Source organism: Quercus robur, chromosome 2 (genome assembly GCF_932294415.1).
Source record: "Quercus robur chromosome 2, dhQueRobu3.1, whole genome shotgun sequence".
Classification (NCBI taxonomy): Eukaryota; Viridiplantae; Streptophyta; class Magnoliopsida; order Fagales; family Fagaceae; genus Quercus; species Quercus robur.
The window spans coordinates 61,882,244-61,953,678 of record NC_065535.1 but is presented as its reverse complement, the minus strand read 5'-3'; the positions used below and the strand labels follow the sequence as shown (position 1 = coordinate 61,953,678).

At 35.6% G+C, this 71,435-nt stretch overlaps 6 protein-coding genes and 1 non-coding gene across 9 annotated transcripts; 5 read left to right on the top strand and 2 right to left on the bottom strand.

The window, feature by feature from the left end:
* Window positions 1-606: 606 nt before the first annotated feature.
* Window positions 607-15,779, top strand: LOC126714385 (MYB-like transcription factor EOBI). Of its 3 annotated transcripts, none has more exons than XM_050414518.1 (3): window positions 607-818; window positions 1,116-1,245; window positions 15,074-15,771. In XM_050414518.1, the coding sequence occupies exons 1-3, from the start codon at window positions 680-682 to the stop codon at window positions 15,534-15,536; spliced, it is 732 nt and encodes a 243-aa protein (XP_050270475.1). In that variant the 5' UTR covers window positions 607-679; the 3' UTR covers window positions 15,537-15,771. The 3 variants fall into 3 exon arrangements, with proteins under 3 accessions (XP_050270475.1, XP_050270477.1, XP_050270476.1); XM_050414520.1 differs by lacking the exon at window positions 15,074-15,771 and adding an exon at window positions 1,578-2,411 and having other exon boundaries at window positions 620-818; XM_050414519.1 differs by lacking the exons at window positions 607-818; window positions 1,116-1,245 and adding exons at window positions 14,233-14,409; window positions 14,861-14,990 and having other exon boundaries at window positions 15,074-15,779.
* Window positions 6,651-7,942, top strand: LOC126714384 (MYB-like transcription factor EOBI). Its single transcript, XM_050414517.1, has 3 exons — window positions 6,651-6,834; window positions 7,200-7,329; window positions 7,413-7,942. Exons 1-3 carry the CDS (start codon window positions 6,708-6,710, stop codon window positions 7,918-7,920), a joined length of 765 nt encoding a protein of 254 aa, XP_050270474.1. The 5' UTR covers window positions 6,651-6,707; the 3' UTR covers window positions 7,921-7,942.
* Window positions 15,780-36,770: 20,991 nt separating the features above from the next.
* Window positions 36,771-38,795, top strand: LOC126701609 (uncharacterized). Its single transcript, XM_050399830.1, has 2 exons — window positions 36,771-37,295; window positions 37,437-38,795. The coding sequence occupies exons 1-2, from the start codon at window positions 36,771-36,773 to the stop codon at window positions 38,793-38,795; spliced, it is 1,884 nt and encodes a 627-aa protein (XP_050255787.1).
* Window positions 38,796-46,140: 7,345 nt separating this feature from the next.
* LOC126701600 (uncharacterized) lies at window positions 46,141-48,342 on the top strand. Its single transcript, XM_050399814.1, has 4 exons — window positions 46,141-46,460; window positions 46,647-46,994; window positions 47,049-47,737; window positions 48,122-48,342. Exons 1-4 carry the CDS (start codon window positions 46,141-46,143, stop codon window positions 48,340-48,342), a joined length of 1,578 nt encoding a protein of 525 aa, XP_050255771.1.
* A 1,434-nt stretch (window positions 48,343-49,776) lies between these two features.
* On the bottom strand, window positions 49,777-50,814 carry LOC126701597 (actin cytoskeleton-regulatory complex protein pan1-like). The gene is made up of 2 exons (XM_050399802.1): window positions 50,749-50,814; window positions 49,777-50,655 (listed from the first exon to the last, which is right to left on the bottom strand). Exons 1-2 carry the CDS (start codon window positions 50,812-50,814, stop codon window positions 49,777-49,779), a joined length of 945 nt encoding a protein of 314 aa, XP_050255759.1.
* Window positions 50,815-55,082: 4,268 nt separating this feature from the next.
* On the bottom strand, window positions 55,083-55,156 carry TRNAI-AAU (transfer RNA isoleucine (anticodon AAU)). Its single transcript has one exon. It is a non-coding gene; the product is annotated as a tRNA-Ile (tRNA).
* Window positions 55,157-55,233: 77 nt separating this feature from the next.
* Window positions 55,234-57,391, top strand: LOC126714383 (uncharacterized). The gene is made up of 2 exons (XM_050414516.1): window positions 55,234-55,411; window positions 56,927-57,391. Exons 1-2 carry the CDS (start codon window positions 55,299-55,301, stop codon window positions 57,150-57,152), a joined length of 339 nt encoding a protein of 112 aa, XP_050270473.1. The 5' UTR covers window positions 55,234-55,298; the 3' UTR covers window positions 57,153-57,391.
* The last annotated feature ends 14,044 nt before the right edge of the window (window positions 57,392-71,435 follow it).

Here is a 71,435-nt window from a genome sequence, read left to right as displayed (position 1 = left end):
TATGTAGGATAGGTGACTCATTTAGGTAGTCTCCTTTTTGCAAATATAGATACCCATCACCCAAATTGGAATCCCAGCTAGAAGCTAGAACCCACTTTATTTTATGTTTATTTAATATGGCTCATAGTGATTAATAAACTCAAAGGCATGCAATTAAGGATTTTATATATCAACAAATGGTACATAACAATTGGAGCAAGAGCCATTTTCGACTATTTATCAACAACCCATTAGCTTCTTCTTTTTTGGCTGTATCCAGATTATGCCTTGTTTAATCTAACCCTTAACAACATAGCTATTAGCTAGTGTTGAGTTAGGAATTGAAATTTCAAAAATATTGGCATTGAAGACTTGTGTAGTACTGTCCCTAGGATTTAGAAGACGCACTTGTATCATTCTAATTAGCTATAAGAAATAAAATAATAAAACCGAGCTGGTTAGCACCATGGTTATAGTAACACATGGGTTCATGTTAGAGGGTGAAGGGTCATTATCGCTATAAAGAATTCAGGCAAAAATATTCGATTCAAGATTTTGGTCCTAGTAAGATCAACAATGTAATATATAAAAATGTAAATGTGACATATCAAGGATGATATATAAGGTAATCCTATTGTGCATATTGTGTCATAGAATTTGAAAACAAGGTGCGTACGTAGGAAGTGAAGCTGAAATTTTGATGGCAACAATGATAGGTTGGGGGATGCAAGAACAAGGGTGGAAGAAGGGGCCTTGGACTCCTGAAGAGGATAAATTACTTAGTGAATATGTAAGCTTATATGGGGAGGGAAGATGGAGCTCTGTGGCTAGATCTGCAGGTATTCATATATGCTACTATTGCTATGTTTGGGGATAGGAGAATAGTAACAAAATAAAAATAAAAACCCTTTGAATTCTTTGAGCTTCTCTAGCTGATCAAGTAATTCACAATGAAATAACTCTTTTCCAAAAATTTGGTTTTGGCTATATATGCTTCTTCTTTTTGGGGGGGCTTGAAGAGGAGCTTTGAGTCCATTGTTAGACATGCTTACAAGCTTTTATATACTTTATCTCAGTAATAAGGTTAATTTACCTTCTTTTTTTTTTTTCTTTTTTTTTTTTAATTTAAATTTCAGGTCTCAATAGGAGTGGGAAGAGTTGCAGGCTTAGGTGGGTGAATTATCTCAGGCCTGGTCTCAAGAGAGGCCAGTTAACTCCTCAGGAGGAAGGCATCATTATTGAACTACATGCTATCTGGGGCAACAAGTAATGCACCTCTCTCTCTCTCTCTCTCTCTCTCTCTCTCTCTCTCTCTCTCTCTCTCTCTCTCTCTCTCTCTCTCTCTCTCTCTCTCTCTCTCTCTCTCTCTCTCTCTCTCTCTCTCTCTCTCTCTCTCTCTCTCTCTAGTGATGTTATGAATATTACCAATTTTACTGCATAAGTTATAAACTAATATGTCACTAAATACCAAAAAAAAAAAAAAAAAAAATTATTTATGATGCTATTGAAGTTCTTCAATCACTTTTATTACTACATCACTTTATAAACATTCTATGCTAAATTTAGCATGTTTCTAAATTAATTCTATGCAAACATAGGTGGTCAACCATTGCTAGATACTTGCCTGGGAGGACAGACAATGAGATAAAAAACTACTGGAGAACCCATTTCAAGAAGAAAGAAAAATCCTCTCAGAAGCAAGAAAAGCGCAAACAGCAAATTCTAAAACAAAAACAACAACAACAGCAGCTACAGCTACTACTACAGCAACAGCAAGAAGTGCAGCAATCTCAAGAACATGACATAAAAACCGTCTTTTCTCAAGCAGAGACAAGCACTGAGGAAATGAGTGAGACTCACGGAATTAGGCAACAGATGGTTCTGAAGAACCCAAATTCGGAGGACCAGTGCATGCCTAAGATGTATCAAGATTTTGCATCGTGGTTCGACACAGTCGGAGATGATGGGCTATCGAGTGGCCTGTGGAACTTCGCTGATGATTACACAGTCGCATGGATGAGACAAGTCTGTGCAACAAATTAACCGGCCATCCATGCAGAATCAATCTAAGAAAAAAAAAAAAAAAACAAAGTGGAGGGTACATTAAATAGGCCAAAGGCTGATTAAACATATGATACATAAAGGCTCTCTCTGTGGCAATATGTATCTAGCTATCAAGTCTAAATTCTTTTTCTTTTTTTTTGGATATATTAAGTCTAATTCTTGTTTTTCCCAGCATGTAACATTATATATAAATTGGCAGTTAATAATTGATACTAGAATTTTAAAACAGAAAGATCACCACTGTTTGCTGAAAATCTAGCCTATATTCCTTCTGGGCTCCTTTTCATCTCTCTCTCTCATATGTACACTGCTCTCCAAATTTTGTCTTACAGGACTTCAGTGGAGAATGAGGAATTCTAAACCCTATAGATTCTAATTCCTACATTTTTATTTATTTATGAAATATTCTAATTCCTACATACCTCCAAGCAAAGAGGAAATATTATGTTGGATCCACAGATTAATATATAGAAGTAAGTGGCACAAACAGGCGTAAGTCCTATTTCTTAGTTTATGCATAATGGTCTCTGTCTTCAAATAAGCGAGAAATTAGCTCAGGTATATCACAGTCTCCTAGATGTATGCCATGTGACTGCAAATACGCGTGTTATAACTTTGCTCAATTTGATATGGTTAACATGTGTTGACAGAAAGGAAAATAGAGAAGAAAGAATAGAGGTTATTTACTATGAAAAATCCTCTCTCTCTCTCTCTCTCTCTATATATATATATATATATATATTATATTGTGTCTGTACAAATAGTGGGAATAGCTTGTTTGCTAAACAAAATAATATAAATAAGCATTTTCCACAGTCTAGCTCAAGATGTTCATATTTACTCAATTAGATTGAAATTGTGGTTAATTGTGATATGCCAACTAACGTAAGTGAAGTTAGGAGTTTCTTGGGCATTGCAAGTTATTATAGAAGGTCAACTTGTAGAAGAATTTTCCCGCATTACAGCTCCTTTGTGATAGCTAACTTAGAAGAATGCTACATTTGAGTGGAAGAAAAAGCGTGAGCGTAGCTTTTGAGAGCTAAAGCAACGATTAGTCACACAACTCCAATGTTAACTATCCCTCTAGATTATGAATAAAATTACTTCATTTATGACTTGGAGTTAGTTGTAGTTGTGTTTGCATTAAAAATTTGGAAACATGAGAGATGCAAGATATTTTTCACAGATCATAAGAATTTAAAGTATCTACTTGCCCAAAAAGAGTTAAAATGAGGCAACAAAGATGTTCAAATTGACTAAGGACTATGACTACTCTATTAACTATTATCTCGGTAAGGTTAATGTATGTTTGTTTGATGCACTTAGTAGAAAGTCTTCAAGTTTTTCAGCTGCTTTGCTAACCACTCAAAGACAAATAATTATTGATTTAGAAAGAATGGAGATCAAAGTTGTGATAGTCTAATACTTTAGGGCTTACTTGGCTAGTTTGAGCATACAACCAACTTAGGTTGAGAAAATTAAATTGTCGTATATTGACAATTCACATTTGATGAAAATTATAGATGAGGCGCTTAAAGGAAAGAAACATGAGTTTACTCCCAAGTTGAGAAAATTAAATTGTCGCATATTAACGATTCACATTTGATGAAAATATGGATGAGGTGCTTAAAGGAAAGTGTTAGGACATATGTAGAACTTGTTAGAACATATGTCATATAGAATTGGCTAAATCCTTTAACAAAATGCACTTTAATTGTAATTTGGTAGATTTAGGATGGGTTTGGTACTTCAAGGAATAAGAGTTCAGTCTAGTATTGAAACTATGCAAATCTGTTCAAGAAACAAGTCAAGAAGTGTTGTTCATTAAAGCTCGATAGATATATTTATCGAGGTCTTGACAGCTGCTCAATAGATACTGTATCTATCGAGATCTACAAAATCAGAATTTTCAGATCTGATTTTCAACCCATGCTTATGTATTTGTGTAGGGTTTCTTTTCTCACAACCCTAGACATATATAAGGTTTATTTTAGAGGCCGTCACACATGAGAATACAAGGAGAACACATGCAAACAATGATTTAGTGCTTTATTCTCTCTGAAAGAAGTTACTGTGTTTTTGCACCTCAGGGTTTTGTAACCAAGTGCTTCTTGATCTTCATTATTGATGAAGTGAAGAACTTTGCAGCCAACGACATCTTCAAGTTGTTGGAGTTAGTCACATATTGGGAGCCGTGCATTATTAGTTAGTTACGTACTGAGATTCGTGCAAAAGGGTGGCGTTCATATATTGAAGAGTTCAGAGATTCTGAAGCGGTAGAAGGTTTCTACTGTAAGTTCATTTATGGGGATTGTAGAGTCTAGGGACAAAAGTTTTGTACTAGATCTGAAACTTCTCTTTTACTATAGTAAATTGCTTTTTGGAAAGGTTTCCTCCCAGATTTTTTACTGTGAAACTAATTTGTTTCATTAGTTTTTTTGAGTCATCATATCTTATCTTATTTACTTTTTTGCTGTGCATAATATTGATGTTAGTTTGTTTTAACAAGGTTTATTCATAATAAATCTAATTAACAGCTTGAATTTAAAATTTGTTAATTCTATCAACCATGGTCTAAGGTCATGTTTGGTTTACTTTTTTTTATCACTCAATTTCCATCACTCAATTTCCGTCACTCATCACTCAAAATACCCTACCCGTTTGACACCATTACTCACTTGTCATCACTCAATATTTTTCACACTATTTGTGGGTCCCATACCTATCACATGGTGCAGGGTTGTTGTTGTTGTTTTTTTTTTTTTTTTTTTTTTCATTCAGTATCACCGAACCCAGTGAAAAAAAAAAGAAAAAAAAAACCAGAATCTGAAGACCGAACTAGTGAAGAAAAAAAAAAACCCAGAACAGATTGAACCAGTGAAAAAAAAAAAAAAAAAAAGAACAGAACAGCTAACCCAAAAGAAGAAAGGAAAAAAAAAAGAGTCAAAAGTGGTCAAAAGGTGCGGTTGGGTACTGTTTGTGGTCCCCTATGTGTGTTTAATTACAATATTGCCATTGAGTTATGAGTTATGGAAACTGAAAACAGCCAAAATGTGTTTTCAGTTTCCATAACTCATAACTCAAAAATCAGAGAATTGAGTGATGGAAACAGAGTTATAGACTTCCCAAACAACCTTTTTGTTATGGGTTCCACCATTTTTGAGTTATAAATTATGGAAACAGAGATATGAGTTATGGAAATTGACAAACCAAACACCCCCTAAATTTCCCAACAAAAAGAAACCTAAGTTTAGTATCTCTGATGACGGTATTTTGAGATTGGAGGAAGAATAGGGGAAGCTTCAGAGACTATAGAGAGATCAACGTTCCCAATAATTAAACTCCACATGTGGAGAAGGCATTTAGTTATGAGGTTAAGGTTATAGCAACGATAACCTTTTTGGGTAATTCCATAGCTAAGGAAGCAACGTAATCAAGATGGAGGCTTAAGTTTGGAATGTTCATATGGAGCAAACTAGGTTGAAAACATAGGAACAACCAAAGACACATATTGAAGATTAGTGAGGGAGTTTAGCATAGAGAAGTTCAAACAGTGTTTTGTTATAAACAAAAAGTGAATAAAACACAATTAATAATACGAACAATAATAAGGACAACCTCACCCTAAAACGTTCTGATTGAATAATTGAATAAATTATTTAAATTGATAGTTAAGTCTAGGGCCTAAACAACGTGTTTCAATTACAATCTCTTGAGTTGCAATCAACGCAAATATTATAACTTAATAAGTGCTATGTGGCCCTATTGTTAAGCCCCATCTGCTTTTTAGCACCATTAAATCAAGCATTTCTTTGATCTTGTAACTGTTTTACAAGATTTGAACTCTCATATAGTAATATAGTATCATTTGCTAACTTTATTGATATTAATGGAATGTTTTCTAGTTACCATCGGCACCTATAAATAGGAATAATCATGCGCACAAAGTATTGTTTTATTCAGTTAAAGAAAGCCCTAACTTTCTAAATCTGTATGCTGCTTACATAAAGTCCAAAGACCACATACCTAAACTAGCTGACTCTTCGTCACATTCTTCGAATACAAACACACCCACATTACCATAACAGGCGTACTAGAACCTTCATTATGATAATAATTTAGACAATAAAAAATCACTAACCCACGCAATTGAAAAATATTTTTTATATACAGCATCAAAACAAATGGTACACACTTACTGGAATAAAATCCTTTTTGAGGAAACACACCAACTTGCTTTCTTGGGTGAACCAAGATTAAATACTTCTTTAGTCCTATGACTGACGATGTTTCCTTAGTTGTACGTGTTACACACATAGTGAATCACACTTATTTGCGCTGACCTCGCTGTGATCTAGAAGACCTACTTGTTTCACTCTAATTGGCCACAAAGATATGAGACAACGAGCACCATGTATATTTGTAACACTTGGACTCAAAGTAGAGGCTACATGGTCCATTTTGTTAAAAGGGAACATGGAGAAAATTAAGTTCTATTCATGGATCTTGGCGGTAGTAAGATCATCAATTTATTAATTGAAAACATTGGAGTAACTTTTGAAGACTATATATAAGCTAAGCCATTTGAGCAATATTTTCCATACAGTTTGAAGACAACAATACTTATTAGCAAACAAATTTAAAGTGAAATATTAGCTTCAAAGATGGGTTGGGGAATTCCAAAACAAGGGTGGACGAAAGGTCCATGGACTCCTGAAGAGGATATGTTGCTTAGTGAATATGTCAAGTTGCATGGGGAGGGAAGATGGAGCTCTGTGTCCAAGAGTACAGGTAAATCAATACTGCTTTTGTCATGTAAAAGGAGACAAAATCAGAGAGAAATAGAGGGAAATTTCTATCAAATTTTAAATGATGTGCAACGTTATATACTATTTGATCAAATAAATAAATCTTAACTGTAAAATAAATTCTCTGTATTTTACACTCTCTATTTCAAGTGAAATTGAGAGAATCTACTCAATAGTACTTGGTTTTGTTATTGAATCCATTGAGCTTCTAGTTAAATAAATTTGTGCCTAAATTGTCATTTTTGGCTGTCTCATATTTAGAGAAAGAGAAACTTAAAAGAGTCGTTTATGTTTTTACAGTATCTTTTTTGTGTACCCTTTTGTTTAATTGATTTGTTGTCTTACCAGGTTTGAACAGGAGTGGCAAGAGCTGCAGGTTAAGGTGGGTGAATTATCTTAGGCCTGGGCTCAAGAAAGGCCAATTAACACCTCTTGAGGAAGGCATTGTAGTTGAAATGCATGCTCTCTGGGGTAACAGGTAATGGCTCTCTCTCTCTCTCTCACACATTCCCTTAATATCTTATACATCACTGTTTATTAATTCTATATATGCAAACATAGGTGGTCAACCATTGCTAGATACTTGCCTGGAAGAACAGACAATGAGATCAAAAATTACTGGAGAACCCATTTCAAGAAGAAAGGCAAATCCTCTAAGCAAGATATGGAAAAAGCACAAACTCTAAAACAAAAACAACCACCAAAGAAACAGGAGCAGGAACCACAAGAAGATAGCATGAAAAGGGAAACAATATCTGATGAAGACACAAGTGGTGAACAGATGAGTAGTGAAGTACAGGAAAAACAAGAGAAGCTTGTCATACAAGAGTACCCCACTTTGGAGGACCAATGCTTTTCTGTGATGTCTCAAGATGTTGCATCATGGTTGGATACAGTTAGAGAGGATGACTTCTGTTTTAGCCTGTGGAACCTTGACGATCCAAAGGGTGACCTGGATCATGATCATCAACCTACTGGTTTTTCTTGTGGAATTGATTCAAGAAACTTCTACAATAATGGAGATTTCAGGCTAGCTGATGAACCACAAGGCTGGCCCAACTTAATTTAGGGCCTAAGGCGAAAGATTTATGTGAGGCTTTTTATATGTATATATTAATTAAATAAAATTATTATTATTTTATACAAGATAGAATTTCTACTCTAAACTAATTGAAGTGTATATGTGTGTGAAGCTTTCTCTTGGAGACTTGAACTTTGACCCTTGCCCTCCATACCTCACAAACACTTATACTTGTGGAGTGATTATCGCATTAAATATGTATGGTGGTAATTAAATAAAATTATTTAATGTTAATCAAATTGAGGTTAATTTGATGTATTGAATACACAATTTAATGAATAATACTAACTAAAACTAAGGTTAATTTCATATAGAAAATTGAATATCATAGTTGAAACATAAATTTAACAAAAATAAAAAATATATATATATTATTTTTTAAAAAGAAAATTAATTTATCTTGAATATATGATGATACATAGTTAATTACATTATAATCTAATGTATAATCTATGAGATTAATTGATGTGTGGCTTTGTAGTAGATTAGTTTACAAATATGAAAGTTTCAAACTATTAAGAGAGATTAATCATTATCGATGATCTAACACATTTGTAAAAAAATTTTAAAGCCTTGTTAGAAATAAAAAAAAAGGGAAAATGCTAAAGGTACTACAAAATGTTCACAATATAATATGACAATAACAGTGGTTGATAAGCTTCAATAATGTAATTGAGGACAAAATGGGCTTTTGCCCTTTTCCACAAAATTAATTAGCCTTTTTCCCTTCTTTCCAAACTAAATAAGGAAATGCCCCTCTTTTGAAACTCGACTTTCTCAAAATCAAGTTTAAAAAAAAAAAAAAATTCTAAAGCCCTATAGTGACGTTTTTAAGGACCTATAATGACGTTTTTAAGGACCTATAGTGGCGTTTCGTAACTTGATATCCATGAAATCGAGTTATAGGCAATTTATAGGGTTTAACTTGATTTTGAAAAAGTCGAGTTTCAAAAGAGGGGCATTTCCCTATTTAGTTTGGAAAGAAGGGCAAAAGGTTAATTAATTTTATGAAAAAGGGCAGAAGCCCATTTTGTCCATGTAATTGATGAATATTTAAAATACTTTTTTATGATTGGTAACATGTCAATTTATAAATCTATAGTAAAATTTGTGATATTCATAACATCACTAATAATTAAAAGTGCACAACCTTCTAAAAAAATTCATATATTTTATAAAATTTTGAACATTTTACAATAGAATGAAGACATGTTTTGTAAAAGGTAAATATTTTTTGTGATGGGGGCTTAGACTTGGGCCTAAGTTGCCTAGGACTTGGGTGGCCCCAATCACATGACGTAGGTACGTAGTAATTATTAGTCACATTATTTTGTGATAAAAAACAATACTAATTCTTTTCATTCATACAAAATACTATAATAAAGAGTCTAATCGGTTCTGTGCATGTAACTCTTTTTTGATTGTTAATAATATATAGAATGATTGTGAATTTGCAAAAGATCTCTCTTCTTTCACAACTTTTTGCATTTGCGCCAAAAAAAAAAAACTTTTTGCATTTGCATTAAGGTTGCTTTTGTAGTTGTGTGCTCTAGTTTCGGATGTTTATCTCTAGCTAGCTAGCTAATAATATAAGCTCTAAAATGAGCCTTCATTGCCGATTAATTCATGTCTCTTATTCAATTAAAAGAAAGTTGGGGAAAAGAAAGGGTCGGTGTATAGGAGAAAATAGAAATCGCATTTCTTTTAGAGAGAGATTACGTGTGCTTACAGAAATGAAGAAAGCTGCTTAATTACTTTTCCTACGTAAGGAAGTCTGTCTTGCGTGTTTGTATTGAAGACAAGAGTGCAAGTCGTGTGGAAGAAGGCAGAGAGAAATTCTGCAAGCTGAATTGTGTGAATAAAAAAGAAGAGAAGGAATAAACTAAAAACTAAAAAAAGAAAACAACACAATACAATAAAATCTGTATTTTATGCGTAATTACGATGGGTTTGTGTATTTTTCCCAAGAGAGTTTTTTTTTTTTTTTTTTTTTTTTAATTTTTGTTTATGTTATTTATTTTTCATTATTACTTCTAATTGAGACACAAGGAAAAATTGGAGATTTCTCTAAGAGGAGATGCTTTGGGTGTTGCAACCACAATGAGTTGTAGCTTTCAAAGAAGAAATTTGTTGGTTTATCGGTTTCATTAGCTAGGTTCTAACTTTTTCATTGGGTGATTGGATTTATTCCAAGAGAGTTATTATTGTATTTTCTTAATTAATTTTGAACTCAATTTTTTTGGCATAAATTTGGGCATTGAAGTCTCTATTTATTATAGTGGATCAATCAATTTAGCCAAGGGGTCACGCACTGAGGCTGATTTATGGGGTATCATAGATTATGAGAGTTGTCATGAGGCAAACCGCATGGACCATACTTCATGCCAAGTAAAGCTAACACCATTGGTTATGTTGCGATCAAGTGTGAGATATTAGTGTATAATTTATGAGCGATCACACCATAGTATTGTGCACCTCCATACGTGCAACAGCTCCCATTTAGTAGATGGTGTTGCTTCACATAGAATGGATTTTTTATTCTGTAGAGAATTATTGATTAACTGGAATTTGGATAAGGGCATGACTCTTGAAATTGAAACATTTATTCATGACAAATAAGTCTCTTCCTAAGGAGTATGTTCTTGCTTACAAATACCTACACAATTTTTCTCTCTCTACAGATACAAATCTCTATGTACAAAATCACCCTCAATTAAATTATCACTAAGAGCATTCGCATCAGAAAATACTACTCTATCCTATTTTATCATCTCAAAAAGTTACTTTATCAATTATACCATACCATTTTATAACACTCCTAACATCCCAACTTTTATTTTCCTATTCTACTCATTAAAATAATATATCTACCTAATAAAATAATATATCCTCCAACACCACAATTTTATTTTCCTATTTTGTTCAACCACAACCACAAATTGACTGAAACCACCATCACCACATGCCCACCACTGTTGCACTACACACACCTGACACCACCACCACCAGCAACCCATAATCTACCATCAACACCAAAAAAAAAAAAAAACCAGCAACCCATGGCGGCAAACCCAGACCCACAACAAACCTAAACCTAGTGCAATTCTGGGTTTAGATTGTTTTTGCTTGAAGATTGCTTGCATGGGTCTTAGGTTTAGATCGCTTGAAGAACACTCGTTTGTGGCTTGGCACAATTGAAGGGTATGGATCTTGGGTCTTGCATGGGTTTTGGGTCTTTGTTCTCATCTCAGAACTGAAGGGTAGTAATCCTAGTGGTTGTTTGTCGCTTGGCAATGGGTTTGGGTATGGATCTCTGCTGGTGATTCGACAGTGAGTTTGGCAATGGCAATGGGTATGTATTTCAATGGTTGTTTGTGGCTCGGTGGGTATGGAAATTTTGTTGAAATTTTTGGGTTTTTGGTGTGTCAATGATGTAGTGGTGGTGGTTGTTGATTTGTAGGTTGTTGTGGTTCGGTGGTGGTGGTGGCTGGTGCTATTTTTTTTTTTTTTTTTTCCATTTCTATTGTGTTTCAGTGGTGGTGGTGATTGTTGGCTTTTGGTGGTTGGGTTGAGCTTTAGTGGGAGGTGGTTGTTGGCTTTGGGTTTTGGGTCTGAAGAGAGAAGGAAGAGAGCAGAAAAATAATGTGAGAGAGAGAGAACCAGTTCGGTATTGTTTAATTAAAAGTAAGAGAGAGAGAGAATTAAATATTATTATTTAAGTTTAGAATATTAATCCTCCCTTATTATTTTAATTTTTGAATTATATGATTTTTTTTTTAAGTTGGAATTATAAATTGATGATAATTAGCAACCCTCCTTTAACTTAAGCATTTTTATAACACTACCTCTAAAGCGTCAATGTGAGTCAGATCGTGCAATTGAAAAGGAGGGAGAAATTACAATTTGTATATTCAACGTTAAATCCAATTTTTAATTGAGTTTTAAGTTGAATGAAGGCCAATCCTATATTTTTATACTAGGTTGGAGCTTGCACTTACGTATAGATGTATATATTCAATAGTAATGATGATGAGATTGTCTCTCTTTATTTTTTGGTGCTTTGGATGTACATTTTTTTGTGTTTAAATTTTTGTTTAATTTTTGGTGGGGTATTTAGAGTTTTGAAAATAATTTTGAAACCTAATTAATGAAAATGGTACAACATGATGGTTTTGAATGATATATAAAATGGTATTTTAGGGCTATGAGGAGCTAAGCTTGGTGTTTTTTTTTTTTTTTTTTTTTTAATATAATTTAAATTCTTAAATATTTCGTTTGAAATTTGAGATGTATAACTCAAAATGGGTTTGATCATAGTGTTTTCAGGTTCTGTGTGTATTTTGAAGGAAAATGTGGGTGTTTGCTGTTAGGATTGAAATCTATGGTTTGATTGTATAGCTGGATTCGAGGTCAGTTGGGCCTCCAAGGAAGGAAAGAGAAAGAGAGAAGTTCTAGAGAATTAGAGAGATAGAGAGAAACTGAAAATGAGTTCATTCTTATTGTGCCCCTTTTTTATATCTTCCTCAATCAATCCTACTCTATCTAATAACCAACTGCCATAACCACCTACAATTGACACGTATTTGCACTAATTGCTAGTAACTAATTTCTAGCTTGCATCAGCAATACAAGACAATCTATGATCCTAACAATTGCTTAGGTCTTGTTTTTTTCCTAATTAAATAATTTGGTAAGAGTTATTTGTATTGCATACCCACCTAGTGGGTTTTGTTTGAATGATTTGGGATTTTAGGGACAATTGATTGAGCCATAGGTGCACATATTTTGTAGTAATGCTATTGAATTTCCGCTGTTTTACTTGTATACATGTTATTATCTATAACATAAATTTATCGCCAAAGTGTTAAATAAAGGGTTCTATTAGCTTTTTGGATGTCATTATTGAAATGTTTTTCTTCGTAGTATTAGTATAGATTAGAAATTACCTATAAAAAACGAACATAGTGGAAATGATGTACTTTTTCATCAAATGCAAAGACATATTTGTGGTATTAGTCTTTCAACTAGGTCAATCTCTTTTTTTTTTTTTTTTTTTTTGAGAAATAATTACAACATGCTGCTAACTCCGCAGTTCGAACCCTTTTTCCCCTAGACCTCCAAGCACTTTGTGCATGGGGAGATGTCAATTCAGGTATAAGGTCAATCTCAATTTTTAATGGTTAACTAATAATGGAATAAATTTGTTTTTTCACGAAATAACTCAAAAGTTAAAAATAGATTAAATTAAACTAGATATGTAACAGAGAATTAGACTACAATTGAAAGTTAATTTGAATTCTAGCTAGTCAACATATACGATAAATGTGCTATATATGTGTACATTGTTAAGCTCCATCTTCTTTATAACACCATTAAATCAAGCATTTCTTTGATCTTGAACTTTAAATGATTTGAACTCTCTTATTTTTTTTTATAATCAAAAGAGGGGCGGGAGCGACCATATGTGACTTACCTCCTAGAGTCTGACTTAGTAGGGGTACCCCTGCTAACTCTCTTATTAGTATCATTTACTAACTTTATTGATATAAATAGAAAGTTCCGGCCAGTTGCCAATTACCATCGGTACCTAGAAATAGGAATAATAATGCGCACAAAGAATTGTTTTATTCAGTCAAAGAAAGCCCTAACTTTCTAAATTTATACGCTGCTTACATATATACAGTGCAAAGACCACACCTAAACTAGGTGACTCGTCGTCACCTTCTTTGAATATAATTAAAGACCCACCTTACCATAATAGGGATACTAGAACCTTTCATTTAAGATAATAATTAAACAACTAAATATCTCCAACCCGCGCATTTGAGAATTATTTTATATTTATATTACCAGCAGATGTTGCACTCTTATTGGTGCAAAAGACCATTCGAGGAAAACTGTTTTTTTTTTTTTTTGGGAGAATGAAAGATTAAACTTCTTTTGTCCTGTGATTGACGATGTTGCTTCAGTTGTGTTACACACTTGGTGAATCACGCTCATTTGCACTGAAGAAATACCGTCCGATGCCTCGCTGGGATCTAGAAGACCCACTTGTTTCACTCTAATTGGCCACAACAAATATGAGACAGATCGCACAATGTATATTCGTAACACTTGGACTCAAACTAGAGGCTAAATGGTTGATTTTGTTAAAAAGGAACATGAACAAAAATCAAGGTCTATTCTAAGATCTTGGCTGTAGTATTATCATCAATTTATTAAATGAAAGCATTGGAGTAACTTTTTAAGAGTATAAATAGGCCAAGCCATTTGAGAAATTTTTGCCATACAATTTGAAGACAACAATACTTACTAGCATACAAATTGAAAGTGAAATATTAGCTTAAAAGATGGGTTGGGGAATTCCAGAACAAGAGTGGAGGAAAGGTCCATGGACTTCTGAAGAAGATAGGTTGCTTAGTGAATATGTCAACTTGCATGGGGAGGGAAGATGGAGCTCTGTCTCTAGATGTACAGGTAAATTCATACTGCTTTTGCCATGTAAAGGGATACAAAATCAAAGAGAGAAAGAGAGGAAAATTTCGATCAAGTACTGTTAATTTTAAATGACGTGTCACATTATATACTGTTTGTTTAAATAAATAAATTTCAATCCTAAAAAATTAAACTCTCTTTATTTTAATCTCTCTATTTCAAGTGAAATCTTAACCGTACTTCTTTGTTGTTAAATCCATTGAGCTTCGTAATTAATCAAATTTGTGCCAAAAATTTGTCATTTTTGGTTTTCTCATATTGAGAGGAAGAGAAGCTTAAAGAGTTTTATTTGTGCACCCTTTTGTTTTAAGTTCACTGGAAGTCAATTTAATTAGTTTATGGACTAGATAATTGAAGGCAATCCTTTCTCATCCATGAAAAATCCCACCCTATTTGACCGTGTTTAATTGATTTGTTTTGTCTTAATTACCAGGTTTGAACAGGAGTGGCAAGAGCTGCAGGCTAAGGTGGGTGAATTATCTTAGGCCTGGACTCAAGAAAGGCCAATTAACTCCTCTTGAGGAAGGCATTGTAGTTGAAATGCATGCTCTCTGGGGTAACAAGTAATGACTCTCTCTCTCTCTCTCTCTCAATTTATCATATATCACTGTTTATCAGTTTATTAATTCTATATATGCAAACACAGGTGGTCAACCATTGCTAGATACTTGCCTGGAAGAACAGACAATGAGATCAAAAACTACTGGAGAACCCATTTCAAGAAGAAAGGCAAACCCTCTATGAAGCAAGATATGGAAAAGGCACAAACTCTGAAACAGAACCAAGCACCAAAGAAACAGGAGCAGGAACCACAGGAAGCTAGCATGAAAGGGGAAACAATATCTGATGAAGACACAAGTGATGATCATATGAGGAGTGAAGTACAAGAGATGATGAAAGAGTACCCCACTTTGGAGGACCAATGTTTTTCTGTGATGTCTCAAGATGTTGCCTCATGGTTGGATACAATTAGAGAGGATGACTTCCGCTTTAGCCTGTGGGACCTTGATGATCGAAAAGGCAACATGGATCATGATCATCAACCTACTGTTTTTTCTTGTGGGGTTGATTCAAATAGCTTCTACAATAATGGAGATTTCATTTTTTAACAAGGCTAGCTGATGAACCACATGACGTTAGGTAGTAATTATTAGTCCCATTGTTTTAGTGATTAAAAAAGAGAGTACTAATTTTTTTTATTCATCCAAAAAACTATAATAAAGAGTGAATTGGTTCTGTGCATGTAACTCTTTTTGGATTCGCAATAATAAACTATGATTGTGAATTTTGCAAAAGATCTCACTTTCTAGTTCTTTTGTACCTTTGGGCATTTGTATGTATATAGCTTGCTTTTGTTGTTGTGTGGTATAGTTTCGGAAGTTTGTCTCAAATAATATAAGCTCTTATTCAATTTAAAGTTGAAGGAAAAGAAAGGGTCGACAGACGAAATCGTATTTCTTTTAGAAAGAAGTACGTCCGTGTGTGTATAGCGGGGTGCAAGAATACAAACACTAGTTTAAAAACTTTAAATTTTGAAGTATTATAATCTCTCTCTTTTTCCTTTTAATTTTCATTTTTTTTACCAAATATAACTCATTAATTTGACGAGTATTTAAAGGATATGTTCCTAAAGATATCATGTAAATCACTTTAATAAAATATTTTTATTTTTCAAAAAAAAGTTTTTGTTTTGTATTTAGAGAGTTTGGGATACAAGAATACATTTTTTTTCCTATCCATTATAAGAAAAATTCTAAGATTTATTTTTATGATTAAAAGCTAGGATATATTATACTTTGTCATCTATAAGCATAAGATTTTTTTATTATAATCTGGTATTGTTATTATTGTATTTCTCTTTTAATACAGTATACACATTGAGGCATATAGAAGTAATATTTATCTTTTAGTGTATTTAAAATTAATTGATTTGTATACCTTTTATGTTTTTAAAAATATTATCCTACTCTAACATGTAATCTTTAATATTTGTTTAACAAGAAAAATCTTGATTTAAAATATTTAAAGAATATTATTTATCATTAATACCAAATGAACACAAATATTTGTATTAAATTACACAAACTGAATTGATGGAATTTTCATAATTCTATGAGAAAATTAATTGTGTGTGTTGGTGTTCGTGCCTGCATGTGTTAGTGGATTTAAAAATTATCGATATATCTAGCTTGTCTCCTACTAAAGTAAAGCTCTGGCTTCACCACTATTAAGGTAAAGAGGATGAGGTGAGGAGGAAGGTGGAGAAGAGGATTATTTTTGTGATAGTTAGTTTACACATAAAACGATGCCAATGGGTGTAAAAGAGAAGGATCATCTTCATTTGAAATGGATTTGTTTGGTGATTCAAATTAAATATTGCAAATTTAAAATCTAATGACATATCTTTTAAAATTTTAAATGAAATAACTCTCTATATATAGATAAATTCAAGAAATAAAGTTTTAACTTTGATATAAACGTAAAGAGAATCCATACTTTATTGTATTACCTGAATTCTTGAAGTATTTGCAGATATATTTTCCTTCTATGCTTATGCTTCATACATTTATGATAACTAGTTAGTAATCCATGTAATAAATAAGAATGTTTAATAAAAGTTTTTTTTTTTTTGGTTTAAATACGAAATTTATAATTATGTTAATAAGTATTTTATGATTGTATTTGTAAATCAAATTATCTACTCTGTCATATATTTAATGAAATTATGGCATGATGAATAGAATTTTTAAAACTTAAAACTTATTATTAAAATAAGGACATGTAAGATTGTAAGACTCCACAACTTGTGTGATATAATACTATTATGAGGTTAGCCAAAAGTAAAATGTTTTCAATTCTATATAAATATCAGTTGATCCCGTGCAATGGATGGGGAAGTTTGATGTAATATACTTTTTTCTCTCTCTCTTTTATTTATTTGTTTTTTTGTCTAAATAGGAAATTTGATCATTATGATAGTTATTAATTGATATTTATTATGATTTTCTTTTGGTATATGGAACCATATATTCTAACATTAGGAATTTATATGATTGTGTTTTTATATTAAATTATATATTCTACTCTTTAAAAAAATACGTTATACCTTGCAAGATTCTAATGGAGGGTTTAAATATAAATAAAATTAAAATATATACATGTACATTTGAATAATGATTTGTAAAATGGTGAGGTCTAAAAAACTTATGTGGCATAATATTATGAGATGAATCAAAAATCAAATAGTTTAAGTTATATATATATATTAGAGATTATAAATAATATTTTTGAATATATCTACTTTTTAGGTTTCTTTGAGAAATGGAAAAGAAGTAATAATTAGGTGCACAGTTTTTGAAAGTTTTTGCCTCTACTAATACTCGAAGTTAAAGAAATTATTCATTTCTTTTAGGGGATCACATCAGTAATGCCTGGTGGTCCTCCCTCTTAATAATATAATGATATATGTCCAAATTAATGTAGTAAGATCCAATTACAATCCTAATCATACCATAAAAAAAGTATTAAAAAAAAAAAATTATCACCACTTCTTCCAACTCCAATGCAGCAGATATGTACCAAAATGGGTTTACGTGCAGTATTTTTGGTGGTGCAAGCTGCAAAGTATTTATTTATTTTTGGATGGTGTGATTAGGATTGTTATAGGAATCTTAGTCAGTTAATTTTGTCATATATCACTATATTATTTGGTGAGGGGAACACTAAACTTTAATTGTTGAGGTGGTCCTCCAAGAAGAATGAATAATTTCTCATACCATTTGAACAATATTTTCACAGCTTCCTCAAATATTACAATATGTACATCATACAGTGTTGGTGAAGAGTGGCCTGCAAAATATACAGCTTTTGTGTCAATAGTGTCCCAGCAGAATCATATATTTGGGATCCATTATGCAGATCATCTTGTCTCCATATAGCATTCGCAACTTTGTCTCAATGAACCCAATGCCGACAAGTTTGGGTCCCATTTGAGGAATCGAAGCAAATGGTGAGGAAATGAGGAACTAAGAGTTAGGGTTAGGGTTAGGGCTGCCAATTTTAAATCGAGGATACTTCTGAAATAATTAGGCCAAGTTCTCTGTGCCACAATGTCACAAAGCTCTATCAAGACCTCCATTTTTTATTTTTTAAGTTTCAATGTGTAGTTTTGATGCTTGATTAAGAATTAGGTTTAATAATTTGGAATTTCAAAAGAATGTTCCTTACTAGCTTGATTATTATTTGTATCTAATTCTATAGGTTTTGGATATCCATTGATTTGGATGCTATGGTTTTTGTATATTCGGGTTATGATTTGATTATCGTGGCTGATTCTAAATACATAAATTTTATTTTTTATAAATATAATCTATATTATATATATTATATATAAAAAACCGAAACCTTTGAAACTCCCACAATTTTCCACATCATCATTTTAATTTAAAAAAATTTTAATTTTTAAAACTAAATAGTGAGAGAGTTCTAACAGGAGTCTCTTTTATATATATATATATATATATATATATATATATATAAGAGACAAAATTTTTAAAAACCCTAAATCAATCTCCTCTGTTCGTCTCCACTAAGAGAGAAAACCCTAAACTTCAATTTCTTTGGTACGCTTGCTATTGTTTTTTCTCTTTTTTGTGAATTAGTTTTTTTTGCTTTTGTTTTGTATGGAGTAGTACTTTACAATATATAATATAACTACAAATATTGTAGCAAGTTTGCTAACTTTTTATGTGGTTCAAAGATGCTATATTCTATATTATTTTAGATTATATAACCTTAAGCTTTACCTTATGGAGATGTATGTACAAGTTTTCAATTCTTTTTGTGTGGATATTTTCTCACAGCTGTGGAGTAAGGTATATGCACTATATGTTATCTTATGTTTTCTCTTATGGTGTCATGCTTCTTTGTTTATTAATTAAATATTATGTTGGAAGCCTATATTATTTGCACCTTCAAAGTGTTCGACAATATTTGAACCAAAATTTTCATCAATTAGGAAGAATTTGATAAAAAAAACTTAGAAAAGCTTTCCATCCTTACTGAAATTGTCTCGCAATAATGACTTTTTTTTTTTTTTTTTTTTTTAATTTGTAGGTTCTGAATGTTTTGATTTTTAATTTTACTGTCTTTTGAAAGTTTGACCATCTAAATTTTTGGGTTCAATTTTTTGCAATATTTGAAACAGTTTAGCAAATTTCAACTGTTATAACTATGAATTATTCTCTTGAAGGTGACCTATCTTTCTCTTATATTTCTCTATTTGGTAGTCATATATATTTTGTTTTGTTTCAATAATTTCTAGGCAGTGCCAGTAAATTTTCTGATTTTTTTTCCCCTTTCGAACGTTTTAACATCAGAACTTTTTAGTTATTTTTTTTTCAATATCTAAATTTGGCTTATTCATCAAATTGTAACTCAAAAAAATAGGAGCAATTCATGCAATAGTATAGTTTCATAATCAATTTAAAATTTTATAAAATTATTTTAGTCTATTATAAATAGGTAAGTTCCCATGCGTTGCACGGGTTTCCGACTAGTTGTATCTAATTTTAGTGTAATATTATTTCTCTCTTTTCCCCTTAGTTGTTTGCAAAGTACAGGGCTTGGTTTGAGGTAATATTTTAAGATTTCTTAAAAACTCTCAAGCAAGCCGGGGCATTCCTATGTTTAGTTGCAAATATCCAATTTTACATAATACATATACATAATTTTTAGACATATAAATTCTGTACAAAATAAATATATAAAAAATTGTGTTCTAGGTTCTTCCTAGAAAATATTATATATCTTTCTTTTTCTTTTTCTTTTTTTGGTTATGTGTGTAAAGGATAAACTCTTACTCCAAAAGAAACAGAGTATCTCTCCAAATTAGTTTAGAGAGAAACACTTCAAACTTTTCATATATATATATATATATATTTTGTAAATTATAAAAATTTAACTGTTAAATTTCATGTTTCTTATGTTTTTAACATGGATATCAAATTTCATTTAAATTAGATGTTATTTACTATTCGATCAATTAACTTATTTTTTATACACAATTTTAGATCACAAAAACTTAAAAGTTTAACATTTATTTGATGACATATCAATTGATTTTTTATATTCTTAAAATACATGAAGGATATAATAAGAATATTCAATCCAACGATTAGATTTTTAAAATTTATACTCAATATAAAGATATATAAAAAGTTTGAACGGTTTCTCTTTAAACTAATTTGAAGAGAAATTTGTTTCCAAAAGAGCTAGACCTCATTTTGAAAATGACAAAATTTGGCGGCTACAATTTTGCTTAATATCTTTTTATTGTATTTGAATTTTAAAAAATCTACCATTGGATTATATTTTCTTCTTGTATCCTTCATATTTACCAAATTCTCAAAAAAATCCCTGATCAAAAGTTGTATCATCTATTAAATGTTTAAATTTCAAATTTTTTGTAATTTAAAATTATGTATAAATAGTAAGTTTATGAATCAAATAGTAAATATCATCTTATTAGCATAAAATTTAATATGTATGTTAAGAACATAAAGAATATGGAATCTAGCGGTTAAATTTTCAAAATATGTGAACACGTTAAATTTTTTTTTTTTTTTTTGGGTGTTGTCACCAAACTTTGTGCATTTGAAAATAAAAGAGTGTCACTTAGCTTCAAAGTCTTGTAACTACTTATATTGGTTACATGAATTGTTCTTCAAATTTTCAATCTTTTTGGGAGTATATTTTGTGCCTAACCATTGCTAAACTTGTATAGATACTTTTTTAAAATTAGGTCTATATAGGGTTTCATTCTTTCTCAGATCATTGATTATATGGCCTTTTTTTTCCAAATTAAATAGAATATAGAAAGAACAACAAGAATATTCCTCTGAAGCGAAAATATCTCCCTTTTATTTTTCCCCGACCTCCCTTTGAAATAAAATAAAAATTATTGGCATTAGGTGGGGAAGGCATCTTTTTCTTCCCTTTTGTTCGTTTACAACTATAAAGAACTAGATGCAAATAGCTAGTTAGGAATTTAGGAAAAGTCATTATGAAAAAAGTGATTCCATAATATTCCCATTGACCCCCTCCTACAAAGTGCAATTTTTTTTTAGTGGATGTATAAACAAATAATTTTGAATAATCATCAACATAGACATAAACTTCAAAAGAGAATTGGGTCTTCTCTAATTGTTTGACGCCTTATGTGCATGTCATAATTCTCCTTTATAGGTGAGACCTCTATGGTGGAGTTCACAATAATGCACGGTAATGATGTATAATATGAAAGCATTTTCTAATTGAAAAAGAAATGATATCGGAGCTTGAAATACCATCAAAGACCAATTCTAGTTGAAATACAATTGAGCAGCCAATAATGGCTACTAATAACTTTGTGGTATAGCTACAAATCGACTTGTCTTAAAAGCAAAAAAAATACATTAATAATACAGTTAAAGATGAGATTAGCCAAACAAATTATGCCACAAATTGAATACTACAATTGAGGGGTAAGGTAAGGATAAACTTTGCTTAATTCCAAATGCATTGGCCAGATTACTACATTAATTTATATTTAGTGGAAGGTACTTGGAGTTGGACTTCAAAAGTTGGATATTGAAAAAGATCAGGCTATTCATAGATGAGTAAATATCTAAAATAAAAATATATATAGAAAGCAAGTATCCATTATTGCAGTCAAAAATTCAAATTCCACGGGGAATGTCAGATAATTAAAAATATTAAAAAAAAATTAAAAGCGAGTGAGATTTGAGAAGTCATTGGCTTCTAAGTTCTAACAGCTTTTGCTATAGAACATCAAAATAGACTTAATTAAAGAAAAAAAGAGCAATAATATAGATAAGATAAGATTAGTCAATGAAGTCATATGCCACAAATTCGAATTTCACAATTTGATGGGTAAGGAATAAGGATGAATTGTACTAAAATCCAATTGGATTGACGGACCAAACTATTGCATGTATTAATTTATATTCAGCAGAAGGTACTTCAACTTAGACGTGGCAAACGGGCGGGTCAAGTTGTGTTTGGGTCGGATCAATCGGGTTTGCAGGTTAATCGAGTTGCGGGTTAAAATGGGTCATTTTTGAATGGGTCAATTGAGTTGCGGGTTGGGTCGGGTCGGGTTGACTTGTATTTTTCAAACGAGTTTTTTTTTTTTTTTTAATTACAAAATCAAATTAATGACAACCTGTTTAGAGAGAATGAATAAAATCAATTAAACAAATCAAAAACAATTTTGACAGTTTTGAGCATGACGAAAATTCTTTATAGTCATAAATTTATGATGGAAAAAGTCTTTAATGTTAATAACTCACTGTCAAAATGCATGTAATTACAAGTTTACAACTTAAAAAAGAAATAGATCTTAAGGACTACTAAAAAGTATATATATTTTAAGTTTACATCACTAATAATATCATTCCCACAAAAAAAAAAAAAAAAAATTCATGTCAAGTTATCAGTCTCCTTAAGTGCACATGTTCCTATTGCATTTAAAATAATAGTAAAGTTAGATTACTTAGAAAGATAAACTAAAAAAAAAAAAAAAAAAGTTTTAAAAATAAACATAACATATTAAGTAAAGAAGAATAAGTAAATATTTTATAATAATTATACCTCAATCTCAATCTACTCAACATTGGTAGCAGATTCAGCACTGCAAATATTCATACTTGCAAATTGTAGCTCAAGTTGGCCAATTTCATCAGCATCTTCATCTACAATACAATATTTTAATATAACTTAAGGTATCATGAAAGCAAATCAATAAAGAATTAAAATTATATAATTATGACTATAAATAAATTAAATTACCTTTAAATCCATATAACCAACTTTTAGTACACAACATAGTTTCCACATTCTCAGGTAAAAGATGTGATCAATACGGAGTACGAATTTTTTTTCCCAGTGCTAAAACTTGATTTAGAAGCAATAGTGTTTATAGAAATGCTCATGAGATCCTGTACCATTAAAGAGAGCTCTAGAAACCGATTGTAATTCTCTTTCCACCAAGAGAGAACTTCTGTTAGGAACCCGGTAGTTCTTAATGGAGATTGATGGGAATTGTAGGAGAATGGATGGGGATTGTAGAGAAATTGACTTAATTCGAGGTAGTCACCCTCCATAGAGAGAGAGAGAGATGCACTAATGCACTAAGAAGTTGGTTTATTCTTCAATTTATATCTCATATTGGATTACAATCATGTATTTATAGGAGACTAGCTCTAATCTCATTAGCCCACATAGCCTCATTCTATTGGTTCTATTATTCCCCATGTGCATTAATAATTCCAACATGTGCTAAATGTGATTAACATGCTTGGAATTATAATTAACTAACTAACTAAATCTCAATACAACAATTATTATCCATATGCTTATAGCATTCCTAACAACTTCCAACTTTGAATTTTTCTTTTTGCGAAGTCTAGGCTCTTTTAAATACAAGTCCAACTGAGATTTTTTTGTTTTGGCACCATGACCACTTTCATAATGCTCAAATTCCTAATTATTAAAAAAAATTGCAATGAAAAATAATACCACACAACATTACAATCTTTATTATTAAAAAAACATAGCATAACATATACCAAACAAAATGCAATTCACTTACATCATCTTCCTTATCTTCATCATCATCAAGATCATCCACAGCACCACTAGTATGACTAGAACTCCCAACACAAGATGAAACATTTATAGTAGCCATAGGCTTGGGGCATTCATATTATGAAAAAAGCTTATACAATGTAGTTTGAACGCTCTCCACCTTCATTTCAGCAATGTATTCAATTGGTTCTATTTTCTTGAAAGTAAAGTCCACATAATCCAACTTATACCTTGGATCAAAAACAATGGCACAAGCTAGCACCATACTATAACAATCCCAATATTTGTCAAATTTACCTTTCATCTGTTCTGCCATATTACTTATAAATGAATCTTGGCTCTCCATTTCTTCAAGTAAGAGCAATTCAATTTGAGACACTCATTAAAAATATAAATTTGCTATAGGGTAATTAGTTCCAGAAAATAAAGTTGTAATGTCATTGAAAGGTTTCAAAAACCGAGTTATCCTTTCAACTCTATGCCATTCATCCCTTGATGGACAATGCTTGAAATTAGCATCTTCTTCTGCTAAACGGTTCAACATAGAATGATATCTCGTAGCACTGTCAATCATGTCATATGTTGCATTCCATCTCGTACACACATCTAAACGTAAACCCTTCGTTTTCTTCACTATCTTGGCACATTCATCAAATCTGCACATTCTACTCTCTGATCCTTTAAGATATTTCATAATTTCTCAGATCTTAATCACCGAGTCATCTATTACTTTCAATCCTTCGTGAACAATAAGATTCAATATATGAGCACCACAACGCACATGAAAAAAGATACCATCACATAACAATAAACCCCCCCTCATTAAGCTTTTTCTTTATAAAATCTTGGCAATTATCATTATTAGATGCATTATCTAAAGTAATGGAAAATATTTTTTCTCAATACCCCATTCTTCCAAGAAACTTAAAATTTTCTCTGATAAAAGAGTTCCTATGTGTGGAGGTGGCATATGACAAAAATTCAAGATGATGTTTTTCAATTCCCAATTCTCATCCACATAATGCGTTGTAAGACAAATATATCCCTCACTTGTAATAGAGGTCCATAAATCCGAAGTCAAACATATTCTACTAGGAATTGATTTCAACTTATTTTTAACGTCATCCTTCTCTTTCTTTTAAAGTTTTAGAACATCAGCTTTTGAAGTATTCCTAGAAATATGTTTAACATCTGAATTTAGATATCTAAAAACTTTTCTAATGCCATCATACTCAACAAAGCTAAATGGTAAATTATGTTTAATAATAGCCTCTGCTAACATCTCACAGAACTCTTCTTGAGTTATCTTGTTTTGTAACACCCTGCCTTGTTCTTCACCATCTTGTTTTACTTCATTTTGTTTTAAGCATTTGAGAAGATGGCGGTGCAAGTTTGATGTTCCATTATGACTATCCGCCAAAAATTTTTTCCCACACCATTAACAAATAGCCTTACTTAACCCTTCTTCATCAATAGACAATTTCACAAATTCAGTCCAAACTGAAGAAGTGTGTTGTGTTGTTTTTCTTGTTTTTATTTTCCTTGAAACTCTTTTTGGTTTCTTAAACTTTGAATTTGGATTAACTTTTAAAGATGATGAAGGATTAGTAGAAGTATCCATAATAACAGCATCATCATCACTTTCCAAATTTACAGCCGGAGAAGCAGCTGTACTCTAATTATCAAAGCAAAATATATAATTAAAATTAAAATTCTAGTCTATTTAAAACATCTAAAGAAACTGTGAACATAACAAAATATTACTAGACATTCATCCAAATGACAATGAGTCAATGACATTTTCAATTTTTTCAACAATCAAACACACAAACAATTAAATATAATGCTAGCAGAGCAGTATACTATTGCTAAATAATAATATTAAAAAATCAATCCAAAAACTAAAAACATTTAGGGCTTTAGGAGAATGATGAAAAGGATTTAACTTACCTTCACCATAGTTGATGATCTGTGATTGTACTCCTCTAAAATGGGTCAGCAGGTGGCGAGATCGAGGTTATGGCCTATGGGTGGCGAGAGACAATGAAGTGAGAAAGAAAAGCAATGGAGTGTGGAGCATATGTGGCGAGAAAGAGGAAGCTTAGTTTGAAGATTTAAGGGCTGAAAGAAGAGAAGATAAAAGAAAATATAAGAGAAAATAGTAGAGGTGGAGGAAAGAGTTAAGGCCCAGAGAGAAAATAGTAGAGGCAGAGAAAAGAGTAGAGGCCGCATAAGAGTGAAATTGAAACACTTCTCTGAAAGACTGAAATTGTGAAAGCTTTTAGTGGTTTGTGCCTTTGTGGACTACAGCTACTACAAGTTCTTAAGTCTAGCCATTTATTGTGTTAGTAAATAGTGAGTAGTGACTTAGTGTACTAGACTACTAGTGAGTCTAGTGTAGTAGTGTGTGAGCTCAGAGAGCTATGAAGTGTCGTATCAAATTGAATGAGAATTTTTTTTATTTTTTAATAAATGGGTTGTCTTGTCTCATGTCTATGAAGTGTAAACATCTATCTATAATCTATTGGCTCCGGTGCTTTGTGCTTTATGCACTTAGCATCAAAACGTAGTCTAAATATTTTTTTAGTGAATTTTTTTTAACAAGTCACAAGTTATTCGGGTCAGGTCGGGTCGAGTTGACCCGCAAAAAAAATCAAGTCAAGTCACGAGTCAACCCGTTTTTGCTTTGGGTAAAAAAATTCAAGTTCGAATCAAGTATTTTTCAGGTGGGTTTTGCAAATTCTTACCGATTTTGCCATGTCTACTTCAACTATAAAAGTACATAAATAACAAAAGCTATAAAAGTAGAATATTGATAAAAATCAGGTTGTTAACTAAGGTTATGTTTGGAATGGGCTGAAAACCCATGTCTGTGTCTGCGTTTTTCCTTTTTTTTTTTTTTTTTTTTACGCGTTTGTGAGATTTGCGGCTACTGTTTATGCACTGTTCAATGAATAGTAGCCACAAAGTTTGACTTTTCTCCCTTTTTTCAGCCAATCAATGCACATCGTGTACTGTTTACGGACCCACAAATTTCACTTTTCAGCAACTTTTTCATTAAAAATAGGTCCCACGGTACTATTCACACATTTAAAAATTATTTTGCTACAGTGTTTTTCAGTTTTCAGTTTCAGTTTTCAGTTTTCAGCTGTATCCAAACGGACCCTAAGTATCACAAAATGAAAATGTAGAATTTTTTTTTTGGGTAAACAGGAGAATATATTATAAACTACCCAAAGGGAACAACTATTTGAGGACGAGTCCTTTCATAGTACATGCCAATATTATCATAAAACAAAAGCATAACAATGTTTACAAGTGGACTATTATGGATTACAAAGTCTTGCTAGGTGACAGGACCTCTTCGAGCTAGTGCATCGGCACACTTATTGGCTTTGCGAAAGCAGAACATCATCTTCACCTACAGAACTTGGTTGATGAGAGCCTTGCAATCCATAATAAGAGGAGTGTGGTTTAGATTACAGTTATGCTCATTCAAAACCCAGTCCAAAAAAACTTTTGCATCTACTTCTATCTCTAAAGCCACAATATTGAGAGAAATGCATAAGGATAGACCATCCCTAAGAGCCCATAATTCCACTTCCACACTCGAAGAGGTTCCAATGTTATGAGTAAACCCCTTAATCCACACTCCATTAGAGTCTCGGGTCAATCCACCGCCACTAGCTCTTCCCGGATTTCCCAATGATGAACCATCCAAATTCTGTTTATACCACCCAGTACTTAGGCTATTCTATCTGACCAAAACCACCTCTTTGATCAACCTCCTACCTGCCTTGCCAGTGCAGAACATGTACTCACAGGCAGCTAGAATAATGTCTTTATACAGATTCTGGTTGAGCTAATTCTCCTTGAAGGCCACATCATTTATGTGCAACCACAATTTCCATACCGCAAACAAAAAGAGGATATTCTAGGGAACTAGTTCAACCTTGTAAGAAGTCAGCTTCACATTTTTTTTTCTAACCAATCACATAAACCCCCGATGTAGAAGTCCTGGACATGACCATGTATGCGAAACTTTTCCCAAGTTGATTTAGCTAATATGCAATCCCTGAGCACATGAAGGATTGACTCCCTCCCATTGTTGTAGATTTAGCATTGGGCATCTTGAACAATATCCCTCTCTTGAAGGACTTCTCTCATTGGTATACTATGAAGAAAGCATTTCCATGTAAACATTTTGATTTTTGGCATCAAGTCAATCTTCCAAATCCACTTCCCATCAAAAGTATTAGAGGTCTCACAATCTCCTCTAGCAATGGCATAAGCACTCTTTTCCTTCAAAGTCTCCTGATGGGGAGGAAGCCCAAACATTTCTATCTTCACCCTAGTGACTGGTTAGGAAAGGAACAGCTTTTAGAAGAAGGGCAAGCTTGTCAGGGATTTCAAGGGAGCATCTAGAAAAATCCCAACTTCCTTCATTTCTCATATCTCTCACCCAACAATGCTCCTTATCTCTCTTTAGAGGGCCTTCGATCATGCTTCTAACATCCCAGTTGACAGCCACTTATTATGCAAAAAATTTAGATTGCTATTCGCACCAACCTTCCACTTTATTCCTTGCACAAAAATATTAACACCACACTTCATTCCCATCCAAACATTGGATCCACTTCGCTTCGGATTTCTATATTTAATACTTAGCACTCTCGCCTAGTCTTTGTCCTTTTCCATTCTATACCTCCAATTCAACTTTGCAAGTAAGGACAAATTCTTCAACTTAGTAGCTTGCCACCCGAGCCCTCCTTCCTCTTTAGACTTAGTTATTTTGCTCCAACTAATCATATAAATCTTCCGTTTGTCCTAGGTGGATCCCCAAAAAATATTTCTAGTCATTCTATCCAGCGCCTTAAGGATACGACTAGGCAAGAGGGTGTTTTGCATTACATAAGCCGATATTGTGGTGAGCACAGAGTGTGCAAGGACAACCTTCCCTGCAAAGGAGAGCAGATGCCCTTTCCAGCCAACAAGTTTGGCTTGCACTCTCTCTATTATAAAGTCAAAGTCCCTGCGCTACTAGAACCAGGTTGCTTTGAAGGAAAGCTGAGATATTTACCCAGCTTGGGCGTTGACCGAATTCCCAACACCCCACACAGCTCTTCCTTATTGCTGATAACCACATTAGGGGAGAAATAGGCCCTAGATTTCTCCTTATTAATCTTTTGCCTGGAAACACCACAGAACCCCTCAAGGGCATCCATCATATAAAGGCAATTCTTCATGTTAGCTTTGGCAAATAACACAAGATCATCCACAAAGAAAAGATGGGAAATAGCCAACCCTCCCCTCGAAGTTTTGACTAGATCCCATAACTTAGCATTACACTTGTCTTGAATGAAAAAGACCAGCACCTCCATACACATAAAGAAAATATAAGGAGATAATGAGTCTCCTTGCCTAATTCCTTTGGAAGGGTTGAAGGACTCCAAGGCACCCCCATTAAATAACACCTCAATGCTAGAAGTTGAAATGCAGCTCATAATGACCTTACTCAAGAAAGGAATATTGAACAAAGTAAGAGTATTTCTAATAAAGCTCCATTCGAGCCTATCATAGGCTTTCTCAAGATTAATTTTCACTACCATATAGCCCACCTTACCTTTCTTTAAGCTCATCATGTGTAACAGCTCCTGCACAATGATGGCATTATCAGCACATTTACGGCTAGGAACAAAGGCCTCTTGCATAAGAGATATAAGCCTATCTAGATAAGGCCGTAGTCTAAAAACTATGACTTTCGAGATAACTTTGTAAACTGTGTTGCATAGGCTAATGGGCCTGTAGCTCCCAAGAGAATCAGCTCCTAAATGTTTGGGAATTAAGGTAATGAGGATCTTGTTTACATAGGATGAAATACATCCCGTCTCAAATACCTTTTTAACCAAATCCATAACTGACTTCCTCATGATCATCCAAAATCTTTGATAGAACCCTGCATGCAGCCTGTCCAGCCCAGGAGCTTTAAAGGCTTTCAAGGCCCACAAACCATCCTTAATTTCTTTTTCCTCTACCGGAATGGACAAGGCTTGGGCTTCCTTTTCAAATAGACAGATAGGCTAGTTAGGGATGTCCCATGTTCTCCTCTGTGAATCCTCCAAACCCATGGTGTAGAGATCCATGTACCACCTTTTGATATACTCAGCCACCTCTGATTCTTCAGTAATACAATTCCCCATTCTATATTTGAGGCTAGTGATTCTATTCCTTTTCCTTCTATTAATAATAGAAGCATGAAAAAAAGAGGTATTGTGCTCACCCGCACCAGCCAATTAAGCCTAGATTTCATTGCTCAAAATTTATCAATAAGCTCTTTGACCTCAACATACTCCTTCCTCAAATTTCTATCTAACTCTAAGAGGAATTCACTTGGTTTATTAGCTAAGGCTCGTTGCACTCCATTCAGCCTAACTTTAATCCTCTTTCTACGAGTAAACAGATTCCCAAACACCTCTTTATTCCACCTTTTAGCAGATATGGTGAAGGATTCAACTACAGTTTCAAGGTTTTGACCTCCTCTCTATGCATCTCGCATAATCCCAAGGAAGTTCGGATGAGATAGTCACCCAGGTTGAAATCTAAAAGGCCTCGTTAGACCAATACCCAAGGGCTTCTCTAGCTTAACCATGATAGGGCAATGATCAGAATTAACTCAAGTGAGATGCTTAATAGTTGCCTTCGGATATAGTAATCTTCAACCAACGTTGCAAAAATTGCGATCCAATCTTTCCTTGATGGAGGTCCGACAAATTCTGTAAATTAGTCTAGGTAAACCTCAGCCCAACAAACCCCATATCCATAAAACCACACTTATTAAGGCAATCCTGAAAAAGTTTGGCTTTATAAGCATTAATCAACCTTCCACCTAGTTTCTCCTCACTACTAAGCAATTTGTTAAAATCTCCAAGCATGATCCATGGCAAATTATGAGTAGCATTGACCAAAGAAAGATTATACCAAAGAATACATCTTTCAGCTAGCTAGGACTTGCATAAATAGCAAAAATAATCAAAGAAAGATTAGAACTACTCACCTTAACAAGGGCATGGACATCTTGTTCAGTCAAGGAGAGATGAGTAACCTCTATTACATCAGAATTTTATAGCAGCTAGATCCCTCCCGCAAATCCAATGGTCTCTTTTCTTTGCTCACCTCGAGCCTCCCACTATTCCCATTTGTCTTATGTCTCGGGTCACTCAAAGATGCCTGAGCCTCTAACTTGTCCATCATAAGCCTGTTTGGTCGAACCAAACTAGAGGAACCAATCCGGTTTGATTTGGTTGGGTCCTCTGGTTTCATTCATTTTGGTCTTGTCTTCCTTCGATTGACAACCATCCAAGGCCCATAGCCATCTTCATCATTACCCTCAACTACCACTTCTTGTGTGACCACAACACCTTCCTCTCGATGTTGAGTCTTAACAGCTTTCTCCGGGCTTCAAATAGCTTAAGGATAGCCATCCCTCTTATGCCCAACTCTTCCACACCCAAAGTAAAGGACACCAATGACTTTATACACAACTTCTTGCACTAAGCTCCCAATGAGGACCATTATAATCAACAACTTACATTAAACCTATCTGAACACAAATACGAGCATACCTACCTCTCGCTCCTGAAGTCGTATTAACATCCACTTTCAGCACCGGCCTAATAGCATTTCCTATTTCCCAAAGCACATAAGCATCATAACTCAACAAGAAGCTCATTGAGTCTCACCCACACCACAACAGTGTTCACCTTTGTAGTGGACGCCTTGAAGTTCGGTTCCCATAACCTTATAGCTACAAAGTGTCCTCCAAAGAACCAAGGACCCCCAGACAACACTCTATCCATGTCATCTCTGGCTTTGAACTTGAAGAGGAAAAAATCCTTTCCCAGATCCAAGTAGTCCACTCTGCACTGAGGTTTCCACAGGCTCATGGCCATTCTGTGAAGGTAGTGATATCCTACTGTTCTACCAAAAATGAAGGCGTTAGACAAAACACCTTTGATCTTGAACTTGGTTTTTTTAGAGAGCTTCACAATAGCAAACTCCTCAGTGACCTCATCCATTTCATTGTCATAATCTTCCTCACCTTATTGCTGGCTGTTGGCTATACACATCTAAGCATGAGCTCTTGGAATTCCCCATGGCCCCCATCACTCGAAGAATCCTTAACTCTTTTAGTACTTCGCCAGAGTTCGTCCTGCTCTTCCCCAGACCTTTCAAGATACTCGCACTCCATTTTTTTATCAACAAATAAAAAAAGTAATTATTTACTTACTCTGCAGCCAAATTTTTGGGGGAATATGTTAAAAAGAAAAGGGAAAGAATGAAATGTGTTAAAGTCCAAATGTTCAACTAGATTGATTAGATTAACATCAATTAATTTTCAATGGTGGTTATTGAAAAACATCAAGCTATTAAGTGGTATTAATTGAGTTACTACACGATATGCAATTCAACTTATTATTAGTTTTTTTCAATATTTCAATAAGATTTAGCTTAACTGATTGGTACCTCAATTTCCAATAGAGACATTCATGATTCAGATTCTCCACCCCTAACTATCGACGTATAAATAAAAATTTTTAATAATTTTCCTTGTAAAAAAAGAAATTTTTAGTTGTTTTATAGACAAAATAGAAAGACACTAAGAATAGCGTAGAGATATGATCATACTGTGTGTGTGTGTGTGTGTTTACAAACTAATAATTGCATGATATAGTGGCATAGGTATGTTTCATGCCTATTTTAAAATGCAAACATCCTTCTTTTTTTTTTTTTTTTACATTCTTGGTTTTGCGTTACTAAAGTTTTTTTTTTTTCTTTTTCTTTTTATTTTTTTTGGACTTGGTTTCAATTGTTGCAAAAACAACAAAATTTAAGTAAGAATATCATATTTCAAATCAATTGTTCCTTACATAAAAAAAATAAATAAATAAAAATCAATTGTTTCTCATATAAATCTTAGAAAAATGATATTAAAATTTCATTATCCTTAAAATAATTAATATAACAAAATAAACATATTCATTCTATTAGTTATCTTTCTAATTACATAGAATAAATACTACAATGTTAGTTCCACACACACACACACACACACACACACACATATATATATATTACATGTCACTCAGAAAGGAGTTAAGAAACTTAAAGGGTTACGATTAATTTTAGTAAATTCATAAATATTTAATTTTTTTATCCTTTTTGTGTCAATTATTGTCAAAGCGACTAAAAATGAGGAAAAATGTCATATTTTAATTCTATTATTATTATTCGAACTAAAAATATTTCTTAAATAGAGTTTATAAGAATAATCATATAAATTCATTTAATATAAATAATTAATGCACAACTATAAAGAATTAATATATATTGGCTAATTCAATGAACTAATAATTTGATATAAATGCAAGCTCTGTTGAAGTAGAAGCCTAAATAAAGAGAATTTCAAGGAATACACCACATGGCACGACCATAAAATACGTTTAACGACATGATAGTTTCATTTTAATGTAATGCAATTTTAATGGTTTAAATCGATTTAATTTTTCTTTTCTTCCATAATATTGTGAATGTGGTGATGGTGTGTTTTTGTTTTTTATTTAATTAGGATGGCTTGGTTGGGATTGATTTCATACATATTATATTATATTATAATATTGGGTGGGAGTGGGAGGATCACTTGATATTGCTATAGTAGTCCTCCAAGTACATATTTTTTTAAGACACTAATATTTTAAAATGAGTGATAATATCGAAAAAGAATTTGGGTGATTCTACTTCTTCCAGAGACACTAATCTTATGCAACCTTTTTTTTTTTTCTTTTTTCTTTTAATTGTAATGCATATAATAATATAGAAATAGCTATAAGTAATGTATGTAATAGACCATTATGGGTTTTAATATTAGAATTTATTCCATTCGAGATATTACTACTATCAAAATCAAGTGGTATTAATGCTGATTGATTTTCTAGTAAGGTATTGAGTATTATTTATTTGATTATTCAAAAAAAAATCAGAGAATATTAATTCTTAAAGGACCATAAAATGCATTAATTTAGTTTTTGGTTTATAATAAAAAATAACGATTATTGTTCCTTTAATTATTTACTTATTTTTTGCTGGCATGTGATTGAATGCAAAAGAAAATTCTAATTAGATATATATACCTTTAGTTGGCTTTTTTAATGCAAAGATATAGTTGGCTTTTGTAAATTGCAATTTTTTCATGGGTTTGTTTTGTTTATTGTTTAATTTGTCAAATCATAAAAGTATCAGCCAATGACCAAGATGGTCTAATGGCACCTCCCAAGGTACCAAGTTGAAGGAAAGAGAGGTATTCGAATAGGAAGTAGGAAATTTCTATCCACCACCATTTATTAATAATAATAATAATAATAATAATAATAATAATACTTTTTTTACAAAGGAAAAAAATTGATTATTATTGTGTGCTTCTTATTTTTTTTACCCGTTTTCCCCAATTTTTCCTAGCTTGTGATTGAACAACGAAGAAAATTCTAATTAGATATATAGTCTAATTGGCTGTTGTAAATTGTAATTTTGTCATTGATTTTTTTTTTTTTTTTTTTTTGAGAAAGAAATTTTTTGGTCTTTCTTAATTAGCAAGTTGTGTGAATAACAAATATGAATCTAAGAAATATTTTTGTGTGGAAAAGATAATTTTGGATCTGGTCTTTTGTTGATGTTTCAGTGGTACTATTGATAATATACTTGACTGAAATTAATTATATTCTAAAAGCATTTGTTCCCATTTTCTATCTCTTAATGGCCATTATTGTTGAATATACGTTGTTGCAACAGTGATGCAGAATCTCACTTCTTTGTAAAAAAATGTTTTTTCTTTGTTTATGTTAGCCTTATCTTTTTTTTTTTTTTTTCTTTTTTTAATCTTGGTGTTCTATTTACACTTCTCAAATAGAAAAATAGTAATCAAAGTAAATAAAAATAAAAATAAATAAATATTGTAATCTAGAGTTTTTTAAAATAAAAATAAATAAATTTCCCTTAGTTACGTAACATAGATATTGACACTTATTTGTAAATCAGAAATATAAATAAAAAAGGAGTGTTTATCTTGGTATAAGATAATAATACTATGTAACTGTGTGAATTGAATAAGAGATTCAGAGTTCAATCTCCGTTTACATTAGAAACCGATTGGTGTCTTGGTTTGTACTAGTAAATTAGAAATATAAAACAAAAGGGAGTGCTTGTCTTGGTATATAAGATAATAACAAATAAGATCATATGGCTGAGCTGTGTGAATTTATCTTCAAACGATGGACCTGCTCTTTAGATCTGTAAAATTGCATCAATAATTCAAAAATAATACAATCGATTGCCTTAAGAAGATTGTCAAAAACTTCTTAATAGCAAATGAAATTTAGTTAAGAATAATAATTTAAAAAATTGAAATATTTTTTACCTTGGGAAGATTGATATAAATTCTTAGTAACCAATATTTTTTTGTGTAGTTTTGCTCTTCTCCACCGTTCTGTTCTATCAGCATAAGAAAATTCTTTACTTTTACTAGGGAGATGCTCCAGTTATATTAGAAACTCACAGGAATTTAATAATGTCATTTATGTCAATATGGTTTTTTTTTTTTTTTTTGGGGAGAAACATGTTTAGATGGGTCTTATATCGATTTGGGTCTCTCATATGTTAAATGTTAAGATATTAACCATTGTTTGTAACTGAAAAATGGGTAAAATCATGATTGGGGGTAATTTAAGGATTTTTTTTAAAGAAAGTTTCAATTTATGGCGTCCGCTTCTGATGACAAATCTTTATCATTTTAATTATTATTTTTTACTGCTCTTTTTAATTGTACTATAAATTTATAAGGCCGAGTAACTATTTTATTTTTGGTGGTTTTTATTTTAAAAGTAAATTTTGGGATTTTTTGGTTTTTTCGTAGGTGCCATAATTGTGGAAAATACCTTTTTTTTGTACCAAAAAAAAAACCTTAACGGATTCTTTATTTTTTAATTTTTTTTTTTTAAAAAGCCATAACAAAACTTTAAATAATCCTAAATGACAATTGTAGGGGTAAAATTCCCAAGTCATCAATGGGCCTTGGGCCCCGCACGGAGTCCAGCCATGACCAAAAGGGAAAAAGGGGGACTAAAGGACTTCCAGCCCAACCCTGTTGAGCCCAACTTATTTAAAAGACGTCCGAGGAGGAATGTCTCCTCGGACACATCAAATACGGGCCCAATGTGCGCCCCATCCACATTGAAGAATTATCCCAAACAAATGTGGGTAGTAGGATGAGCCTCACAAAGCAAGAAGAAGGAAGAAAATGTAAGACGTCTAGGGGGAAAATTTTGGAAAAGAAAAAAGGATATAGAAAGAGAGAGGAAGGCAATAGTCTTTTATCAGAACCAAATGTGCACCCATACGTCTCCTCGGACTGAATATCCTATGGACATTAAGGAGATATTCTTACGTTCAAACTGCTGCATGGCATACAATTAACTAACGTTCACTTCGTCCAGCCCTAGTTTTGTAACCCGCTCTCTACAAATTCATTGTCTAGGGTTCTTTGGGCCAAAATCACTTACTTGTTGGGCCTGGGCCCCAAAGACCGACCCTACAATTGGCGCCGTCTGTGGGGAGAACTTGTGTCTCGACAAGTGAAACTGTAAGAAATGGAAGGATCAGGTCCGCGCCAAACCAGACATGCAGATTCCCAACGGCAGGACAATTTTTTGAATCTCGAACGGGAGAAAGACCAAGACAAGCAACGAGAGGGCAGTGTGAACACCTCTCACACGAGCAGAAGCCTTTCGAAAGGCAAAGGTCATGCATCCCATAAGCAAAACGATCGAAAGGCTTTACAACAAGAAATTGATGATTTGAAGAAGAAGCTGCGCCGAGCGCAGCGAAAACGTCCTTCACCCGATTCGGACACTAGCAGTGATGAGGATAATGAATATAGGCGGAGATCAAGAACCCTTCCAAGTGAGAATTTTTCCTACGAGGAAGAGGGACCTTGCAAACGCGGCCACAAAAGCCCATCTTACCAAGGCTTGGCCAACGATGCCATGAGCAAGGCCCTGGATTGCATCTCCCAGTCGCCTTTCACGCGTAGAATAGAGGGGGCAGAGCTTCCTCAGTGGTTCCATCAACCAACATTTGCCATATACAATGGTCGAACTGACCCAGTAGAGCATGTAAGCCAATTTAATCAGAGGATGGCTGTCCATTCCAAGGACGAGGCGTTAATGTGTAAGGTGTTTCCGTCCAGCTTGGGACCTATGGCGATGAGATGGTTTGATGCCCTTAAGCCGAATTCCATAGATTCCTTTAAACAGCTAACACAGGCTTTTGGTTCCCGTTTCATTATCAGCAGCAGAGTCCCTCGGCCCCTAGATTCCCTCCTATCCTTGTCCATGCGGGAAGGGGAGACACTGAAAGCCTACTTAGACAGGTACTGGGAAATGTATAATGAGATAGAAGGAAATTACGATGACGTTGCCATTAGTACATTCAAGAGGGGCCTGCCGACAGAGCACGGCTTAAGAAAGTCCCTCACTGGGAAGCCAGTCACCAGCGTGCACCAACTCATGGACAAAATTGACAAGTACAAAAGGGTTGAGGAAGACCAGCAGACGGGGAAGGGCAAAGCTAAGGTTGTCCCTCAGGAGAGGAGGGACTTCAGGTCGAACCGCATTATCAACAGTAATAGGCCGAGGAGAGATTACTCGGAACAATCTGGTTCCACTGGGGCATCAGCGGTCCATGCTGTGTTCCGAGAACCACTACACAAGATCCTAGATAAGGTAAAGGGCGAACCGTTCTTTCAATGGCTGAACAGGATGGCAGGTGAGCCCTCAAAACGTAATCAGAATCTATATTGCGTGTACCACCAAGAGCCAGGTCACACCACCGATGATTGCAGGAATCTGAAAAACCATTTAGACCGGCTTGTCCGAGAAGAGAAGTTGAGGCATTTGTTACATCGCCCTGAAGGATGGCAGGAACAGTCAAATTTCGAAACCAGACGAAGTACATTGAGGCCACCCATTGGCACAATAAATGTCATTCTTGCCGCACTTGGAAGGACCGGTTCCAGCCCTTTCAGAGTAATGTCAATGGGCAGGTTCCCGACTGAGCCTAACGACAGGGAATCCAAGAGAGCCAAAGTAATTGCCACGCCCTTAATCGGGTTCTCGGATGAGGACAAACAAGGAACCCTTCAACCCCACGATGATGCCCTAGTCGTCACGCTCAGAATTGGAGGTTATGACGTGAAAAGAGTGCTGGTTGATCAAGGCAACGCCGTGGAAGTAATGTATCCTGATTTGTATAAAGGATTGAACTTGAAGCCAAAGGACCTGTCGCCACACGACTCCTCTTTGGTCAGTTTTGAAGGAAAAACCGTCACTCCAAAAGGCATGATTAGGCTGCCTGTACAAACAGACTCAGACGTGGTGGAGGTGAACTTTATTGTGGTAGATGCGTACTCCCCCTACACAGCTATCGTGGCCCGACCATGGCTTCATGCACTAGGGGCTGTGCCATCAACCTTGCACCAAAAAGTGAAGCATCCGTCAGGAGGTCAAGTCAAAGAAATAATGGGGAACCAAACCATGGCCAGGCAATGCATGGTGTCCGCAATCTCACGTCGACCAAATAGTGAACCTTCCACCTCAGCCGAGAACCACTTATAGCAATTAATGACCTCGGTCCCAGCTTCGGGTGGTGGAGGATCAGCCATGGAGGTAAGCTGTGAGGATCTGGAGAAAGCAGGGGCTATCAAGGAGGTTTTCTACCCTGAATGTTTAGCCAACACAGTCGTGGTAAAAAAGAAGAATGGAAAATGGCGAGTCTGTGTAGATTTCACGGACCTAAACAAGGCCTGCCCAAAGGATCCTTTCCCCATGCCGCGGATAGACCGATTGGTAAATTCAACCGTCGGACACCCCCGAATGAGTTTTTTGGACGCCTTCCAAGGCTACCATCAGATACCCCTGGCTGTTGAGGACCAAGAGAAAACTGCTTTTGTCACCCCAGTCGGAAACTATCATTATAAGGTGATGCCCTTTGGCTTAAAGAATGCTGGGTCGACCTATCAAAGGATGATGACCAGGATGTTTGAACGGCAGATGGGTAAGAGCGTTGAAGTGTATATAGATAACATGGTGGTGAAAAGCAAATTAGTGGCCGACCACACTAGAGATCTCGGGGACATCTTTCGAATTCTGAGAAAGTACAAGCTGCGACTAAACGCATCCAAATGTTCATTTGGGGTTGGATCAGGGAAATTCTTAGGTTACATGGTGACCCACAGAGGTATAGAAGTTAACCCTGACCAAATAAGAGTTATTCATAACTTGCAGCCTCCTCGGAATCCCAAAGAGGTCCAGAAGCTCACCGGCATGATAACTGCTCTAAACCGTTTCATCTCCCGCTCAACGGACAGATGCAGGCCTTTCTTCCTCCTATTGCACAAGTGGAAGGGCTTCAAGTGGACTGAGGAGTGTGCTTTAGCTTTCCAACAGCTCAAGGAATACCTCGCCCGACCACCAATTATGTCCAATCCTGATACCAACGAGGTGTTGTTCGCCTACATCGCAATAGCCTCTCATGCAGTGAGCTTGGTACTAATCCGAGAAGACAATGGCATGCAACGGCCCGTCTACTACGTAAGCAAATCGCTGCACGAAGCAGAAACACGTTACCTACCTCTCGAAAAGGCCGTCTTGGCAATCGTACAAGCCACGCGAAAGCTCCTCCACTATTTCCAGCCACACAATGTGGTTGTGCTAACTCAACTTCCGTTGAGATCCATTCTCCGCAGCGCCGACTACACAGGCAGAATTGCAAAATGGGGAACGATCCTAGGCGCCTTCGACATTAGGTATATGCCTCGCACCGCTGTGAAAGGTCAGGTCCTCGCCGATCTGGTAGCCGAATTCGCGGAGCCCACACTAGAAGGAAAGGAAGGATCAAGATCATTAAGTCCTGATGGGAAACTGATCAGCACAATCTCTCAACAGGAACACAATTGGTGGAAAGCACACGTCGACGGTGCAGCCAATCAAAGGGGCTCAGGAGTGGGCCTCGTTCTGGTCTCCCCCGAAGGGATAACCATCGAAAAATCGCTGAGGCTTGGATTCTCCGCCACGAATAACGAAGCCGAGTATGAGGCACGTGAGAAGCATATCTTCGCACGGGCGAAGCAGGAATCCACAATAAATGATCCTACGAATGTCAAAATCCCGCATTTCCTCCTCAGACGAGAGAGAAAGAGCCGGAATTTTGAGAGGCTATTGTAGGGGTAAAATTCCCAAGTTAACAATGGGCCTTGGGCCCCACACGGAGTCTAGCCATGACCAAAAGGGAAAAGAGGGACCAAAGGACTTCCAACCCAACCCTGTTGAGCCCAACTTATTTAAAAGATGTCCGAGGAGGAATGTCTCCTCGGACACATCAAATACGGGCCCAATGTGCGCCCCATCTACAGTGAAGAATCATCCCAAACAAATGTGGGTAGTAGGATGAGCCTCACAAAGCAGGAAGAAGGAAGAAAATGTAAGACGTCCAGGGGAAAATTTTGGAAAAGAAAAAAGGATATAGAAAGAGAGAGGAAGGCAATAGTCTTTGATCAGAACCAGAGGTGCACCCATACGTCTCCTCGGACTGAGTATCCTGTGGACATTAAGGAGATATTCTTACGTTCAAACTGCTGCATGGCATACAATTAACTAACGTTCACTTCGTCCAGCCCTAGTTCTGTAACCCGCTCTCTACAAATTCATTATCTAGGGTTCTTTGGGCCAGAATCACTTACTTATTGGGCCTGGGCCCCAAAGACTGACCCTACAACAATAATTAAAATCAAAGGGTATAGCAAAATACATAATTTTTTTTTTAGATTTTTAATTTTTTTTTAAATTTTTTATCTTATCTTCTTCTCTTATAATATCTAAGTTGATAAAATCTTAATTTGATTACAATCCAAATTCTTCATATAATCTTTTTCTTATTATAATTTATAAGTTGATAAAAAAAATATCAATTTGATTACAATCCAAAATCTTCAACTAATTCTTTTTTTTTAAAATTATATTACTGCACATAAAAAAAATTAAAAAAAAAAAAAAAGGTAACGTTGTACACTTAAAAAAAACAGCAAATATCCAAATGTTCCTGTTCAAACCTGAGTGCAATGTGTTGCTTAACTTGGTTGGCTTGCCTTACTACATACGTTGGCTTGGAGTGCCGGTATTTACTCCTTGGCCTTTCCATTCTTATGGATTGTTTAATTTCTATGTAAGACTAATATGTTTATTTTTAGATATGTGAACATCTAGTAATGTAAAGAGAATTAAGGGTATTTAACCTTTTTTTTTTTTTTTAAAGAGAGAGTTTCAACCTATGGCGTCCGCTCCTGATGATAGCTTTTTATCATCAAACCAAGACACTAATCAATTTTTGGTGTAGGTGGGGATTGAACCCCAAATCTCTAATATAACCATCAGAGACTTTACCAGTTGAACTAATTGAAACCCACTAAGGGTATTTAACTTTGTAATGAGAAAAACAAAAAGATTTCTTTTTATCCAAAGCACTAACAATGTGTTAATTCAAACTAAAAAGAAATAAGTAAAAGTGAATGATGGCATTTAGGAAATAGGATAGTTTTTTTTTTTTAGTTATAATCAGCTCAATAAAAGTTTAAAGTTATCCAAAGAAGAAGAAGTTAAACTCAACATAACTTTATCCATATAAAATCATATTCAACTAACATTAGACTTTTTGTTAATATCAATTTCTTCAATGTGGAGTGTGTGTATATATATATATATATATATATCAAATAATTCATAATGAATACCTACCATACGGTTCTTTTTCTCTATATTCTTCTCTTCTTCTACCTACAACCTTGCAAGTATGTATTTGTTTGCTCTAATTATTTTTCCATTAAATTGAATAAGTTTTGTGCATTTTTTGTCTTTTGTTTAACCTAATTTGCTTAAGTTTTATCCAATTTATATGATTATGGTTTGAGAATTAATTATTAAATATGCTTAGACATGATTTTTAAAATTATTTTGTGTTTTATGACCTAGGTTCTAATGGTGATATGTTGCTTTCGTCCTCTCAATTTTGATTTAGAGAACAACCTTCTTTTTAGCTTATTATTAAACATGTCTTGATGTAAATTTGATGATAAATTGTTCATAACAATTTGATTTTTTTTTTTTCCAATTGAAATAGCTTTGGCTAACTATTAAAATTGTACACTTTGACCTATAAAAGAAGGCAGTCTGTCCATTTAGTTTTTTATTTTATTTTTATAAATCATTAAATATGGTTTGACATTATTTTTATCAATCAATAAATTTTCTAATAAAGAAAATTGACAAACAAGAACATGGATACACTAGAAATATAGTCTACAAAGAGGTATTCAACAATCTCCAAAAGATACTGTGGGGGCCGGACAATCACTAAAATTATTAAAGTCAAGTTAATTGGGCCTGTGGCCCATCCGAGGATGCAAATCTGTCCGAGGAGGCCCATATCAAATTGTAGGGGTAACCAAACGAAAGGAGGAGTGAATATCACGAAAGGTGAGTTCAGTATTCGTCCGAGGACAAAATCCTTCTCGGCAGTATGAGTCCGAGGACGATTAGAACGCCATCTTATTACAAACATATTTCGGAGCTACGTCACCACTAAAGGTGGGATAAGGGACCAAGGGTAAGAAAGAGAAGGCAAACAAATATCTATAACAACAGCTGCCTCCGCATTAATTGCCTCTCAACCAACTCTCTGGCCGCATTAATGTGAAGGTGATGCCTGAACAGTAATGAAGCAGCCTTACAGCTGCTAGTAGAAGGTTCTAGAAGGTGTTAGATGGGACAGAAAGAGATCCCCTGAACCCAACCTACACGTGTGTGGTGAAGATGGTATGAAGAGGGCAGTATATAACATGAAAGGAAAGCATGCAGAAAAAGATCGGAACATAGAAAAAACACAAACAACACTCAGGAAAAAAGCTTAGAAACCAAAGAACTGTACTTGTTTCAAAGAAAAACAGATTGTTATATCGATTCTAATCCATCTATAAACGTGAGGTTGAATCTTTTTACTTTTAAAAGTTAATCTAGTTCTTAAACACCCACGCTCTACAAATTTTATTGTTTGGGCCTTTAACGTACGAACCCAATACCAGTTTGGGATCATTACAAATTGAGTCTTTACAATTGGCGCCGTGTGTGGGAAGAGCTTGTTTTAACTTAAAAGAACTCTAGTGCAACGTTTATGATGGAGGAAGTAGGTCCACATCACTACGCAGCGGGACCACATCAGGAAGATGCCAACCCGCACCAGGTAGAGTCAAGGGGCTCCCAGCATGATGATTCCCATTGAAGTCCCGAACGGAGAGAAGGCCGTGAGGGGAGTGTGCGCACAACTCATACCACTAAAAGCCACTCTCATGGGAAGAGTCACGTCTCCCATGCAAAGCATGACGGGAATCTGCAACGTGAGATTGCCGATTTGAAGAGAAAGTTGCGTCATGCCTGGCGAGAACGCACCCCACTTTACTCCGAATCATCATCCGAGGAGTCGGATGGAGCAAGTTATAGGTGGAGATCAAGAACTCCGCCTAGTGAGACTTTCTCCTATGAAGAGCAGCACGGCCATCGACATAGGCACAGAAGCCCGCCTAGCAGGGGCTTGGGTAACAATGCCATGAACAAAGCATTGAGCCAAGTTTCCAAATCACCCTTCACGAGGAATATAGAAGATGCAGTTCTTCCTCGGCGATTCCACCAGCCCACGTTCTCCCTGTATGATGGCCGGTCAGACCCAGTAGAACATGTAAGCCATTTTAGCCAGAAAATGGCTATCTACTCCAGGGATGAGGCCTTGATGTGCAAGGTTTTTTCATCAAGTTTGGGTCCGATGGTGATGAGATGGTTCAACGGCTTAAGAGCCTATTCTATTAAGTCCTTCAAAAAGCTGACCTGGGCTTTTGGCACTCACTTTATCACATGCAGTAGGGTTCCTCGGCCTTTGAGATCCTTGCTGACTATGTCCATGCGAGAGGACGAGACTCTCAAAACTTATTCGGATAGGTACTGGGAAATGTTTAATGAAATAGAAGGAGAGCAAAATGATGTGGCCATAAGTACTTTCAAAGCTGGCCTCCCAGCCGATCATGATATAAGGAAATCCCTGACGGGTAAACCCGTTACTAGTGTACACCAGTTGATGGACAGGATTGATAAGTACAGAAGAGTAGAGGAGGATCAACTTCAAGGAAAAGGAAAGGCTAAGGTAATCCCTCAAGAGATGAGGGATTTCAGGTCGGACCGTTATAACAGTAACCGACCCCGGAAAGATTTCGTCGGGTAGTCGGATTTTGCAGACACCCAGGTGGTTAATGTAGTGTTTCAGGAGCCAGTGCAGCAGGTTTTAGAGAAGATAAAGAATGAACTTTTTTTCAAATGGCCAAACAAGATGGCGGGAGAGCCTAGGAAATGCAACCCAAACCTATATTGCCACTATCATCAGGATCATGGACACACGACGGAAAATTGCAGGAATTTATGGGATCACTTGGAACAGTTGGTCCGAGAAGGGAAACTAAAGCAACTCTTGCATCATTCCAGTGGTAGGGCAAGTCAAGCAGGCTCAGAGATGCGTGGGGACGCTTCTTCAAGACTTCCCCTGGGTACGATCAACGTTATTTTTGCTGCCCCAAGGAGGACTGGATCTTGCCCCTCCAGGGTACTGTCGATGTTTCGACCCCCGGCTGAAGATCATTCCCAAGCATCGAAGAGAGCCAGGGTGGATATCCCCCTGATTCTGGGCTTTTCGGATGAGGACATAGTTGGAACCATACAGCCCCATAATGATGCTCTGGTGGTCACGCTGAGAATCGGGGGGTACGATGTCAAAAGGGTGATGGTAGATCAAGATAGCACTGTGGATATAATGTATCCAGACTTGTATAAGGGGCTAGGTCTGAAGCCAGAGGATTTAGCAACCTACAGCTCCCCTCTAGTAAGTTTTGAGGGAAGGATGGTCACTCCTAAAGGATTGATCAGACTACCTGTACAGGCCGGTATGGATGTGGTGGAGGTGGACTTTATTGTCGTAGACGTTTTCTCTCCATACACAGCTATTATGGGCAGACCTTGGCTTCATACCCTGAGAGTGGTCTTGTCTACTCTGCATCAGAAAGTGAAGTATCCATCCGGAGGCCAAGTGTTGGAGATAGTAGGAAGCCAAATGGCTGCTTGGCAATGCCTAGTAACGGCTATACAGCATCGGCCAGAGGCAGAGACCTCGACTACGGCCGATAATGAATTATAGCAATTAAAGCCCCCAGCATCGCCCTTGGATTTACCAGCCGATGAGGTAGAGTGTGAAGATTTGGAGAGGGTAACTATTGCTGATGATTCAGAAAAATTCTTCCAGGTTGGGACTAAATTGCCTTTGCAAGAGAAGGAGAGGTTGCTAGAGTTCCTCCGAGCAAGTGTAGACGTTTTTACATGGAACCCGTATGAAGCCCCAGGTGTGGACTTGAATTTCATTTTTCATCGACTCAACATGAATCCCGCTGTTATTCCCAAGAGACAGCCTCCTCGGCGACCATCGAAGAAGCACGCCGAGGCTGTTAGGAGTGAGGTGGCCAAGCTCAAATAGGCTGGGGCTATCAAGGAAGTTTTTTATCCTCAATGGTTGGCCAATATAGTGGTGGTAAAAAAGAAGACAGGAAAGTGGCGAGTGTGCGTGGACTTCACGGACCTCAATAAGGCTTGTCCCAAGGATCCATTTCCCATGCCGAAGATAGACCAGTTGGTGGATGCAACCGTGGGTCATCCTAGGATGAGTTTCTTGGATGCCTTCCAAGGATATCACCAAATACCGCTGGCCGCAGACGATCAGGAAAAGACTGCTTTTGTCACCCCTATTGGGAACTACCATTACAAAGTGATGCTCTACGGTTTGAAAAACGCCGGATCTACCTACCAACGGATGATGACTAAAATGTTTGAACCACAACTTGGTAGAAGTATTGAAGTTTACATCGATGACATGGTTGTGAAGAGTAAAGTGGTGTCCGAGCATGGGGAAGATCTCACGAATATCTTCGGGATACTGAGAAAACATAAGTTACGCTTGAATGCTTCGAAGTGCTCCTTTGGTGTAGGCTCCGGGAAGTTCTTAGGGTACATGGTGACTCATAGAGGAATTAAAGTGAACCCAGATCAGATTAAGACCATTAACGATTTACAAGCACCTCGGAATCCAAAAAAAGTGCAGAAACTAACTAGAATGATTGCTGCTTTGAACCGGTTTATCTCCAGGTCAGTCAAGAAGTGTCGCCCCTTTTTCCGTCTATTGCATAAGTGGCAAGGATTTGAATGAACCGAGGAGTGTGCTGTTGTGTTCCAACAGTTGAAAGAATACCTGTCCAAGCCACCTATCATGTCTAGTCCTGAGGTGGATGAGGTATTGTTTACTTATCTGGCAATTGCCCTTCATGCAATTAGTTTTGTCTTAATACGAGAGAACAGTGGCATCCAAAGGCCAGTTTACTATGTAAGCAAGTCCCTTCATGAGGCCGAGGTGAGATACTTGTCATTGGAAAAGGCCATCTTGGCGGTGGTCCATGCAACATGCAAACTTCCGCATTACTTTCAGGCCCATACTGTGGTTATCTTGACTCAGCTACCTCTCAAGTCCATACTAAGAAGTACAGACTACACCGGAAGAATTGCTAAATGGAGCACAATTCTAGGTGCTTTCGATATCAAGTACATGCCTCGCACCTCTATGAAAGGCCAAGTCCTTGCCGATCTGGTGACTGAGTTCGCCGAGTGCCCAGAAGAAGTTAATATGTAGCAAGACAACATGGATGAAAAATCGGTTGGTCTAATATCCACATAAGGCAGATCCTCTTGGAGGGTGTATGTGGATGGGGCAGCAAACCAACGGGGAGCAGGATTGGGATTAGTTTTGATATCCCCCGAAGAGGTCATCATCGAGAAGTCCTTGAGGTTAGGATTCTCGGCTACTAACAACGAAGCGGAATACGAAGCTTTGTTAATGGGAATGAGTATGGTCCAGAAAATTGGCAGAAAGATAGTAGAATTATTCTCGGATTCGAGATTGGTAGTCGGCCAAGTGAAAGGAGAGCTGGAGGCCTGGGATCCAAGAATGCAGGGGTATTTGAGCCAAGTTAGGCGTATGCAAACGAAGTTTGAGTCTTTCGACTTATCGCATATTCCCCGAGGTGAAAATACTCACGCCGACTCCTTGGCAACCCTTGCCACCTCCTCGATACGGAATTTTCCTCGGTTGATCATCGTTGAAGACTTGCATACCCCCACCTTACCAGAAAAGGACGTTTGCCAAGTCTATCAAACCAATCTAGCGCCGAGCTGGATGGATCCCATATTGAAATTCCTTGAAAGTGACATCTTGCCCGAAGAGAAAGTAGAAGCTGAGAAAATACGGAGGAAAGCTCCTTGGTACTGGTTATCTGAGAACAAAAAGTTATACAAACGATCCTTCTCTAGGCCGTACATGCTCTGTGTACCTCCTAAGACGTCAGAGTCAATCCTAGAAGAGCTGCATGAAGGTATTTGTGGAAGTCATACAGGGGGAAGGTCTCTACCACACCAAGCCGTCACACAAGGATATTAGTGGCCAAATATGCAGAAGGAAGCGCAGGAGTATGTTAGAAAATGTGACCAGTGCCAAAGATTCACTCCAAATATCCACCAACCAGGAGGAATTCTTAACCCTTTCTCCAGCCCTTGGCCTTTTGCTCAATGGGGGCTGGACATTGTCGGCCCTTTTCCTAAAGCCCTAGGAAACAAAAAGTATCTGTTAGTCGGCACAGATTACTTCACTAAATGGGTCGAAGCTAAACCCTTGGCCAACATCAGAGACATAGATGTTAAGAAGTTTATTTGGAGGAATATTGTCACGCGATTTGGAACTCCACACACTCTTGTCTCAGATAATGGACTTCAATTTGATAGCAATGCCTTTAGGCAATACTGTTCGAACTTGGGTATAAGAAACAGATATTCTACTCCGGCTTATCCTCAAGGGAATAGGCAAGCTGAAGCTGTTAACAAAGTAATAATCAATGGGCTTAAGAAGAGGCTGGATGATGCAAAAGGAAAATGGGTAGAAGAATTACCACATGTTCTCTGGACATATCGAACAATGCCCTGATGTTCAACAGGGGAGACTCCCTTTTCCATGACCTACGGAGCCGAGGCCGTCATCCCCCTCGAAACTAGATTCCCAACGTTAAGGACCAGTACATTTTCCTCGGACAATAATGATGCGATGTTGGAGAAAAGTTTAGACTTGATCGAAGAGCGAAGGGAGAGTGTGATGGTCCAATTGGCTTACTACCAGCATAAACTCAAGCAAGGCTATGATAGTAATGTGAAGCTGAGGCCGTTAGCCGTAGGAGATCTGGTGCTAAGGAAAGTTCTGGGAACCACCAAGAATCCAAATTGGGGAAAATTGGGGCCTAATTGGGAAGGGCCTTATCGGATTACTTCAGTAGCCGGAATAGGAGCCTATTATCTAGAAGACCTAGATGAAAAAGATGTATTTCATCCTTGGAATGTAAATAATCTCAAAAGGTATTATTATGAATAAAAGTAGTTCAATTTGAGTTTTTCTTTTAGTTTATGTTAACCATGCGTCCTGTGTTCCTACACCTTATGATATGTATTGAAGTGTTGAACAGAAACTGAGTTATGTCAGGTCCTCAGATCACAAACTTAGTGGAAATTAACACCCTATGATGTGTACTGAAGTGTTGAATAGAAACTCAGTTATGTCAGGTCCTCGGATCACAAACTTAGTGGAAATTAACACTCTATGATATGTACTGAAGTGTTGAACAGAAACTAAGTTATGTCAGGTCCTCGAATCACAAACTTAGTGGAAATTAACACCCTATGATATGTACTGAAGTGTTGAACAGAAACTAAGTTATGTCAAGTCCTCAGATTACAAACTTAGTGGAAATTAACACCCTATGATACGTACTGAAGTGTTAAACAGAAACTAAGTTATGTCAGGTCCTTGGATCACAAACTTAGTGGAAATTAACACCCTACGAGATGTGTTGAAGTGTTAAACAAAAACTAGGTTATGTCAGGTCCTCAGATCGCATACTTAGTGGAAATTAACATCTTGTAACATGTGCTAAAGTGTTAAATAGAAACTAAGTTATGTCAGGTCCTCGGATCACAAACTTAGTGGAAATTAATGCCCTACAATATCTACTGAAGTCTTAAATAGGGATCTATGAATATCATTTAATGTACGATCGAAGTACTGAAAACCCAACTTCATTCAACCTTTGAACTTTCCATAAAATTTCAACTGGCTAGAACGAATATGTATGTATCTAAAGTGTCTCCTTGAGACTTCAAAGTGTTAATGCTTATCACCCATTTTTAGTCGCCCATTAGTGATATTTATGAGCAATACTTCCCTATGTAAATAAAAGATAGTCAAAATGAATCCTTCCAAATTATAATAACGCAATGAACAAGTACAAAAACGACATAAAGCAACGATAGCAGAAAGCAAATAAACATAAGAACCCGAGCAAAATTTCTAATCAAATTACAAAAACAAGTCCTATTTTTTCAATTTAATTTGGATCTTTGGAGCTTGGCTGGCTGGTTTGTCTGCCTCCACGGTGGTGACTTCCCTTTTACCTTTAGTAGCTCCCTCAGCTGGCAAGACTGTGGAGGCCAAATCCTGTTGAAAACCTAGGGAGGCCACCCCTGTCTCAGAAGCAGCTGCAGTCTTGTCCGAGGAAGCTTCTAGAGGGGCAGTATCCTCTTTAGCTAGGTCTGGCTGGCCAGGAGGGGGAAGACTTGGAGGCAAAACCTCCTCATTGGGATTAACGGTTGAGGGAATGGTTTCAGCTTGAGGGGTTGGAGTATCTGAGGGGCGGATCGCTTCAGGATAAAATACATTCTCTGGCCTCCTCAACTTGGACGAAGCCTCAACCCCAACTCGATTAAGGGCCTCATCCCAAGTTTTGGCACAGTAGATGCGGCACACCGCAGGAACCTTGGCTCTCAAAGCCTCCTCAGTCTCAACTATACTGACCTTATAGCCTTTCTGCTTAGCTTCATTCATTGCCCGTTCGGCCTCAGTTTTTGCTTTCTCGGCTTCCTCCCTGGACTTTTCAGCTTGCTCCCTCAGCTTTTGGGTTTCCTCCGAGTGCTTCCTAAGAGCTAGAACTTGTTCCTGAGCATTCTTCAGTTCGGCATTCGCCTCACGCAAACGGTTCCCCTGGTCCTTGGCCTGCTTTTGATAGCCTTCCAAGGCCGACTCGGCGCTCTTGCAAGCTTGCTCCTCAGCAAATAACTTTTTCTTCGCATCGGCCAAGTCCTGCTCAGATTTGGACAAAGTCTGTAAAGCCGTTGCCAGTTTCTTCCTTTCATCATCTAGTTGATTGAAGCAGATATTGAACATCTCATCCAGCTTGAAAGTATTTTGGATAATCTGTAGGAAAGAGGTTAACACTATAGTCAGTAAAAAATACATATTGGTGAGTAATGATCGCAAAAAGAAAAAAGAAAAGAGTCAGCTTCTTACCATGCCCAAGTATCTTTTATTGTCGAGGATGAGTTCATTCATCCTCACATTCTTTATTTTGGCCATATTTTTTGGGAGCAATAAGGCCTCCTCTATGGCTAAGGCTATGTGACACCCTATGCCGCCGTTGAAGTCCCTTATAGATGCATCATCTCACAGGGGCTCCCTGCCGTGCATAGGTGCTGGCAACCATGCTTGTGGCTCAGAAAATTGGGAATCAGACCTCTCCTGGCCTTGCGGAGCTTGGTGTCTGGTTTTTTGCTGCTTTACAGCTCGTTGGGCGTCCTCTTCACGAGTAGAACGAGACTTGCCAACGTCTACCACCTCCTTGCCCTTCTGCTCCATGCGCCTTTTTAACTCGGCAGCATCAGGACGGGCTGGTTGGGGAGGTTGATGAGAAGGCTGGTGAGGAGCAGGAGGAGGAGACCTAGTGGGAAGAGATGGAGTCTAGGATTGTGTTGATTTTGCCGGTGCACTCTTCCCGGGCTAACCTTCCATCAACTCCAGCAAGCTTCTTTGGGGCTTCCTTTGTATCCCCATCTCGTCAAGATCTTCTCTGGAGTGTATGGATTGATCAAAAATCCCAAAGTCGTTCGAGGAGTCAGAGAGTTCTACAACTTCTTCCTCTCCTTCTTCCTCTTCCTCTCTCTCTTCTACTTCCTCTTCTCTGAGGGTAAGCTGGGATGAAGAGGCTCCTGCCGAGATGTTGGCAACGAAAAGAGGCTCGGTACGGGATGTATATTGGGGAAGTGGAATACCTTCTGGAACAATGAACCCTTTGTAGACAACACTGATACGGTGAAGCCGAGGATCGTGGGCTCTGATCACGCACTTCGGCGCCTGGAAAGCAAACGATAGGGGAGTATAGTCGAGGATTAAATGTGCTGCACGAAATTGGCCGTCAGTTTCGTTCACGTATATCTCGGCTTTCAATACCTTGTCCAAGCTCACCTTATTGACTAACTTAATGTTGGGCTTTGTGTAACGTCTATCTGCAAAACCATTGAATTGAAGCGAAGCGTTGTTAGAGATAGGAATACCAAGACAAAAAAAAAAAAAAAAAAAAAAAAGTATGTGTAAACCAAACGTTATAAATCTATGACTACACTCCCACCTGGTACTCCTTCCACCGTGGGGCATGGTAGACCATCGTGCCATTCCCCAAAGAAGATAAGGAAATCCTCATTTAGATTCTTGTTCGATGTGGGAAGGCACTGAATTAGCCTTACCTCGGGATATCTCGACTTAAGATAATACCCTTGCCCGGTCAAGTGATGGAGATTGTACACCCAATTCACGTCATGGTGGGTCAGTTTTAGGTCCATCCTCTCGTTCAAAGCATCTATACTTCCCAAGACCCTAAACATATTCGAGGCACATTGGGTAGGGGATAACCTAAAGTAACTAAGGTAGCTCCTAGTAATACTACCCATGGGGATGGTCATCCCGCCTTCTATGAAGGCAATCATGGGAATAACTACTTCCCTTGTTTGTCTAGCGTCGACCCATTCCCCTTGGGCTGCGTACCTCATACCCACCGTGGAAGGAATCCTATACTTAGAGCGAAAATTTCTGATACCTTCCTCGGACTCAACTAGACATCGAAATGGACTCTTCTTTTTCCCCATTTTTCTAAAGGATTTAGTAGAGAAATTAACGAGTTTAAGATAAAAGTGGTAAAGATTTTGAGGAGACTTACAGGTTTTAAAGAGGGACCTCAGACAAGATGTAATTATTTGTAGACGCCAGGAAAATGACGAAAAAGGAGAAAGGCAGGTTCAGTGTATGAGCTCTGGAACTGTGTGGTCACCGAAGGTAAGAAAGATAATTGATTTGAGAACGCCTTTATAGTCGTGTAGAAATTGTGAGCGGTAAAATTCCCGCTCGCGAAACAAGATAGGCCCTCTACCATTCGATTTACATCTCACCATCGAATATGGGAGACAAGGGCGTCACCAAAATTTAATGCTGCCAAGATCGGGATGCTGAAGCGTCAGAAGCATGCCCCAAAGCATGAGTGGGTATGGGCTTATGACGTCAAAATCCATCTTTTCTCCCGAAGAGTCGAAAAGCAAGATTTTGAGGGGCTATTGTGGGGCCCGGACAGTCACTAAAATTATTAAAGTCAAATTAATTGGGCCTGTGGCCCATCCGAGGATGCAAATCTGTCCAAGAAGGCCCATATCAGATTGTAGGGGTAACCAAACGAAAGGAGGAGTGAATATCACGAAAGGTAAGTTCAATATTCGTCCGAGGACAAAATCCTTCTCGGAAGTATGAGTCCGAGGACGATTAGAACGCCATCTTATTACGAACATACTTCGGAGCTACGTTACCACTAAAGGTGGGATAAGGGACCAAGGGTAAGAAAGAGAAGGCAAACAAATATCTATAATAACAGCTACCTCTGCATTAATTGCCCCTCAACCAACTCTTTGACCGCATTAATGTGGAGGTGATGCCTGAACAGTGATGAAGCAGCCTTATAGCTGCTAGTAGGAGGTTCCAGAAGGTGTTAGATGGGACAGAAAGAGATCCCCTGAACCCAACCTACACGTGTGTGGTGAAGATGGTATGAAGAGGGCAGTATATAACATGAAAGAAAAGCATGCAGAAAAAGATCGGAACATAGAAAAAACATAAACAACACTCAAGAAAAAAAGCTTAGAAACCAAAGAACTGTACTTGTTTCAAAGAAAAACAGATTATTATATCGGTTCTAATCCATCTATAAACGTGAGGTTGAATCTTTTTACCTTTAAAAGTTAATCTAGTTCTTGAACACCCACGCTCTACAAATTTTATTGTTTGGGCCTTTAACGTACGAACCCAAGACCAGTTTGGGATCATTACAAATTGAGTCCTTACAGATACACAATTATGATTAGAGTACAATTGGTATGTTACAAAATAATTATTTTTTATTTAGGTATTATCATTTTATATTTGATAGTTATTTTAATAATAAAATTTATTCCTTTTGTATTATAATAATAATTTATTTATTTATTGTTTATCAAACAAAATATATATTCTATAAATTTATGATAAAACCGTGCAATGCCCGGGTCTTTATCTAGTAAGACATAAATCTTTTAAAATTGACATAAATAACCACAACAAATATGAATTAAAATATCTTAAAAGTCATTACCAAAAAAATTAATTTTGTTCATTTCAAACAAAAATTAATTTAAAAGAAATGACATGTTATTGTTGTATGCTTTGAGAAAGAGACACAATTCATCGTTGCATGCATCCTCCAATTTGAGGATCTAACTTTTATAATATACTAGCTTGTAACCCAATGCATATGCATGGATACACTTAAATATATACAATAAAATGCATAATATAATTCTTATATATATAATTTAAATATTATTGATAGTCATTTTTATATTTTGTTAACTCTTTAAAAAATTTTGTAAGGATATTATTAGGTATAAAATGTATATTGTCCATGTTTAAAAATAAAAAAAAAAAAAATTTATTATGAAGCACTTTTTTTTTTTTTTTTTTTTTTTTTTTACGATTCATTTATACTAAATTCTTTGGTTTTTATACTTAATAACTTACTTGGATGAATATTTATGATGTGGTCTCACATTTTATTCCAAAATTAAGAAATAAAACTCTTTAAAAATAAATAATTTAGGACACATGACGCAAAATTAGAATTCTAATTTGGAATTCTAATTTAAGTTTCTTTCAATTTCACCTATTATTATATATATAGATTATTGATTGATTGATTACACTTGTACCAAGAGTCTTATAATTCAATTTGTATATCTTAATGATTTGATTCCAACAAAAATGTTTAGGGTTTAAATCTCATTTCCTCGAACTTAAGTCTTAATTTAATTGATTAAAAAAAATATTCAGCTATTGTATCCAAAGTCCACGGGGAAAGTGTGATTTAAAAAAAAAATAATAATAATTTTAAGGAAAAACAATTATTGTAGAGACTTGCATGAAACACAAAACCAAATTAATTGGACCCATGTTGGCCTTGCCCTCTTTTTAAGTGAGTCCATATAATTGGGAAAAGTGTCCATATAATTCGACAAAGTAAATAAATAAGCCCATATAATTGGGAATCCAAAAAGTTGTATTAATCCATATAGGACTGGCCCACTTTTTACTTTTTAGGTGAGCCGTTTATTAATAAAACAATGAAAGCTCGTAAAATAAGCCTAAGCCCAAAAATAAAAAATCTAAAAAGTCAAAAAAAACCCATAAAAAACAATAAAAGCCCATATAAGCCCGTAAAAAAAGCCCAAGCTCAAATAATCAAAAAGCCCATGCCGGTTTAAGAAAAAATCAAAAAATGGCCCATGCAGGTCTCGAACCTGCGACCTTCGCGTTATTAGCACGACGCTCTAACCAGCTGAGCTAATAGGCCCGTTTGTTTAAAACGTTGAATACTCTTTATAAATACTTTTCAAACGTTAGAAGTTTTGATAAGGTTATACTCTACCATAGCGAAGTGGTTGTGTATCAGAGGAGAGCAGTGGAGGGTGGAGCGGTGAGAGTGAGTGAAGGAGATGGAGAATATAACAGCTAGTGAATTGGCTGGATTTGGAGTTGGAACTCTTCTGTTATGTGCCTCCATTGCTGCCCCAAGAATTGATGCTTTCATCTCTGCCTCCCAGCGCAGGTCTTTGTCTCTGTCTTACTTTCCAAATTTCTATTCTGAGTCTCTGACCCATCCCATTTTTTGTGTAAATTCTGACTTGGTATGCAAAATTTTGTATCTGGGGTTCTGTTAAAATTTGTCTTTCTTATTATTTGATAAGTTGTAAACCTCTAATTGGACTCAAAATCAAAGCTTTAACTTGCTTGAACTATGTTGGTTGATATGTTTAGAACCTTATCTTCTCTTGAAAATCAAAAGCAAATATGTTGGTTGTTTATTTGCTTTGCCTGCTCTTGTCCTTCAGAATTGTGTCTCATCTTCATTGGTCTTTGTTGCACAAGAACTAACCATGTTGGACAACTTTCCTTAATTCATCTGAAATACAACTTGATTTTAAGGGACAACTCAATCTCTTATGTCATTGGCCTTTGTTATTAGTAATCTTAAACATTTGGTTTTATGACCTCATTTGCTTTTGTTTTCTACTATAGCACTCATTACAAAGACACTGTCGGATATGCCATTGTTGCATGCATTCAAGTAGAGCAGGAAAGGATCCCCTTCAATTGAATCCTCCAATTCCCTCTCCATTCTTAGCCGAATGTGTGACACGTGGAATTCTTTTGATTTTTAAACGCCACATGTCTTACATAAAAAAAATTGGAGGGAATTAGAAGATTCAATGGGAGGGGATTTTATCACGAAACTAGAATTTGGGTCTTCCCCAACTTGAACGGTTGTTGTGAGTTTTGTTTTGTGAAAGCTTGAAGTGACTTCTTTTAGCTTTAGTCCTCCACTTTGTGTTCATTTTGGTTGGCTCTCTTGTTTGATGATTTACATCTTTGCAAGAATTTGTTCTTCAGCTTGGAAACTTGGTGGTTTTTTTTTTGGAATTGACACTTGATACTTTTTGCTTGGCTGCTTGATTCCCTAAATTTGAACAAAGAATTTGTATGCAGTTCAATAATTATGTAGACAATTAGTGTAGTTTTTTAAGAACACTTCAAAGAATGTTGCTAATCGCTTGCCAATTAGTGTAGTGAGATTTAAACTGTGATTTTCTTTGGCCACTAGCCCATGTAAATGTTTATTTATAGATATTAATGTTCAAGGAACTACTTCACCGTCAGTATTCAAGGTAATTCTGCTTTTATGGTAGATTTTTTGTATTTCTTTGTCTTGTTCAGAATTTCATGAGTGATATATGCTACCTATAAGTGGGATTTATATATGCTACCAGTACTACTGTTAATAGGTTTAAGGTTTATAATTTCATCCTTGCCTTTTACGGTAGTCATTACCAGTGAGAGGTCTAGTATAAACCCAACAATTGCATCTTGTTTTGACTTTAGAAGAGAGCAGCATTACTTAATAGCTAGTTTCCTAGCAAAAGTTTGAAACTATTTTTAGAGACTGATAACACTGATATTGTAAGCATATTTTCCAGTGGTTTATAAATTCGTATGTGATTAGATATATGTCAACATTCTAATAGTTTTTATGTTTGTGCTGTATTTTTTACCTTCAAATATTCAGCACTTTGGGTATGTGCAAGAGATGTGGCAATCTGAGGATGATAGCATGCTCAAAATGTAAAGGAACTGGTATACTTAAAGGTGGACCATTTGGTCTTAACCTTGGTGATGACTTGTATCAATCAGTAGAAGGTGGTGGATCAAAGGTGCCATCCATTGCCTGCACAAAATGTCAAGCTAGGGGCCATTTCTGCTGCCCTGATTGCTCTGACACTTCATCGGTTTGATCCTCTTCAGTTCAAGTGGAAGGGTTTTTCTTTTGAAGTTGTGCTCTCTTCCAAAATTCATCCAAATCAAGCTTCCTCTTTTAACATTCACGTACCAAGAACTTTGCAGATATGTAATAGCAATTCACATTTTATAATCAGTGCAAAATATAATATATATCTTGGAATAGCAATATATGTACTCTAAATCCTGGCTTTTATGATTTCTGCCAAAATGCATTGTTCCCTATTCATATCCATTACAGAGAACTGGATAACTTTGCTGCTAGGTTCATCATTGTGATGTTAATCTCCATAATGTTGCGGCAACTGCAAACCTATGAACTCTTACCCAGCACGCCAACTTGGGCTATTTGATTGTCAAACAATATCCATTTCAGGGCAGTTTCTTAGATAGGCTAGTGAATAAGTAAAATCTCACAACTTTGGTCCAATAGTGCAAAGTACTTGTCTTTGTTAGGTTGGGAGTGTTCATTTTATGGTATGAAACTTTTCTGAATAAAAATCCTCTATACTTTTAGCGTTCCATTTTATCCATTTTATGCACCACTGATCAAAGTATGTCACGTCCCTTTTTTTCTTATAAAGTGACCAAAATTTAAAATAGAGTGGAATATAAAGTGAAAAATTAAGAGTAGGTGACACCCCCATTTTGTTCCTGCTAAGTGCTAACATCCAAAGTCCCTTGTCTCAATGATGAAGAAGGCCTAATCTCTACCAAAATTATTAGCACCATATGTTAAACACAATGGTTTATTTCTCAAGACCCAAACTCATTTAAAACTCATTCAATAACTACATAACCAAAGCAACATATGTTGCCTTTAAGTCAACATACGCCAACTTGGGCTATTTGATTGTCAAACAATATCCATTTCAGGGCAGTATCTTAGATGGGCTAGCGAATAAGTAAAATCTCACAACTTTGGTCCAATAGTGCTAGTGCTAGTACTTGTCTCGCTAGGTCGGAAGGGTTCATTTTATGGTATGAAACTTTTCTGAATAAAAATCCTCTATACCTTTAGTATTCCATTTTATTATTTTATGCTCCACCGATCAAAGTTTGTTACAAGTCTCTTTTATTTTCCTTATAAATTGACCAAAATTTAAAATGGAGTAAAATATAAAGTGGAAAATTAAGAGTAGGTGTAGACACTCCATTTTGTACCTGCTAAGTGCTAACAACCAAATAGTCCCTAGTCTCAATGATGAAGAAGGCCTAATCTCTACCAAAATTATTAGCACTATATGTTAAACACAATGGTTTATTTCTCAAGACCCAAACTCATTCAATAACTTCACAACCAAAGCAACAAATGTTGCTTTTAGGTCGGCATACGCCAGCTTGAAAGTGGTGTACGCCACTTAGTGAGTGTTTAGAGTGCACTGAAATTTCAGCATGTCTGCATTTGGCGTTTTATTCAGTGGATCTCGTGCACTGTTCATGAGACCCGTGTAAGGTTGAATTTATTCAACCATCTAATTGGCTTTATTCCGTGCCAAATTTGCTTGTAATTCAGCATTTAGTAACCCTGTATTTAGGTGGGATTGTTGTAAGGGTAGTGAGTGAGATAGAGTGAAGATTGCTCAAGAGTGTGCAAGAAAACAGAGTGTCGCGGCTGGGACTCGCGGGTGGACTCGCGGCTGCAAGTCGCCAGAAGCTGCACACATGCCAAGCATGCTGGAAGATGAACAGTCATGCTAGCTGGAGCACTACAGGACAAAACAGGACAACTGGCCATACGGTTAACTCGCGACTGGATCTCGCGACTTGGTCAAGCCGCGAGCCACCCCTGTTTTGGAAAAAAACCTGACGTTTCACATTCCTCTTCACTCCAGTATAAATACCCTTTTAACCCACGATTGAAAGAGAGCTTCCAGAGAGAATTTTGAGAGAGAAACCCTAAAGAAAAACAAGATTGTTTCACACACAATCCCTACCTTAGAGTCTCATCAAATTCCCTCACTCTCTTCCTCTCCATTGTTAAATCCTTGAGAGGCATTATACCAAACCTGGTTCTCACCATTATCATCTCTGTGAGACAGTCGTTTGGAGTTCTGGGAAGCAGTTAGGAAGGAGCCAATCTTCATTGGTTGATGCTACGGTGTAGTAGCGGAATCCGGGAAGCTAGAAAAGAAAAAGGTTCGGCGCAACCTCGTTGGAGCAAGAAGCTTGGAGGGCTTAGGTGCATTGGGTAGATTAGGCTTGGAGGGTATATTGCTGTCCTTGTATCCCAACTGTATTTTCTAGTGGATTGATTACCGCTTGGAGGGCGGCGGAGAGGTTTTTCGCCGAGGTCTTCGGTTTCCTCTTCGATAACACATCGGGTGTTATCTCTGTGTTTGCATCTTCCTTCCTCTCTATCTCTGCATTTACATTATCTGCTGTGGTCTATTTTGTTATGGCTTAGATAGTTGTTTAACCAATTTCATATTATAGCATATGTTAAGTTTCCGCACACTTGTTTGACATATTACTTGTGTTGGTTAAGTTGGTTTTTGGGGGTCTAAACGTTCAAAAGTGTTTTTGTACACGTTTTTGAACTTTCAACCCGTAAGTACGAAATTCAACAAATTTTGCTTTAAAACTAGGTCCCACGGCACTATTTACACATTTAAAAATTATTTTGCTACAATGTTTTTTGTAATAAGTTTTCAGTTTTCAACTTTCAGCAATAAGTGGTCTCCAAACAGACCCTTAGAAACAAAAATCCTAAAATCACTAATATGGCAGATGATCCGGTGCAAATTCACCAGAACGCCTATCAACCTCTCTGACCCTCCAAAAACCCTAGAGAAATCTATACCACTTTGAACTCCCATACTTACTAACACTTTCTCCTTTTTGTTTTAGCCTTTTAGAGTAGTGGAGTCTCAGAAAAGTGATAGGAATGAAGCTTTTGAAAGCTAGAGTATTTCCTCAATTATTCTCTGGAATTGTAAAACAAGTCTCCCACCCATGAGATTTCAACTATGATCACTATATCTCTCGTAAATCTTGTCCCCTTAAAGTTTTTGATACCTTCGACTTTTTCTAGGTTCCATGCACGCAGTCCATTAACGTAGAGACCCTTAATAAAAATGATTGGGGTTCAAGCCAAGGTGCTCACAGTGGTATGGACGATTTTGATTCAACTTTGGTAGTGCATGCACTCTTTTATTTATCAGGAGCTAAAGTGATTTGCTTGGTGGGGTTCAAATGATAACATACAGTGGTAATGATATCATTTGTCGTGTCTCATATCTGTTGTTCGAATCCAGGAACAGCTTGATGTATTTGGGGACCTAAGGTGAAAACTAATTATTTTGTTTTAGATGCAAAATTATTATTAATTAACATGAACCACATAGAATTTTTTCTTTTAAAAAAAAAAGTTTATAGATACAAAAAAATTGACAAAACTTTTCACACTTGTTAATATGGTAGATTGATAGTAGTAAGTAAAGGAGCAATGTTAGTAGTGGACCTAGGTGAGAACTAGTAAAAGTTTGCTAACTCAACTATTGTGAAAAAAATTATGAATTTTTTTGTGTATTGCTCTTTTTTCTTTTTTTGAGAAATGCAACATTCACAATATTTTTCATAACAAATTTTAAGTGTTAAGTTGCTTCTTGTTTTCTATTTGAACCCGCCACTATAATTATCTTTTTGTCATCAATAATAGGATGTAACAACCTACTATTTAGCACTTATTGTAAAAGTGTTATGAAAAATATTGTGAATATAGAATTTCTCTCTCTCTTTTGCTTGTTTTTCATTTGATAAAAAATTATTATTTTATTTATTAGTTATAAATAACACTATTGGTTAAAATTTAAGAGCCTTTTTTTACTTGGAGCCTTAGGCGACTATATCAATTGCTTATACTTATAGCATATAGACGGCACCCTCACCTACTATATTCTTTATTAAAAAAGAAGACTTGCTTGGTCATATGGAGTTCGGATTTGAGTAGTTGTTTATTATCTTGTGTCCATGATTATGAGCAAATTGGGATTGTGTTTTTAATCATGCTACAAACACAATAAATTTCACTTTTTTGCACAATATTTAAGTTGATAAATTGTGATTAATTCAACATCTGCCCTATATTGTTTTGTGTCCATGATTATTAGCGAATTGAGACTCTGTTTTCAATAATGCTACATACACGACAAACTTCACAACATCTGAATTGACAAATTATAATTAGTCCAATATCACTTTTACACACGAGATTGTCACTGAATCATTGTTGTTAGACACCACCAGTCACAATCTGTTACTTCAGTAACATAGTGAAGACCACAATTCTGCAGACAAATCAACATCACTATGAATCAAAAAAAGCCGAAAGTTTCGAGGTTATTAGTTGCTGGCCCATGTTGGTAAGAATTACATGTGGTGTGTTGGCTAAGAAACTTTTTTTTTTTTTTTTTTTTGATGAATGGCTAAGAAACTTTACAACATATGGTGGTGGAGGAAGAATGGAGAACACAAGTCCGACAAAGCAAAAAAGAAAGCAACATAAAATGTACTTATGCAAACTCGTACGGCAAACGACATTCTAAAGCTATCCATTATTATAGTATCTTTTTTTTTTTTTTTTTTGAGTTGATTATTATAGTATCTTGAGGATATATAAAAAGAGATACTAATATCCACTATAAGATATGAAAAATTGCAGAAAAAACAGAGCATATGATATTAAATTTCTACGAATAAAACTTAGATATAGCTTTTCTAAGTGTTGTAATTTAGGTTTTTCAATTAATTTCAAACATTTTATGACCACTGATCAATGAAACATAGAGACCTAAAAAAACTGTTTCTAAAATGTTACAAATAAAAACTATACTTAAATTTTAGGGTAAAATGCAAATTATACCTTTAAGTTTGGTTGAAGTTCATTTTTAGTCCTCGAACTTTACTTTCACTCTATTGAGTCTTCTAAATTTCAAATTTATTCAATTCAGGTATTTTGTCCAACTCCGTTAAAAAATGTCATTAAGTATGCAATTAACTAATGAAAAATTATTTTTTTTTAAAATATTTATCACATAAAAAATCTATAAAATATTTTTATTAATTTTATAGATATTTTTCATGTGAAAATAATTTTTTTAATGGAAAATTTTTAACAAAATTGGAAAAAAAACTTGAATTGAATAAATTAAAAACTTAGATGACTCATTTAAAAAAAAAAAGTAAAATTAAAAGGTTGAAATGAATTTCAGCCCAATTTAAATGGTACAATTTGCATTTTAACCTAAATTTTATTTAATTTGTATTAAATTATATTTAGTAAACTAGATGGATAACATTATTCTTTACAAAAAAAAAAAAAAAACACAAAGGATAACATTATTAAACGACAATTTCTCTCTTGTTTCCTCTCATCTTTAAGAAGATTAAAAATAATAGTGTGGGAGGGAAGAATCGAAACACAGCATAAACCGGTCCGAGGATGGGCAAAGGACTATTCATGCACCAATCTAGACCTGACACATGGACTAAGCTTTGAGGACGGGAAACGACTGGAACCACCATCCGAGGAGCCTGAGGAACGAATGCACCTCGGGAATGCCACAGTTGGCCAACTGCACCAAAAAGTAAGGCACCATGGAAGACATCAAAGACGTGCAAGCAAAGAAGAGAGGAAATATTTGGGGAATGTAGCTATCACCTCTACATTCAATGCACTGCACCAACTAAACTAACTGCATTTATGAAGAAAAGACACTTAAACAATAGTTTCACAACTCACAACACTCTCTCCCACCTCTAAAAGGGTCTTGATGGGACAAGCAACCCAATTTCTACCCTGATACGTATAGGTAGAAGGCTCAGATGCATTAGGTGAGACTATATAAAGGAAAGGAACCCCTCTAGGAAAGAGGTTGAAAGAATAGAACATAAACAAAAGGGAGAGAGTATCAACTTGTAGAAAGATTGGAGCAAATAAGATATGAACATTGCATCCTCAGACAAGCCTGAGGAAGAATTTATCTATGTTCTATGTTCCTTTTCATCATATTAAAGATCATGACTTGATTGATTTCATATTGGGACCATACAGTGCATTGTAGTTGACTTAGAAAACCCACTCTCTGACAAATTAATTGTGTTAGGCCAGAAATATCTAGTACCACTATTCCAAGTGGGTATGGGGCATTTTTGAGCTCTTACAAATAGATTCATATAAAAAATAATCATATTTACTTTATTCCTTTCTTCCACTTTTTACTTAATAAAAAAAGAGAAAATATTTATCTTTCATTTTCTATACATTATTTTATATCGGCTCATTTTCTCACGCAACCAAAGGCTCTTACGAAAAAACGGTATATATGCAATTAAAACTTGTTCCAGGCAGTAACCTACCCACACTTTCGATTCTCTCAGCATACGTGAGCTTTAAGAAATGTACTTATTATGCATATAGAATTTTAACCTTCTAGGATGAGATTTTTTTTTTTTTTTTTTTTTCCTGATTTATTTGAAGGATCTTCAACAAACGAATCATTCCCCTGTTGAAAACCTTCAGAATTGTGAAAAGCGAACTCATAATTTTCACAATTATAACAAAAATTGATATTAGAATATTACAAATTTTACTATATAATTCTTATGAATAAATATGTTACCAATCAAAAAATAAATAAATAATTATTTATTATCTTGTTAAATTGGCAACAATTACACTTATTATCATATCAATTTGTAAGTTTTTTTTTTTTTTTTTTGGTATTCATAAAAATGATTGTGTCACCAATCACCAAAAAAAAAAAAAAATCATTTATTATTTTGTTAAATCATCATCAATCACATTTATTATCATATCACTATATCTGTATGGTAAATTTTTTGTATTAAAATTTGTAATAGCTTAAACATTTTTCATAAATAAAAATTAGTACTTTTTTTTTCTTTTATTAATATTAGGAATGTCACAAATTTTACTACTTATTACAAATGATGTTTCATAATTTATAACAAGTTTTTTTTTTCCTTATAATAATTCAATAGTTGGTGAAGGGGATTTGAATTCAGAATATTTATGTTTGATTTGGATACACCAATAAATATCAATCCAACTGCAAGAACTTGGCACCAATCTTTATGTTGAATTTCTAGCTTCTTTTTTTTCTTTTCTTTTTTTTAATTATTATAAAGTTGGAAGCGTAAGCAAATGTCATTTCCAATGCGCGTCTGGATTGGACTTGAATTTACTGAATTACGTAGGGAGCATTTAAGTGTTGCCATGGCCATGTTTGACTAATGCTCACCAACATGATAATTATGTTCGGGTTGATTCGGTATACATGTGCCGGGCAGTGGAGCACAGTCATAAATAAATGCTCTTTTTTATCCCACGATGTTGACCTATTGCATGGATATCCTGTGAGATCATTGATACACTAACTGAATTTTTATTACTACCCCCCCCCCCCCCCCCCCTACTTCTTGCTTTATTAATGCTTTTTGGTGTGCAAACTAATTTACTCTTGTATGATCATTATTATGTGGAGAAAAAGAAGAAAAAAAAAAAGTTTTAAAAAATCAATCTCATGAATTTTCCTTTCACACATTTCAATCTAGAAAATCTTTACGCTATTTTCTATTGCTAAAGAGATTCTTGTTTTAAATTAAGAGATCAGCCAAAAATTTTGTAATTTAATTGGTTGGTACTTCTTAGTTTTTCTAGTAAATACATCTAGAACTCAAATTCCACCACCTAATTAACGAATTGTTAAAAAGAAAATAATGCATAGAGAGATCAAGTAATAATGATATCCATCTTATAAAGATCAACCAAAAATTTTGTAACTTAGTTGATACTTCTTGATATTTTTAATAAAGATATTTAGAGTTTAAATTCCACCCCTCAACTATCGAATTATCAATTTCTAAAAATAAAATTATAAAAAATAAAAAAATAAAAAAGATAAAGAGATAAGTAATAATAATATTCATCTTGAAAACTTGATAGATATTGTTCATTTGGAAAGTTTGACAAGACAAATACTTGGAAGAGAATACACGATGGTTTATGCTCCAATTAGTGGAATTTCAAGATTTATGTGGTCTACCTTGAATTTTAGGAATAAGGGTTTCCTAGCTAATGCATTTGAGGCATTGGATTTTTGTAGATGCCTGATCCCCCAACCTTTTTATTTACGCTCGTTGACATTGTCATCCACGGGTACTTTTCAAAAAGTTTAAGGGGGGAGAAAAGTAATTGCTTTTAAGTTTATTTGTACTACACAAAATGAATGAAAGCGATGGGAAATGTATATAGTGGAGGATATGTGCTTAGATCAACGGGAAAAGGGAGTGGGTTTGATTTTGTTAGGTTCTAAATGTTTAGAACAATTGGTAAATCGTGAACACAAACTTGTCTAGATATAGATCTTAGAGTTTATAGGTATTATTAGACAATGCTCAAGGTTATTCAAGTCAAGATTCAAGAACATACAAGCTGCAGGAAGAAGATTTCATAATCTGTCTGGTTCGATCGATCGAAAGACAGGCTCGATCGATCGAAAGTCGTATCTGCAGAATTTTAATTGAGCCCAAACAGCAGTTCAAGCCCATTTAGGATTAGGGTTTCTAATCTACTTCTCCCAGTATATAAAGGAAACTCTAAGCACATTTTTATGAGGCTTTTCAGAGAGAAAAGAGTGTGCCTCTTTTGTATTTAGGGTTTTGTTCCTAAAAAGCTCTCTTATGTCTTCTACCGGTATTATTCCTTGAAGAATCTCAAGATCTGGTTTTGTAGAAATTGCTGCCTTCTCTTGTCATCAAAGGTGCTGATGATCTAAACCTTTAAGGGTGGTCTTGGAGTCACAAACAGGAGAGTTTGTATTGCTAAACCTTTGAGTGGGATCTCAAAGTCACGAACGGGGGTGTTTGTGTTTTGCAAAGGCCAAAGAAAGAAGGAGTCCGTGGATTTAGAGCTTGCACGTGGTCGTGTCAGTAAGTTCTACTGGTGGGTAACAATAAGAAGTCGAGCGTGGGGGCTTGTAAGTCTTATTGTATGAATTTCGATTCTTTCTAGTGGATTTGCTTTTTACCTTAAGGATAGTTAGGTTAAATTCTCCCTAAGTTTTTTATTGGTTTGGTTTTCCTGGGTTATCATATCGTTGTGTTTTTATTTTCCGCTGCAATACATTGATATGATATATTTGTGTTAATCTAGATTTGTTAATTTGACTAAGTAATCACTTGGCTAATTACCTAGGTTAATCTGATTGTGGTTTTAAGGGGTCTAAAAACTAACAGATTTTCTTCCAAATTATTCTAAGTTCTGATCCAAAAGTTATCCATGATCCTAATGTTATATTTCGTTGGGATGAAAAAAATGAGAGAATGAAAAGAAAGAGAAAAATGTGATTTTCCATTGTTTGATTAAAGTGAAAATATATGGAGAGAAAAGAACATCAAGATGGATGGAGTTTTCTATCTAGGCCCAATTTTTTTTTAGGTAGAAAATATGAAAGAAGATGGTATTGAGGAAAATAAAAGTAAAAAATTATCTTTACTTTTCCATCCTTAGAGCATTCACAATGGTGGTGCTAAAAAATTTAGTTTTTAGCACCTCAAAAAAACTATTTTATCTATTTTACCACCCTATTTTACAATACACCTAACATCAAAAGTTCTATTTATTTTACCCCTTCATTTAAATATTCTTTCTTTATTATTATTTTTAATTCTTACTTTATTCTTTGTCTCTTTATCTCTCTTCCTCTCTGTCTCTCTCTCTTCTATGAAGAAAGAACAACCACCCACAACCCACCGCCAACACAACCAACCACTACAACCCATGGACATAAACTCACCCTCCCAAAAAAAAAAAAAAAATTTCATATCAAGCACACCAAAAAACCACCACAAATCTAATTATATAAAAATAAAATAAAATAAAAACCCAACTACCACACCCACAACAAGCCACCACAAACACTCATAGCCCACTGCAATTCTGATTTTTTTTTAATTTAAAAATAAAAATAAATAAATAAATAAAACCCATCACAAATTGCCACAACCGATCATTAATACTGTCATCCCATTAATGGTCCGTTTGGATTGAGGGAGAGGAAGGGAGAGTAGAGTAGATTTAGCACAAAATTAGTTTATTTTTAGCCAACTCTACTCTACTCCCCTCCACTCCCCCTCCTTCCTCCCTCCATCCAAACAAGCCATAAAATCTAAACCCAAAGAAATCGATGGATCTTCAGTCTGACCCAAATGGAAGCCAAAATCCCTCCTCTTGAAGCTTCGGTTTTGAGATGAGAATAGAGAGGAGATAGAGCAAAAAGGTAGAGGGAAAAAAGAGAAGACTGAAAGGGGTTGTGATTTTAGAGTTTCAAGCTTTGGGTTCAATGGTTTCACTGATTCAGTCAAGAGGAGGGGAGAAGAGGGTTGGGCAAGAGAAAAAAGAGAAAGAGAGAAAGCAAAAAAGGGAGGAGAGAGAGAGAGAGAGAGATTGTTTAATGAGAAAAAGTCACCCATCAAATAAACAATAGTTTTTTTTATCCCTTTGAAGCTACATTGAGCTCTTAATTAAAGATAGCAATTTACTTTTCACATATTGAAAAAAAATTTAGATATACCACCACTATTGTAGCATGCTTTTTCGTATTTGAGGTATTAAAATTGCATTTTAGCAATTTTAGCATCACCACTGTAAGTGCTCTTATACTTATAATAATAAGGGTATAATAGCAATTTATTTTCTATCCTCTCATTTTTTTTTTTATCTCTATATCAAAAACGCATGGTGGAAAATACAAATAATTTTTATCCTCCTACAATCTCTCTCTCTCTCTCTCTGGTCCAATGAGTGTGCATGCGCGTGTGTGATTGCATGCATGCAAGTGAAACTGATGTCTTTTGGGGCCCGAACTTTGGGTGTTTAATATAGTTAAAACTCTTGGAACAAATAATGATTGCTTAATTGTTATGGTCCTCTATAACTATTGCTTGGGGTATTTTTAACTTGATGATTAATTGATTTTTTAGTTAAAACTATATTGGGAATATTATAAAACATAATGTTGAGCGTAAGTGTTTTGAACTTTTGGATATTGGACATATGATTGTCTCGATACCCGCGTATATTATTTTATATATGTGTGTTTTGAGTGTTTTTTCTTTTCTTCTCTTTTAAAAGTGTTTACTGAGTTTTTACTTAGAAGCATTAATTGGTTTTTTTAGATAGAAGAATATTTAATATAAGATGGATTTCCCAACTTGTTTATAGAGTAGTTATGTTTGTACTTGCTCTTCTAGATTATTTTTTTGACAAACAAATTAAGAGCATTGCTATTCTAGATTTTATTTTAACTAGAAAGCCACATTTTCAATCATGAATAATATCAAAACTAGGGTTTGAAACAATTTTTTTTTTTTTTTTTAATGAATGCTTTGATTTTGTACATTGAAAGAGAAATTATTGCAAAATTTAGTATAGAATCATTTATATACTTATAGACTTGTCACATATTCATACATATGCATTTACCAAAAAAAATATGTATATATTTATTGTAAGGACGCGATTTGTAACGACCCGTAACAGTGTTGGGTTCGCACGTAAAAAGGCCCAAACAATATCATTTGTAGAGCGTGGGTTTGAAAGGCTAGGTTTCAGTCACCAGACGGTGGGTTTCTCGTGGTGTTCATACATGATTAAATCGTTTTCGCCTTAGGAGTCTTTCTCCTGGAGGCGAGCTGGGAGGCTCTGGTTTTTGGCCATTTTTCCCAGCCTCCTCTTGGTGCACTAACTTTTACATTATATAGTCCTTCTAGGTTGATCTTAGCCCTCCACTTGTTGGTCAGGCAGGTGCTTACTTCTATACCCGTCCCATCAGCTGTCCCATCTTACTTTCTGTTAGTTGCGATGATCGAAGTTACACCGTCCAAGCGTCTTTTCTCATTAACATGATCAGGACGCTGGCAGGTGCATTTAATGTGGAGGGGACGTATTTTCTTTTCAACCAATTTTGCACCGTACCTCCACGTGGGCCCTATTCCGCTCACATCCCCTTCAGGGGGCTGTTTGGGGATAGTCTTCGCCAAAACATTGCTCTTCTCACCGAAGTCCTGGAGTGCCGAGGATAGGGTCGTCCACAGTTGTTCCCCTTAACACCTCGGCCTTTGATCACTCGTCCTCGGCACACTACCTCCTCGGCACGAGCCCTGAGCCCGGATAAAGCGTGGGCCGGATCATAAGCTCCCCGGCCCTACATTTATGTATGTGTGTATGCATTTATTTATTTATCAATAAGTTTTTAAATATAAAATTTAAAATACACATATTTTATAAGGGCAAAAAACAGTCTAAGTACATTAACCCATTGAATTAGCTTAAATAACATGTTTTATAACATTTTTTAATTGTACCAACCAAAACGTCGATACTAGTTGAAACACTTGAAAAATTTTCAATACATGCAACCTGGTATTCTATCTATTACATTTTAAAAGAGTATTGATATTAGTTTAATGATTGATACTGTATATTGCCGGTATGACTAATATTGGTATGATATTGACTCCTTGCATTTAGTACCTAGTTTAAAGTAAGAGACTAAACACTTTTGATCATAAGTTAGTAAAAATATTAACAAGATGTTAGACTGTTAATAACACATGAAAAATCTCATAATCCCATAGTTGATGGAGACTCCATAATTCTTATATTTGATAGGCCAAAAATGTATTGAACCATTTGGCAAATTAATTAATTAATTGTCCAAGTTAATTAATTAAGTCAATTTAACATGCAATAGCGTGGTAGCACAAACAAATCACCAACTAAGTTAAATGCAATGAAAAATAAGTTTGACATAGATGATTTGTTTACGAATAGGGAAAACCAACGAAGCAAAACCTCATCGGGTGAATTTAAGGTCACCACTCTCAAGAATCCACTATTATCAATTACAAGCGGTTACAAGTAAAAGGAATCCCCGTACCTAATACCAACCTACAGTTGAACCTTACCCCAATACCCAATTGGACTTGTATTGTAGTGGCAATCTCTCTATTCTATGCACGACTCCCAATATGTGACTAACCAATGATACACGAATCCCAATACGTGACTAACACACCAACTTGAGAATGATTGTTAGTTGCAAAGTTCTTCAGTTCATCAATGATGAAGATTGGGAAGCTCCTTGGTCACAAAACCCTTGGTGTAAAGACGTAGTAACTTCTACAGAGAATATGATGAACTAGAACAATTTCTGTCTCCGGTCACAATATGCATAGATTATTCTTTTGCATCACCTTGCATCCTTTATAACGGCTCTTAAAATAATTTTTATATATGTCTAGAGTTGTGAAAAAAGAAACCCAACATAAATACTCAATAATATGCGTATAATCACATTTGAAAAACCTGATTTCGCAATTCTCGACAGATACAGCTTGTGTCGAGTTTCAGTAATAATTCTGAATAGAAATGATTCTGTCGAGACTTCTGTTGAGTTTTAATAAGCAGTACTGTAGGGACTCGAATCTCTAGCGGCCCAACAACGATGTTGGGCTCGCCTACAGAAAATCCCTTACAATAATATTTGTAGAGAGTGGGCTTGAAAGGCCAGCGTTGGGTCACAGGGCGCTAGTTCAGGCCGGGCTTTAGGTGAACCAAGACAAGAAAAGGCTTTAGTCTGGATATTCAGGCCTTACACCTTTGTAACTGGAGGGATTTAGCTCCTCGAATCATGTCCGAGGAGCACTGGTATTTCTCTCCGGTTACCCGACGGTGGGTTTTTCAGGGTGATGCGCATATATTATCCGGGCAATCTCCTTCCTGAAGTTTTTTCTCCGGAAGTGAGATGGGAGAGAGATCCCCCTCTACTTCGTTACCTTACGTTTTCTTTTATACTAGCCTACGTTCGTTGTCCCTCGTCCACGTGTAGGGTCGATTTTTCCAGGACAGATATTTGTCCCATCAATCTAATCCCGAAATTGCTGGAAATGGTCAATAAAGCCTAGGAATTCGGTTCTGTTAGGTGCAGTGTCATATCAGTGAAGGGTATTAAGGACAACTTCCCCCAAGATATTTTCTGATCTTTCAAGTTAGCTTGTATTCCACTCTAATCCATGAGACTTTGGGTCTGCCGAGAACTAAGCTGTCCTCGGCGGTATCTTCGGGCCACTTTGGGCTTCCTATTTTTGGACTTGGGCCCTGGCCTCCTTTAGTTTGGGGCCTGTGGACTCCCCATAAACCAGCGAGCCGGGCCCCTAAACTATTAGGCCCCACATTAGCCCCTCAAAACCCT

Excerpts from the sequence above, each read along its gene's own strand:
- LOC126714385 (XM_050414518.1), top strand. The coding sequence starts at position 680 with ATGGCAACAATGATAGGTTGGGGGATGCAAGAACAAGGGTGGAAGAAG. Across the intron at positions 819-1,115 it reads CTCTGTGGCTAGATCTGCAG|GTCTCAATAGGAGTGGGAAG; the intron begins GTATTCATATAT and ends TTTAAATTTCAG. Across the intron at positions 1,246-15,073 it reads CATGCTATCTGGGGCAACAA|GTGGTCAACCATTGCTAGAT; the intron begins GTAATGCACCTC and ends ATGCAAACACAG.
- LOC126714384 (XM_050414517.1), top strand. The coding sequence starts at position 6,708 with ATGGGTTGGGGAATTCCAAAACAAGGGTGGACGAAAGGTCCATGGACT. Across the intron at positions 6,835-7,199 it reads CTCTGTGTCCAAGAGTACAG|GTTTGAACAGGAGTGGCAAG; the intron begins GTAAATCAATAC and ends TTGTCTTACCAG. Across the intron at positions 7,330-7,412 it reads CATGCTCTCTGGGGTAACAG|GTGGTCAACCATTGCTAGAT; the intron begins GTAATGGCTCTC and ends ATGCAAACATAG.
- LOC126701609 (XM_050399830.1), top strand. The coding sequence starts at position 36,771 with ATGGAAGGATCAGGTCCGCGCCAAACCAGACATGCAGATTCCCAACGG. Across the intron at positions 37,296-37,436 it reads GAACTGACCCAGTAGAGCAT|CTAACACAGGCTTTTGGTTC; the intron begins GTAAGCCAATTT and ends TCCTTTAAACAG.
- LOC126701600 (XM_050399814.1), top strand. The coding sequence starts at position 46,141 with ATGTTTGAACCACAACTTGGTAGAAGTATTGAAGTTTACATCGATGAC. Across the intron at positions 46,461-46,646 it reads TTGAACCGGTTTATCTCCAG|TTTTGTCTTAATACGAGAGA; the intron begins GTCAGTCAAGAA and ends TCATGCAATTAG. Across the intron at positions 47,738-48,121 it reads CCTAGAAGAGCTGCATGAAG|ATAATGGACTTCAATTTGAT; the intron begins GTATTTGTGGAA and ends CTCTTGTCTCAG.
- LOC126701597 (XM_050399802.1), bottom strand. The coding sequence starts at position 50,814 with ATGGCCAAAATAAAGAATGTGAGGATGAATGAACTCATCCTCGACAAT. Across the intron at positions 50,656-50,748 it reads ATAAAAGATACTTGGGCATG|ATTATCCAAAATACTTTCAA; the intron begins GTAAGAAGCTGA and ends TCTTTCCTACAG.
- LOC126714383 (XM_050414516.1), top strand. The coding sequence starts at position 55,299 with ATGGAGAATATAACAGCTAGTGAATTGGCTGGATTTGGAGTTGGAACT. Across the intron at positions 55,412-56,926 it reads ATCTCTGCCTCCCAGCGCAG|CACTTTGGGTATGTGCAAGA; the intron begins GTCTTTGTCTCT and ends TCAAATATTCAG.